Source organism: Salvelinus alpinus, chromosome 13 (assembly GCF_045679555.1).
Source record: "Salvelinus alpinus chromosome 13, SLU_Salpinus.1, whole genome shotgun sequence".
Lineage (NCBI taxonomy): Eukaryota > Metazoa > Chordata > Actinopteri > Salmoniformes > Salmonidae > Salvelinus > Salvelinus alpinus.
Window position 1 is genome coordinate 19768502 of NC_092098.1, and position 72089 is coordinate 19840590.

Here is a 72089-nt window from a genome sequence, read left to right on the forward strand (position 1 = left end):
TATTACATTCTGTTACTTTTAAATTACTTTCCCCCTGAGAGGCATTAGAAGAAGACAAAAAGGTATGTTACATATTGAACGACATCTATTGCAGGAAAAATCTATGTTAAACTTTACATAGCTGGTCATATATGGATGTTAAAATGTACTTTATGGGTTGGTTGTGTGGCTTCTTCTAAACCATCTCTTTCTACTACATATAATAATACGATTCAATTATATCTTTACATTAAAAACCGAAGTCTATCAGAATTCCAGTCATTCCAATAAATGTTATACCCCTTGATCTTCAAGAATAGGACTTGGAAATATGGATTAGCCCAATTGTTTTACCTGAGCATGACCCCAAAACTAAGGATTTATTAGCCAGCCCTACTCTTGTTAATGATTTTGTTGTCATGTAGGACTGATTGGACTCATTGATTCGAGTTGAAAAATAAATGCTGCGCTCATGTAATGGCATGCTTTGAGCACTACTGTAAAGTGATCTTTACATGTGAAAAATGAATGCCATATGCTACATTTGCTATAGGCCTATTGTTACCCTTTGAGTTGGTGACACTTTGATATCTTGATAATATGCAGCTGTTTAAAGGGAAAATCCACAGATGAAACAATAACAAAACGACCGCCCCGCCTCTGTTTTGGTAAAAAGCTGAAGGATGGGCCTGGAGAAATGTAACCACTCTCAGATTAATAGACAGAGCTATGGATGCAAGGACTGACAATCCATGATACAAACAATATTGTTTTAAGCATGTTATGAGGCTATACAGTGTTTGTTTACATTTACAATGATTACAAACATTGGAGTAAAACAACCTTATATTTTGGGTTCTCATGGAGTGTGAGAGTTGAACTAAGCATTTACAAGTTATATTCTTCACGAATCAATGGATATATATAAATATATAATGTATAAATCCAAAAAAGGATGTAGCAACTACAGATTGCCCCTTTAAGTCTATCAAACGTGTGCAAGTTTGAGCATGTGTCCATTAGGCCTATGGATTTATTTATTTTTTATCATCATGAATTAGATTGAGCAATAAAACCCCACTTTTATTCCATAGTCTTGGATCCGCACTATGCAGCTGTTGCAAGGGCGCATTTTTCACTGGCTGTCCACTGGTTTAAAAAACAATGATTGATAGGCAGTTTAAACGTCTTGAATTCAACCATTATTGGGTTCAAATACACATTTAGATTTGTGAAAAGCCATCCACAACAACCAGAATCCGTAAGGCGCAAATAGCTAAATGAGAGACCAGCAGTGTGATTCACATCAATGCGCTATGTAGATATCAATAATAAGTGCTATCCGTATCGCCGTAGACTACACCACTGCTGTCATCCTTACCTCCAAACCTTTATTCAAATTGGATAATCTTTGGATGCTGACAGCAGTCGCACCATTGGAAGACATAGCTTGGACTGTAGCCGACAAAACCCTATTCCTACTCTTTTCCCGCGATCCATCAAACACATTTGATGTGTCATTTTTTTCGCACACATGCTTTCTGAATGTAAAAGTTATCCTCGAAGAAATCATCTAGTTTTTCAAAAGTATCTGTAATCTCATTATAATATTTTAGCTGGTAATGTCACGGATTACAGTTACCGTTTTTGTAATCCCTTACATGTAACAGATTACATGTAATCCGTTACTCCCTAACCCTGCTCCTAATTCAGTGTGCACTTGTACAGATTCCTCCTGCTCCTGATGGGCGTTGATTCTAACCATTATTTCTGTGTTCAGAGAGTGCCACCCTGTGGTCATTTAGTGGTTGTTACATGTTATACATTCTCTGCATGAAAACCTATTACAAGTAAGAGTGAGAATTCCGCAGGATAAAAGAAGATTTTAAACAATGACTGCATGCAAAGGTTCAATATTGATATGCATCGTGGTAGTGGTATGTCACTATTGTTTTTTTTGTTGCCAACCTTACTTTGCTACCTGACAACTTTACGGTTTTTACTTTTTAATTACCGTTTATATTTTTAGTTTTTCCCTCACAACTTTTTTTTTCATTCAACTTTTTCACTACGGACGCTTTATCTGGACATGGTTCGTCAGCACCTTCAACAGCCGAAGCTAAGTAGTAACATTAACATGATGCCTTCTAATTGCAGTCGCTGTACTCATAATATACAGGAGAACGATCGCCTTACGGCGAGGATGGCTGTGCTGCAAGCCCAGCTTCAGACGCAATCGTTAGGCAAGGGTCATTTCAGTGTAGGAAAGGATGAAACAGCGTCTATGCCACCAGTAGGTACAGATAGTAGTATAAATCCCCTCGCACAGTCCCCGCAGCCGGACAACTTTCTCATGGCTTCTGGAGGGAAATGCTGTAGGAATGCTCAACCGGTGTCGCTCATTAAGCCGACAGAAACTTTCAACCGGTTTTCCCCATTAAGCAGCGAGTCGGAGTCTGAGGCCGAGCCTTCTCTTGTCTCTACTCCTCCAGTTACGGGTCTGAGACGCATTGGCGACTCCATTACACGCAGTATTAGACTTAAAACGAATCATCCAGCGATCATACACTGTTTACCAGGCGGCAGGGCTACCGACGTTAAGGCTAATCTGAAGATGGTGCTGGCTAAAGCTAAAACTGGCGAGTATAGAGATATTGTTATCCACGTCGGCACCACGTGTTAGGATGAAACAGTCAGAGGTCACCAAGCACAACATAGCTTCAGCGTGTAAATCAGCCAGAAAGATGTCGGCATCGAGTAATTGTCTCTGGCCCCCTCCCAGTTAGGGGGAGTGATGAGCTCTACAGCAGAGTCTCACAACTCAATCGCTGGTTGAAAACTGTTTTCTGCCCCTCCCAAAAGATAGAATTTGTAGATAATTGGTCCTCTTTCTGGGACTCACCCACAAACAGGACCAAGCCTGGCCTGCTGAGGAGTGACGGACTCCATCCTAGCTGGAGGGGTGCTCTCATCTTATCTACAAACATAGACAGGGCTCTAACTCCTCTAGCTCCACAATGAAATAGGGTGCAGGCCAGGCAGCAGGCTGTTAGCCAGCCTGCCAGCTTAGTGGAGTCTGCCACTAGCATAGTCAGTGTAGTCAGCTCAGCTATCTCCATTGAGACTGTGTCTGTGCCTCGACCTAGGTTGGGCAAAACTAAACATGGGGGTGTTCGCCTTAGCAATCTCACTAGGATAAAGACCTCCATTCCTGCCATTTATTGAAAGAGATCGTGATACCTCACATCTCAAAATAGGGCTACTTAATGTTAGATCCCTCACTTCAAAGGCAGTTATAGTCAATGAACTAATCACTGATCATAATCTTGATGTGATTGGCCTGACTGAAACATGGCTTAAGCCTGATGAATTTACTGTGTTAAATGAGGCCTCACCTCCTTGTTACACTAGTGACCATATCCCCCGTGCATCCCGCAAAGGCGGAGGTGTTGCTAACATTTACGATAGCAAATGTCAATTTACAACAAAAAAAGACGTTTTCGTCTTTTGAGCTTCTAGTCATGAAATCTATGCAGCCTACTCAATCCATTTTTATAGCTACTGTTTACAGGCCTCCTGGACCATATACAGCGTTCCTCACTGAGTTCCCTGAATTCCTATCGGACCTTGTAGTCATAGCAGATAATATTCACATTTTTGGTGATTTTAATATTCACATGGAAAAGTCCACAGACCCACTCCAAAAGGCTTTCGGAGCCATCATCGACTCAGTGGGTTTTGTCCAACATGTCTCTGGACCTACTCACTGCCACAGTCATACTCTGGACCTAGTTTTGTCCCATGGAATAAATGTTGTAGATCTTAATGTTTTTCCTCATAATCCTGGACTATCGGACCACCATTTTATTACGTTTGCAATCGCAACAAATAATCTGCTCAGACCCCAACCAAGGAGCATCAAAAGTCGTGCTATAAATTCTCAGACAACACAAAGATTCCTTGATGCCCTTCCAGACTCCTTCTGCCTACCCAAGGACGTCAGAGGACAAAAATCAGTTAACCACCTAACTGAGGAACTCAATTTAACCTTGCGCAATACCCTAGATGCAGTTGCACCCCTAAAAACTAAAAACATTTGTCATAAAAACTAGCTCCCTGGTATACAGAAAATACCCGAGCTCTGAAGCAAGCTTCCAGAAAATTGGAACGGAAATGGCGCCACACCAAACTGGAAGTCTTCCGATTAGCTTGGAAAGACAGTACCGTGCAGTATCGAAGAGCCCTCACTGCTGCTCGATCATCCTATTTTTCCAACTTAATTGAGGAAAATAAGAACAATCCAACATTTATTTTTGATACTGTGGCAAAGCTAACTAAAAAGCAGCATTCCCCAAGTGAGGATGGCTTTCACTTCAGCAGTAATAAATTCATTAACTTCTTTGAGGAAAAGATCATGATCATTAGAAAGCAAATTACAGACTCCTCTTTAAATCTGCGTATTCCTCCAAAGCTCAGCTGTTCTGAGTCTGCACAACTCTGCCAGGACCTAGGATCAAGAGAGACACTTAAGTGTGTTAGTACTATATCTCTTGACACAATGATGAAAATAATCATGGCCTCTAAACCTTCAAGCTGCATACTATTCCAACTAAACTACTTAAAGAGCTGCTTCATGTGCTTGGCCCTCCTATGTTGAACATAATAAACGGCTCTCTATCCACCGGATGTGTACCAAACTCACTAAAAGTGGCAGTAATAAAGCCTCTCTTGAAAAAGCCAAACCTTGACCCAGAAAATATAAAAAACTATCGGCCTATATCGAATCTTCCATTCCTCTCAAACATTTTAGAAAAAGCTGTTGCGCAGCAACTCACTGCCTTCCTGAAGACAAACAATGTATACGAAATGCTTCAGTCTGGTTTTAGACCCCATCATAGCACTGAGACTTCACTTGTGAAGGTGGTAAATTACCTTTTAATGGCGTCAGACCGAGGCTCTGCATCTGTCCTCGTGCTACTAGACCTTAGTGCTGCCTTTGATACCATCGATCACCACGTTCTTTTGGAGAGATTGGAAACCCAAATTGGTCAACACGGACAAGTTCTGGCCTGGTTTAGATCTTATCTGTCGGAAAGATATCAGTTTGTCTCTGTGAATGGTTTGTCCTCGGACAAATCAACTGTACATTTCTGTGTTCCTCAAGGTTCCGTTTTAGGACCACTATTGTTTTCCCTATATATTTTACCTCTTGGGGATGTCATTCGAAAACATAATGTTAACTTTCACTGCTATGCGGATAACACACAGCTGTACATTTCAATGAAACATGGTGAAGCCCCAAAATTGCCCTCGCTAGAAGCCTGTGTTTCAGACATAAGGAAGTGGATGGCTGCAAACGTTCTACTTTTAAACTTTTAAACTTAAACTTTTAAACTTGTTCTAGGTCCCAAGAAACAAAGAGATCTTCTGTTGAATCTGACAATTAATCTTGATGGTTGTAAAGTCGTCTCAAATAAAACTGAAGGACCTCGGCGTTACTCTGGACCCTGATCTCTCTTTTGACGAACATATCAAGACTGTTTCAAGGACAGCTTTTTTCCATCTACGTAACATTGCAAAAATCAGAAATGTTCTGTCCAAAAATGATGCAGAAAAATTAATCCATGCTTTTGTTACTTCTAGGTTAGACTACTGCAATGCTCTACTTTCCGGCTACCCGGATAAAGCACTAAATAAACTTCAGTTAGTGCTAAATACGGCTGCTAGAATCCTGACTAGAACCCCAAAATTTGATCATATTACTCCAGTGCTAGCCTCCCTACACTGGCTTCCTGTTAAGGCAAGGGCTGATTTCAAGGTTTTACTGTTAACCTACAAAGCATTACATGGGCTTGCTCCTACCTATCTTTCCGAGTTGGTCCTGCCGTACATACCTACACGTACGCTACGGTCACAAGACGCAGGCCTCCTAATTGTCCCTAGAATTTCTAAGCAAACAGCTGGAGGCAGGGCTTTCTCCTATAGATCAACATTTTTGTGGAATGGTCTGCCTATCCACGTGAGAGACGCAGACTCGGTACTGTACTTTACTGAAGACTCGTCTCTTCAGGAGGTCCTACGATTGAGTGTAGTCTGGCCCAGGGGTGCGAAGGTGAACGGCAAGGCACTGGAATGACAAACCGCCCTTGCTGTCTCTGCCTGGCCGGCTCCCCTCTCTCCACTGGGATTCTTTGCCTCTGACCCAATTACGGGGGCTGGCTTACTAGTGCTCTTCAATCAATCAATCAATCAATCAAGTTTATTTTATATAGCCCTTCGTACATCAGCTAATATCTCGAAGTGCTGTACAGAAACCCAGCCTAAAACCCCAAACAGCAAGCAATGCAGGTGTAGAAGCACGGTGGCTAGGAAAAACTCCCTAGAAAGGCCAAAACCTAGGAAGAAACCTAGAGAGGAACCAGGCTATGAGGGGTGGCCAGTCCTCTTCTGGCTGTGCCGGGTGGAGATTATAACAGAACTATGCCAAGATGTTCAAAATATTCATAAGTGACAAGCATGGTCAAATAATAATCATGAATAATTTTCAGTTGGCTTTTCATAGCCGATCATTAAGAGTTGAAAATGGCAGGTCTGGGACAGGTGGCGGTTCCATAACCGCAGGCAGAACAGTTGAAACTGGAATAGCAGCAAGGCCAGGTGGACTGGGGACAGCAAGGAGTCATCATGCCCGGTAGTCCTGACGTATGGTCCTCCGAGAGAGAGAAAGAAAGAGAGAATTAGAGAGAGCCAAGATTTTCAAAATGTTCATAAATGACAAGCATGGTCAAATAATAATCAGGAATAAATATCAGTTGGCTTTTCATAGCCGATCATTAAGAGTTGAAAACAGCAGGTCTGGGACAGGTAGGGGTTCCATAACCGCAGGCAGAACAGCTGAAACTGGAATAGCAGCAAGGCCAGGCGGACTGGGGACAGCAAGGAGTCATCATGCCCGGTTTGCCGTGACGTATGGTCCTAGGGCTCAGGTTCTCCGAGAGAGAGAAAGAAAGAGAGAACGAGAGAATTAGAGAGAGCATACTTAAATTCATACAGGACACTGGATAAGATAGGAGAAGTACTCCAGGTATAACCAACTGACCCTAGCCCCCCGACACATAAACTACTGCAGCATAAATACTGGAGGCTGAGACAGGAGGGGTCAGGAGACACTGTGGCCCCATCAGAAGAAACCCCCGGACAGGGCCAAACAGGAAGGATATAACCCCACCCACTTTGCCAAAGCACAGCCCCCACACCACTAGAGGGATATCTTCAACCACCAACTTACAATCCTGAGACAAGGCCGAGTATAGCCCACAAAGATCTCCACCACAGCACAAACCAAGGGGGGGGCGCCAACCCAGACAGGAAGATCACGTCAGTAACTCAACCCACTCAAGTGACGCACCCCTCCCAGGGACGGCATGAAAGAGCACCAGTAAGCCAGTGACTCAGCCCCTGTAATAGGGTTAGAGGCAGAGAATCCCAGTGGAGAGAGGGGAACCGGCCAGGCAGAGACAGCAAGGGCGGTTCGTTGCTCCAGAGCCTTTCCGCTCTTCCATGCCGTCCCTATGAGGGTTGCGTCGGGTTGTGCCAGGGTTTTTGGTGCTATACTCGACTTTAGTGGGTTGAGTCACTGATGTGATCTTCCTGTCCGGTCTTGCGCCCCCTCGGGCTCGTGCAGTGGAGGAGATGTTTGTGGGCTATACTCAGCCTTGTCTCAGGGTAGTAAGTTGGTGGTCTGTTGATATCCCTCTAGTGGTGTGGGGGCTGTGCTTTTGCAAAGTGGGTGTGGTTATATCCTGCCTAGTTGTCTGGGGGTATTATTGGACTGGGTCACAGTGCCCCCCCCCCCCTGCCTCAGCTTCCAGTATGCTGCAACAGTCTGTGTGTCGGGGGGGGGTAGGGTCAGTCTGTCCTATCTGGTGAAATTCTCCTGTCTTTTCTGGTGTCCTATGTGAACCTAAGTATCCTCTCTCCCTCTCTCCTGGAGGACCTGAGGCCTAGGACCATGTTCCAGGTATACCTGGCCTGATGACTACTGGCTGTCCCCAGTCCACCTGGTTGTGCTGCTACTCCAGTTTCAACTGTTCTATCTATAGCTATGGAACCCTGACCTGTTCACCGGATGTGCTATCTTGTCTCGGACCTGCTGTATCTGGTCTCTCTCTCTCATCACCTGCTGTCTCGACCTCTGAATGCTCGGCTATGTAAAGCCAACTGACATTTACTTCTAAGGTGCTGACCTGTTGCATCCTCTACAACCACTGTGATCATTATTTGACCCTGCTGGTTATCTATGAACGTTTGAACATCTTGAAGAACGATCTGGACTCAATAGCCATATACCCTGATAATCTCCACCCGGCACAGCCAGAAGAGAACTGGCAACCCCTCAGAGCCTGGTTCCTCTCTAGGTTTCTTACTAGGTTCCTGCCTTTCTTAGGGAGTTTTACCTAGCCACAGTGCTTCTACATCTGCATTGCTTGCTGTTTGGGGTTTTAGGCTGGGTTTCTGTATGAGCACTTTGTGACATCCGCTGATGTAAAAGAGCTTTATAAATAAATTTGACATACAGCATTGACACACACACACACTTACCCCACCAGCTATGTGTGACGTTTTAAATGTATGCAGTTCTGTCCTTGAGCTGTTCTTGTCTATTAATGTTCTGTATTATGTCATGTTTTATGTTTTGTGTGGACCCCAGGATGAGTAGCTGCTGCAATCGCCACAGCTAATGGCGATCCTAATAAAATACAACAAATAAAAATACAAAAATTCTAATTGGCTGAAATCACTAAAGTTTACAGCCCTAGACAATAATTGTGTACTCACTTGATAACAATACTACTTTCCTCATTGCAATGTGTTGTTGTAGCCTAGGTAGAATGTTATTGACTAAAAACGTAGGCCTAATCAATAGTGGAGCTTTGACAGGTAAATATTTATAACCCTAATATTTAGCTACTTCGGCTACACAACTCTTTTCTCTCTCTTCCATCTATTCCCGTGTGCAATAGGCTATATGACGCAAGGCTCTTTGCTATTCCTCTTCTCGTGAAATCCCAGGAAAAGCTAAAGGCTACAAAATCTAAAGGAGATTTATTTTTTATACCAGGCCTAATAGGCTTTTCCTGGAGAGAAGCCGGTTTGCTCTTGTTAATGTCTGAATGTAAAATAGGCCTAGTGAGATGTACATGGCGGAGGCTCAATCAAGCTAGTCGTCTTGACTTATTTCTTATGTAATTCCTGTTGGCACCAAAAGTTAAAAAGTGTTGATGGTATAGAATGCGGTCGGACCATCAGATAATTGGCATATACATTACTCTTACTGAATTTTCACGTGGGCAGGATATTGGAAATGTAATCAAAGCCTATTGGATGATAACTTGTTTTAACTAGGACCAAGAAATTTATAACTGAATTTTTCCGACATAACATAGTTACAGCAAATCCCTTTATTGTATGGGACACTTTTAAATGTGCCTTTAGAGGTCAAGCAATTCAATACTCATCTCTAAAACAAAAGCCATTTAGGTCAAAAGAGTCCATACTAACAAAGGAAATAAAAGGTCTAACAGAACAGATGGAAAGCAATAAAAACGGTACCATAGAGAATGGGCCAAAATTCACCCAATTTATTGTGGGAAGCTTGTGGAAGGCTACCCAAAACATTTGACCCAAGTTAAACAATTTAAAGGCAATGCTACCAAATACGAATTGAGTGTATGTAAACTTCTGACCCACTGGGAATGTGATGAAAGAAATATAAGCTGAAATAAATCATTCACTCTACTATTATTCTGACATTTCACATTCTTAAAATAAATTGGTGATCCTAACTGACCTAAGACAGGGAATTTTTACTAGGATTAAATGTCAGGAATTGTGAAAAACTGAGTTTAAATGTATTTGGCTCAGGTATATGTAAACTTCCAACTTCAACTGTATAAATGCCTGTGTAACGGATGTGAAATGGCTAGCTAGTTAGCGGGTACGCGCTAATAGCGTTTCAATCAGTTACGTCACTTGCTCTGAAACCTAGAAGTAGTGGTTCCCCTTGCTCTGCAAGGGCCGCGGCTTTTGTCTAGCGATGGGTAACGACGCTTCGTGGGTAACTGTTGTTGATGTGTGCAGAGGGTCCCTGGTTCGCGCCCGAGGTCGGGGCGAGGGGACGGTCTAAAGTTATACTGTTACACCTGGAACATTTCAATTTTGGAGAATATCTTATAAAATGGGTTAAAATCATGTATAGTACTGTAAACCTTGGTGTAAAATAGTAAGTAATGTCTACTTCTCAAAAAGTTTTAAACTGTCGAGAGGAGTAAAACAAGCATGCCCACTATCGGCATGTCTATTTATTATGGCCATCAAAATGTTAGCTATTAAAATCAGATCCAATTAAGGGATTAGAAATCCAGGGCTTAAAAACAAAGTTGTCATTGTACGCTGATGATGGATCCCTCCACAGCCTAATTAAGGATCTAGATAATTTCTCTAACCTCTCTGGATTACAACCAAATTATGATGTGTACTTACTATATTATGTATTGGATCACAAAAAAATACAACTTTTACATTATTGTGTAGTTTACCAATAAAGTGGTCTGAAGGTGATGTGGATATACTCAGTATACATATCCTGAAATAACTAAATTATCTCACTCCAATACATTTTTATATAAAGTTAGCAAAAGTAGATAAGATCTTGCTACCGTGGAAAGGTAAATACCTCTATATTTGTGGTAAAATCACCCTGATTAACTCTTTAGTCATATCTGTTTACCTATTTGCTTATGGTCTTGCTTACACCTAGAAACGTTTTTTTAATTACATGAGAAAAAAAGATTCCATTTTATTTGGAACGGCAAGCCAGACAAAATTAAACAGGCCTATTTATATAATGAATATGAATTCAGCAGAAATGATTAAATATTAAAGGCTTAAATCCGAACTGGTTTTCTAGCAAATTAGTGAAAATGTCTCACCATGTGTTCAAGAAAGGACTTTTTCCCTTTATTCAGATTACAACCTCACCCTTTATTCAGATTACAACCTCACATTTTCAGTTATTTGAAGAGGAAATCATCTCCCAAATATCGCTATTTTTAAAACAAGCCATAAAGTTGGTTGCAATTTCAATTTAATCCACCAGAAAAGAGAGAACAAATAATACAACAAATATTTTATATTAAAAAAAGGTATAATCTTGGTAAATTATATCATAAATAGGATTGGTGGAGTTATGTCACACATGCAGCTAACAAAAACATATAGAAATGTCTGCTCTACCCAAAATTACAACCAACTAAGTGTAGCATTACCGCAAGGAATGTGTGTCGGCCCTGCATTAAAGATCACAATTGGTTAAAGAAAATTGTGATAAGTAAAAATGTATATCAGTTCTATTTAAGGACCAACAAATTGACAGCTGTGCCATATAGATTGTAAAATAGTTAAGAAGACATACCGATTCCATGGCACATGGTTTATGAACTGATACGCAAAACGACGCTGGATTCAAAACTTTGAATTTTTCAATTTAAATTATTATACAAAATTCTTGCAACCAATGGAATGTTATTTATGTGGGGGATACAACCTTCCCAGCTCTGCAGATTTTGCTGCAAAGAGACAGAATCATTAGATAATTTGTTTCGGTACTGTCCATATGTAGCTTGTTTTTGTTCACAGGTCCAGGAATGGCTGAAGAATTGCAATTTTTACCTGGAGCTAACCCTGCAGATAGCACTACTGGGTAATCTGAAAAGTCATAGTCAAACAATCAATAATATAATACTTTTAGCCCAAAAATATTTTCAATTTACAATCTGTACAAACAATGAGAATAGAAAGGTTCAGAACTTTTGTGAAACATCTCAGCACAGTTGAAAAAATATATGGCAAATAGAAATACAATATGGATGGTGTTAAGAGAGAGATGGGAGGGGTTGAATGGAGCTGAAGGTTGGGACTAATAACAAGATAACTACTGTAAAACATATATAGGTTAACAACTTTTGTGAAAGAGCAGTTTGAAAGATATGGCCAATAGAAATCAAACCCGGTTGGACATCAGAAATAGATGGGAGAGGTTGAGGGTAGAGGAAGAACAGTAGTAAAAACAAACAAAATGGAACTATTGTCAAATAGACTGTGTCCATGAAATGTATATAGTATGTATAAGCTGGAAGTAGAGGCCTAAGCTTTGTTGTTCACTAGTTTACTCAAATTAGGGGAGGGGTGGTAGGATTAGAAATAAATAAAGTTAAAGACATTTAAAAAATATATATGATTTGGGATGAGTTGGACCGCAGAGTAAAGGAAAAGCAGCCAACAAGTGCTCAACATATGTGGGAACTCCTTCAAGACTGTTGGAAAAGCATTCCAGGTGAAGCTGGTTGAGAGAATGGCAAGAATGTGCAAAGCTGTCAAGATAAAGGGTGGCTACTTTGAAGAATCTCAAATATATTTTGATTTAACACTTTTTTGGTTACTACTTGATTCCATGTGTTATTTCATAGTTTTGATGTCTTCACTATTATTCTACAACATAGTAAAACAGTAAAAAGAAATAAAAACCCTGGAATGAGTAGGTGTGTCAACTTTTGACTGGTAGTGTATAGAACCTTCCAGCCCCACCTGGGATATGGATGCCTAACGTTGTTATAATAAAATCACCTGGGAGCATGAGCAGCAGTGTTTTTATTTCTCATGAATTAACCTACAACTCCAGCACCATTACCCAGTAGTGCTAAAAGCACCTGGATGTGCGTATGCTCTTCAGCTTTTGTACAATGTCCTACATTCACCCACAATTCATTCACAATATGTACACATCATGATTACAAAAAACAACACTATTGTGAGGAAAAAAAGACGCATAGGCATCCACTGCTTCAAATGTGACAAAGTAGAGGTCAGAAAAAGTATGATGACAGTTGAGGTAAAAGGGTGGGGTGGACAGTGTTTTTCCTCTCACTAGGTAATCTGTGCCATCAGTCCCTCTAGCTCTGGACGCGCCTTGAAACGGGCTTGGTAATCTGCCTCTGTGTGCTGGGGAAACAGACAAGCAAGTGTTATGTCACTGAACAATTACTAACAAATGACAAAAAAAGTGTACATACTGTAGATATGATATGATCCTTGTGCAGAGGTCAAGAACATAGATGTCATATGCTCACCGGCTTTACAGAGAGTTGAATCCCCTCTGGCTGATTCTTTAACAGGACCTCCATAAAGGTGGGGCATAATGTGGCGTTTAGTTGGCTGAGCTGTAAACAAAACACTTATCAATGCTCTCTCTAGAGTGAAAAGCTGTTTGTCAGTGCAACTGTCAAAAGTTCAGAGAACAAATTATTATCACTAAAAACGCTCCATTACCTGAACAATTCGCTCATGGGTCTTGAGGATGGCATCTACATACATCTTGGTCCCTTGCTCTGGCATGACCATGACTTCCGTGCTCTTAGTGGGCAATGCATAGCTGAGAGGAGAATAGTGTTAGTTCACCCCTTTAAGGTTAGTTAGTTAACCAATGATTCAGAGATATTGGATGATGTAATCCCATGCTACGCAAGAGGGCCAAATGTGTGCCTCCTATTGAAGCATTATGAACTTTGCGACAGAGACATGCATATTTGGGCCATCAAATCTTTGAGTGAGGCCAGTAACACGGTGTCTTAAAGTCTACCTCTCACCTCTCAGCCACTTTGACACCTAGGCGGTTGCAGAGATTGTGGATGTACTGGGAGTAGTGCTCCACTAGGATCATGTCATACCCAGACACTTTCACGTTCAGAGTCCCGTACTCTGCATCTGTCGCAGTTTTGATCTGCTTCATCTGCTGTCTGTCTTTCTTTTTCTTTGGCTGAAGGCACAATAAATGTTCTATAAGCAAGTAGATATGCTAACAGTGTAAGCTGGTGGCTTCAGTATTAGAAAGTATAATTAAGTGATCTACTAAGGAGTCTTACCGCTTCTTTGGGTAACAGGTGCTTATATTTGCCAATCCCATGAGTAGGCATGGTCCTGTATTGTCGCTCATTGGACAAAGCCAGACTCCCTGTCGAAAACAGTTATCCAGCCAAACAGATGGCTTACATACACTTAGGTAATTATATAAGTGGCAATATAACTTTCAGGATATAGTCACTTCCTAAGACTTAACTAGAAAGTCTAAATTGATACACAACAGTAACTAACTATTGTTATTGGTGGGAGGACTTACCCTGAATCGGATGTTGCACTGATACTGATGCCCTTAAAATAAACATCAGAAACATTAGAGACTTTGAAATGTCGCTAGCTAACACCCCATCGAATGAAACTGATGTGGTCATTATTGTGTCCTGTAACAACCAGCAATTGCCTGCCTATATGCTTTTAACTAATTTACCGGAATAACAATCCTGCTTGGTCCAACACACGTGAATGAAGTGCGAAGGAAGCCTGTAATGGGATAGAAGACAAACAATCTATCATATACAAGTGTTTTGATATGCTGACATGTTTGACCTTCCTTCTTGCTAGCCAGCTAGCTACATCAACAAAAAAATGTGACAAACGCCATTTATGAGTAGAAGACACACTACCTTGCGAATGACAGTATTCATTGCTTCAAATTTAAGATGAAGTAATCACTTCACAACAAATCACGAAATTATATTAGATTCACAATTTTGCAGAAGCTAGTTGTTGCACATGTACACAAGAGGTTCTGAAACAAATGCTTCCGGTTGGTCCATCTGACTAAAATGTGGTATGGAACAAGGACAATATCTTATTTCCGCTTTCAAATGTGTTTGCTTTAAATTGTATTTAATATATGCATCAAAGAGAAACCTAGCCGAGTATGAGGGTATTGGATACAGCCAAACAAGTGTATAATATGTAATTATTGCTCACAGCACAATGTCATTGTATTACAAAGAAAGACGGCATTGCGTTCAAAGTCCGATGCTGGCACTGGAAACGTGGCGTCCTCGTCAAGCAACCTGCATCAACTCCCCTTTCATCTGACATATTATGCTCGGATGTGTAGTTACATTGCATTACCATGCAAAAAACTTCGTTCCCATAACAATTTACATTGAATTTCATGAAATATGCAAATTCCACCAATCGTTCACCTCAGGACGTGAGAACAAAAGCAAAACATTGATCCCCATTATGAAATAGCTACTATATTATTGACGGATATATATTGGAAAGTTTATGTGGCCGGGTCACGAAATGGGTGCGTTCGTAAATTCACTCTGGCTATCTACTCCAATTTCAGAGCACTGTCGTCTGAGCGCAGAATAACTGAGGAATTTACATTTAATTTAAGTCATTTAGCAGACGCTCTTATCCAGAGCGACTTACAAATGGGTGCATTCACCTTATGATATCCAGTGGAACAACCACTTTACAATAGTGCATCTAACTCTTTTAAGGGGGGGGGGGGGTTAGAAGGATTACTTTATCCTATCCTAGGTATTCCTTAAAGAGGTGGGGTTTCAGGTGTCTCCGGAAGGTGGTGATTGACTCCGCTGACCTGGCGTCGTGAGGGAGTTTGTTCCACCATTGGGGTGCCAGAGCAGCGAACAGTTTTGACTGGGCTGAGCGGGAACTGTACTTCCTCAGAGGTAGGGAGGCGAGCAGGCCAGAGGTGGATGAACGCAGTGCCCTTGTTTGGGTGTAGGGCCTGATCAGAGCCTGAAGGTACGGAGGTGCCGTTCCCCTCACAGCTCCGTAGGCAAGCACCATGGTCTTGTAGCGGATGCGAGCTTCAACTGGAAGCCAGTGGAGAGAGCGGAGGAGCGGGGTGACGTGAGAGAACTTGGGAAAGTTGAACACCAGACGGGCTGCGGCGTTCTGGATGAGTTGTAGGGGTTTAATGGCACAGGCAGGGAGCCCAGCCAACAGCGAGTTGCAGTAATCCAGACGGGAGATGACAAGTGCCTGGATTAGGACCTGCGCCGCTTCCTGCGTGAGGCAGGGTCGTACTCTGCGAATGTTGTAGAGCATGAACCTACAGGAACGGGTCACCGCCTTGATGTTAGTTGAGAACGACAGGGTGTTGTCCAGGATCACGCCAAGGTTCTTACCACTCTGGGAGGAGGACACAATGGAGTTGTCAACCGTGATGGCGAGATCATGGAACGGGCAGTCCTTCACCGGGAGGAAGAGCAGCTCCGTCTTGCCGAGGTTCAGCTTGAGGTGGTGATCTACGTGATCTAGGTGATTTACGAACGCATAACACCCGTTGAATATGACCGGTGTCTGTAAACGTAATTACATTGTCGGCAGCAGCACAGTTACAGTCAACAACGCTATAAAACACATGACAACAGCCTAACTAGCTCTGCTAGTAGGGCGAGTAAAATGGTCAGTGTGAGGTGTTCTCTCATTTGGGTCTGGAAGTAGCTAGCATGCTAGCCAACTTTAGCCAATAGTTTGGGTGCTTTCTTGTCATTGGTTGGTCAAAACACTCGAATTAACCCTACTCCTCGGCCAGAGCGTTTGATGGCCCCGAGAGCGAAACGCTCTGAATTTATGAACGGCACAATCTGACATTGAATTTACGAAAGCCAAGAGCGCACTCTGGCACTCCAGAGTGAATTTGCGAACACACCCGTAATTTACACCACTGCATCGGAATGCCACAATCGCTTTGGATTGGTGGAGCCTTGTGCCAGTCGTCGAACATATTAGGTCGTGTCGAACATATTAGGTCGTGACAAACATCCTCTGAAACAACTAGCTAGCAGCGATGGAGTGGGGGTGCTGAGGTAGTTAGTCAGTGAGTCACAAACAAGTCAGCGGAGTGTTCAAGAAGCCAGTATCTACTAGCTAACGTTAGTTATTTAGCTATAAACTCACCGACTGCCAGTCAAGCCAAGAAATTGCAGTTTAGACGCATTGCTGCTAATGTTAGCTAGTTAGTTCTTACCGCACAACCCCCCTCAACTTATCAACTTGGCTGGCTAGCTAGTAGGGATTTAGCTAGCTCACTAAAGTAAGGGGTAGTGTGTTGTTTTTTTATCCACACACTGTGAGCCACAGTCTACAACTTGCCTTTGCCTGCCTAACAATATTGCAGTCATGTCCGCGGCAGGAGACTTCGGAAACCCTCTAAGGAAATTTAAATTGGTCTTTCTTGGCGAACAGAGCGGTAAGTGAACACTGAAATGTGTGGGGTAACGACTAACGCGTTTTATATGGTCATCAGTTTGCTAATTTAGCTATTAACTGGCTAGCTAGCTAATGCCATCCCTCATCAATCATCATGGGCGAGTCCCTTAATTTAATCGATATCCACTGATTGCCATGATATTGAGACCTTGGCGATTTAAATGATCTAAATAGCTACGATCAGTGATATCAAGTGTTTAACGTTAGCTACTTTGTTGCTAGCTACCGTTAGCTGGCAAACGTTAGTTAATGGTTAGCAGCTTTACCTGGCTAACTATCATATCATTTTTTTTAGACCTATAAACTTACTAGCCTAGCTAGTTAGCAAGCTGTTGGGAGACACGTTGTTTCTAGTTCACCCAACCAGTCAGGTCAGTAGTCGGGTTGTAACAACGTTAACTAAAATCATTAACGTTAACTAGTTAGCCAGCTGCTACATACTACTGTATATGTTTTTATTTCACCTTTATTTAACCAGGTAGGCTAGTTGAGAACAAGTTCTCATTTTAAACTGCGACCTGACCAAGATAAAGCAAAGCAGTTCCACACATACAACACAGTTACACATGTAATAAACAAACATACAGTCAATAGTACAGTAGAAAAAGTCTATGTACAGTGTGTGACAATGAGGTAAGATATAGGAGGTAAGGCGATAAATAGGCCATGGTGGCGAAGTAATTACAATATACCAATTAAACACTGGTGTGATAGATGTGCAGAAGATGAATGTGCAAGTAGAGATACTGGGGTGCAAATGAGCAAGATAAATAAATACAGTATGGGGATGAGGTAGTTGGATGGGCTATTTACAGATGGGCTAGGTGCAGTGAGCTGCTCTGACAGCTGGTGCTTAAAGCTAGTGAGGGAGATATGAGTCTCCAGCTTCAGTGATTTTTGCAGTTCGTTCCAGTCATTGGCAGCAGAGAACTGGGAGGAAAGGCAGCCAAAGGAGGAATTGGCTTTGGGGGTGACCAGTGCGATATACCTGCTGGAGCGCGCGCTACGGGTGGGTGCTGCAATGGTGACCAGTGAGCTGAGATAAGGTGGGGCTTTACCTAGCAAAGACTTGTAGATGACCTGGAGCCAGTGGGTTTGTCGATGAATATGAAGTGAGGGCCAACCAACGAGAGCGTACAGGTCGCAGTGGTGGGTAGTATATGGGGCTTTGGTGACAAAACGGATGGCACTGTGATAGACTGCATCCAATTTGTTGAGTAGAGTGTTGGAGGCTTATTTGTAGATAACATCGTCGAGGATCGGTAGGATGGTCAGTTTTACGAAGGTATGTTTGGCAGCATGAGTGAAATAGGAAGCCGATTCCACATTTAATTTTGGATTGGAGATGCTTAATGTGAGTCTGGAAGGAGAGTTTACAGTCTAGCCAGACACCTAGGTATTTGTAGTTGTCCACATATTCTAAGTCAGAACCGTCCAGAGTAGTGATGCTGGACGGACGGGCAGGCAGGTGCGGGCAGCGATCGGTTGAAGAGCATGCATTTAATTTTACTTGTATTTAAGAGCAGTTGGAGGCCACGGAAGGAGAGTTGTATGGTATTGAAGCTCGTCTGGAGGTTAGTTAACACAGTGTCCAAAGAAGGGTAAGAAGTAGACAGAATGGTGTCGTCTGCGTAGAGGTGGATCAGAGAATCACCAGCAGCAAAAGCAACATCATTGATGTATACAGAGAAGAGTCGGCCCGAGAATTGAACCCTGTGGCACCCCCATAGACTTCCAGAGGTCCGAACAACAGGCCCACCGATCTGAGACACACTGAACTCTATCAGAGAAGTAGTTGGTGAACCAGGCGAGGCAGTCATTTGAGAAACCAAGGCTGTTGATTCTGCCGATAAGAATGTGGTGATTGACAGAGTCGAAAGCCTTGGCCAGGTCGATGAATACGGCTGCACAGTAATGTCTCTTATCGATGGCGGTTATGATATCGTTTAGGACCTTGAGCGTGGCTGAGGTGCACCCATGACCAGCTCTGAAACCAGATTACATAGCAGAGACGGTACGGTGGGATTCGAAATAGTCGGTAATCTGTTTGTTAACTTGGATTTCGAAGACCTTAGAAAGGCAGGGTAGGATAGATATAGGTCTGTAGCAGTTTGGGTCTAGAGTGTCTCCCCCTTTGAAGAGGGGGATGATCGCGGCAGCTTTCCAATCTTTGGGAATCTCAGACGATACGAAAGAGGTTGAACAGGCAAGTAATAGGGGTTGCAACAATTTCGGGAGATAATTTTAGAAAGAGAGGGTCCAGATTGTCTAGCCCGGCTGATTTGTAGGGGTCCAGATTTTGCAGCTCTTTCAGAACATCAGTTATCTGAATTTGGGTGAAGGAGAAATGGGGGAGGCTTGGGTGAGTTGCTGTGGGGGGTGCAGGGTAGTTGACTGGGGTTGGGGTAGCCAGGTGGAAAGCATGGCGAGTCGTAGTGAAATGCTTATTGAAATGATCAATTATAGTGGATTTATCGGTGGTGACAGTGTTTCGTAGCCACAATGCAGTGGGCAGCTGGGAGGAGGTGCTCTTATTCTCCATGGACTTTACAGTGTCCCAGAACTTTTAGGAGTTTGTGCTACAGGATGCAAATTTATGTTTGAAAAGCTAGTTTTAGCTTTCCTAACTGCCTGTTCTTTCCTAACTTCCCTGAAAGTTGCATATCACGGGGGCTATTTGATGCTAATGCAGTACGCCACAGGATGTTTTTGTGTTGGTCAAGGGCAGTCAGGTCTGGAGTGAACCAAGGGCTATATCTGTTCCTGGTTCTAAATATTTTTTGAATGGGGCATGCTTATTTAAGATGGTGAGGAAGGCACTTTTAAAGCATAACCAGGCATCCTCTACTGACGGGATGAGGTCAATATCCTTCCAGGATACCCGGGCCAGGTCGATTAGAAAGGCCTGCTCGCTGAAGTGTTTTAGGGAGCGTTTGACAGTAATGAGGGGTGGTTGTTTGACCGCAGACCCATTACGGACGCAGGCAATGAGGCAGTGATCGCTGAGATCTTGGTTGAAAACAGCAGAGCTGTATTTGGAGGGCAAGTTGGTTAGGATGATATCTGAGGGTGCCCGTGTTTACAGATTTGGGGTTGTACCTGGTAGGTTCATTGATCATTTGTGTGAGATTGAGGTCATCAAGCTTAGATTGCCGGGGTGTTAAGCATGTCCCAGTTTAGGTCACCTAGCAGCATGAGCTCTGAAGATAGATGGGGGGCAATCAATTCACATATGGTGTCCAGGGCACAGCTGGGGGCAGAGTGTGGTCTATAGCAAGCGGCAATGGTGAGAGACTTGTTTCTGGAAAAGTGGATTTTTAAAAGTGGAAGCTCGAGTTGTTTGGGTACAGACTAGAGGTCGACCGAGTATGATTTTTCAACGCCGATACCGATTAATCGGCCGATTTAAAAAAAAAAAAAAAAAAAAAATCAAAAAAATAAATAAATAAATATATATATATATATATATATATTTATTTGTAATAATGACAATTACAACAATACTGAATGAACACTTATTTTAACTTAATATAATACATCAATCAAATCAATTTAGCCTCAAAATTATGAAACATGTTCAAATTGGTTTAAATAATGCAAAAACAAAGTGTTGGAGAAGAAAGTAAAAGTGCAATATGTGCCATGTAAGAATGCTAACGTTTAAGTTCCTTGCTCAGAACATGAGAACATATGAAAGCTGGTGGTTCCTTTTAACATGAGTCTTCAATATTCCCAGGTAAGAAGTTTTAGGTTGTAGTTATTATAGGAATTATAGGACTATTTCTCTATACCTTTTGTATTTCATATAACTTTGACTATTGGATGTTCTTATAGGCACTTTAGTATTGCCAGTGTAACAGTATAGCTTCCGTCCCTCTCCTCGCCCCAACTGGGCTCGAACCAGGAACACATCGACAACAGCCACCCTCGAAGCATCATTACCCATCGCTCCACAAAAGCCGCGGCCCTTGCAGAGCAAGGGGAACAACCACTCCAAGGCTCAGAGCGAGTGACGTTTGAAACGCTATTAGCGTGCACCCCGCTAACTAGCTAGCCATTTCACATCGGTTACACCAGCCTAATCTCAGGAGTTGATGGGCTTGAAGTCATAAACAGCGCAATGCTTGAAGGATTGCGAAGAGCTGCTGGCAAACGCACGAAAGTGGTGTTTGAATGAATGCTTACGAGGCTGCTGCTGCCTACCACCGCTCAGTCAGACTGCTCTATCAAATATCAAATCATAGACTTAATTATAACATAATAACACACAGAAATACGAGCCTTAGGTCATTAATATGGTCAAATCCGGAAACTATAATTTCAAAAATAAAATGTTTATTCTTTTTTATTTTTTTTTTATTATTTTTTTATCCTATTTTCTCCCCAATTTTCGTGGTATCCAATCGCTAGTAATTACTATCTTGTCTCATCGCTACAACTCCCGTACGGGCTCGGGAGAGACGAAGGTCGAAAGCCATGCGTCCTCCGAAGCACAACCCAACCAAGCCGCACTGCTTCTTTAACACAGCGCGCCTCCAACCCGGAAGCCAGCCGCACCAATGTGTCGGAGGAAACACCGTGTACCTGGCCCCCTTGGTTAGCGCACACTGCGCTCGGCCCGCCACAGGAGTCGCTGGAGCGCGATGAGACAAGGATATCCCTACCGGCCAAACCCTCCCTAACCCGGACGACGCTATGCCAATTGTGCGTCGCCCCACGGACCTCCCGGTCGCGGCCGGCTGCGACAGAGCCTGGGCGCGAACCCAGAGACTCTGGTGGCGCAGCTAGCACTGCGATGCAGTGCCCTAGACCACTGCGCCACCCGGGAGGCCCTAAAAATGTTTATTCTTTAAGTGAAATACGGAACCGTTCCGTATTTTATCTCACGGGTGGCATCGATAAGTCTAGATATTGCTGTTACATTGCACAACCTTCAATGTTATGTCATAATTACGTAAAATTCTGGCAAATTAGTTCGCAACAAGCCAGGCGGCCCAAACTGTTGCTTATACCCTGAGTCTGCGTGCAATGAACGCAAGAGAAGTGACACAATTTCCCTAGTTTAATATTGCCTGCTAACGTTTTTTATTTTTTTATTTACCAAATATGCAGGTTTAAAAATTTTTTTTATAATACTTCTGTGTATTGATTTTAAGAAAGGCATTGATTATTATGGTTAGGTACATTCGTGCAACGATTATGCTTTTTTCGCAAGTGCGCTTTTGTTAAATCATCCTTCGTTCGGCGAAGTTGGCTGTCTTTGTTAGGAAGAAATAGTCTTCACAGTTCGCAATGAGCCAGGCGGCCCAAACTGCTGCATATACCCTGACTCTGTTGCACAGAACTCAGGAGAAGTGACACAATTTCCCTAGTTAAAAGAAATTCATGTTAGCAGGCAATATTAACAAAATATGCAGGTTTAAAAATATATACTTGTGTATTGATTTTAAGAAAGGCGTTGATGTTCATGGTTAGGTACACATTGGTGCAACGACAGTGCTTTTTTTGCGAATGCACTTGTTAAATCACCCGTTTGGCGAAGTAGGCTATGATTCAATGATAAATTAACAGGCAGCGCATCGATTATATGCAACGCAGGACAAGCTAGATAAACTAGTAATATCATCAACCATGTGTAGTTAACTAGTGATTATGTTAAGATTGATTATTTTTTATAAGATACGTTTAATTCTAACTAGCACCTTACCGTAGCTCCTTGCTGTACTCGCATAACAGGTAGTCAGCCTGCCATGCAGTCTCCTCGTGGAGTGCAATGTAATCGGCCATGATCGGTGTCCAAAAATGCCGATTACCGATTGTTATGAAAACTTGAAATCGGCCCTAATTAATCGGCAATTCCGATTAATCGGTCAACCTCTAGTACAGACCTGGATAGTAAGACAGAACTCTGCAGGCTATCTCTGCAGTATATTGTAGTTCTATCTTGTAGGAAAATGTTATAGTTAGGAATGGCAATTTCAGGGGTTTTGGTGGCCTTTCTAAGCCAGGATTCAGACACGGATGGGACATCCGGGTTGGCAGAGTGTGCTAAAGCATTGAATAAAACAAACTTAGGGAGGAGGCTTGTAATGTTAACATGCATGAAAACAAGGCTTTTACGGTTACAGAAGTCAACAAATGAGAGCACCTGGAAGTAAGAGTGGAGCTAGGCACTGCAGGGCCTGGATTAACCTCTACATCACCAGAGGAGGAGTAGGATAAGGGTACGGCTAAAGGCTATAAGAACTGGTCATCTAGTACGTTCGGAACAGAGAGTAAAAGGAGCAGGTTTCTGGGCGCGATAGAATAGATTCAAGGCATAATGTAGAGACAAAGGTATGGTAGGATGTGAATACATTGGAGGTAAACCTAGGCATTGAGTGCTGATGAGAGAGATATTGTCTCTAGAAACATTTAAACAAGCTGATGTCACCGCATGTGTGGCAGGTGGAACTAAAGGGTTGGCTAAGGCATATTGAACAGGGCTAGAGGCTCTACAGTGCAATAACACAATCACTAACCAGAACAGCAATGGACAAGGCATATGGACATTAGGGAGGGGCATGCGTAGCCGAGTGATCATAGGGGTCCAGTGAGTAGTTAGGCTGGCTGGACATACGGCGATTCAGACAGCTAGCAGGCCGGGGCTAGCAAGCTAGCAGAAGGGTCTTTTAGGGATGTCGCGACGGAGGAAGTCTGTTATAGCCGCCTCGTGTGGAGCCTCCTCGTGCGGTTACGCGGTAAACCAGTCGTGATGGATTAGTAGGGTTCCGTGTATCAAAGAGGTCCAGTCCAATTGGCAAAATGGGTATAGTGGCCCAAAAAATTGGCAGATGGATCTCTTCAGCTAACAGTCCAATATGCTCGAGACAGCTAGCAGATGGCCATTCAGGGGACGTCGCGAGGTAGGAGCCAGTTGAATAACCCCCTCGGGCAGATTACGTCGGTAGTCCAGTCGTGAAGGAGCTCCCTACCGGCAGTAAAAGGAATCCGGGGAAAATAGGTATTGTAGCCCCGGAGCGGCTGATGGACCTCTTCAGCTAGCCGGGAGAGGGCCTAGCATGGGCTAGATGTTAGCCAGGAGTAGCCACTCGGATTGCAGCTAGCTCGCTGCGATGATCCAGGTGAAAAGGTTCAGAGCTTGCGATAGGAATCCGGGGATGAGGAGAGAAAATAGGTCCGGTATGCTCTGGTTTGAATCGCGTTGTGCAAACTGGCTAGTTTTCCGAGCTACAGTTTAGCTGATGACTGCTGGCAGTGGTTAGCTGACTAGTAGCTAGTTAGCTGGCTAGCTTCTGTTGGGGGATTCCGGTTCAGAAGTAAAGAAAAATACTTTAGAAAAAAAGCAGATCCACACCACATTGGGTGAGGCGGGTTGCAGGAGAGTATTTTGAAGTTAACGTTTAGGAAAAAATATAAAAAAGATATGCAAAGAAAAAGATGTATACTGGGAATATTACCCGTAATGGTAGGTTGGTATAACTATGGCATACTATGGTTTGATGTATCTGATTCACGATCAACTAGGGTCGGTGTTGATTGAACAGTCAGAGATTTCAGATTTGTCTTTGGTGTAGTTCAGAGCAGTTGTCAAGGTTTCGGTGCTAAAGTTACTCTGGCCAAAGATAGCCTCTGTGTCAAGAAATATGTTGCATTGTACGTCAAACCATAGCATCAGTATCAATGCGTGGAAGCTTTGCCAATCTTTATTGATGTCTTTTTGCTAACGTTATAAGGTTGATTTATAAACTCATGCGTGCCAGCCAGCACTGTCTTCTCTCGTGGGGACTTCATATTGTACATTTCAACAGATTTATGTTCTTGCAATTCTGTTTCTCTTAAAAAAACAAGCAGTTCTTATAAAACCATCTGTCTCTCTGATTCTGACAACCAGTTGAGCTATTGTGCTGGATGGATCAGCGATACCTGTAACCCAACTGTCCTACAACATAGATTGCAGACAGAACCACCCTGATTTGAGGCCTGTGGTTTTTCCTTCTCTGTCCAACTTTAGTTGATTTCTCTGACCTCTAGTTATTGGATGGGATCACTGTTTCAATCACAGTTCTTCGTTGAGACACAAGGAGAAAGATCCAATTGAACTGGAAAGAGTGGGGTTTAGGATGCAAATACAGTGGCATGATGGATATATCATATAACATTACTGCATTGAGAAACAGCCAAGGACTGGAATGATGCCTGGGTGACCGGCCTGATCTCAGCACTGCTGAGGGGGTGGGATGGTATGGAGGTGGGCTGGAAGTCAATCAGTTCCTTTCAATGTAGTCAAGGCTATAAAATAGTATATCCTATATACCACTGTCAGCAACAAACATCCCCCTCTAACCAGAACCCATGCTACATTTCAATGAGGTTTATGTGTTTGTTTGTGCTGCTGACAAACGTGTGATGTGTTTCTGTTGAGACTGGGGGAAGGGCGGAGTAATGTGGATAATATACTGCTGTGATTTATTTTGCATTCTGCCCCAGAGGAATGAAGCCTGACCTCTGACCCCTCGCAGCTATTTATGTAAGCAGGGATTTCTGCACTGGTGTGAGAGGTGAACACTGGATCAGAGTGTGCACACATTAGGTCTAGTCAGTAAAGTCCCTCACTGCTGGGAAAAACACAAACGACAGACTTCACACTCATATGTTTTTGACTGACATGTACTACTGTGTCCACAGACTCGTATGAAAATGGGTCTAGATTTAAGTGACTACTTCTCAGGTGTTTTCGCCATTAGATCTCATCAGTGTAATTACTTCTTGCATGTTTGAAAGGATGGCCTGGTCCTAAACCCAGATCCTCCCAAGTTAGGCCTAACCTTCCCTATAATTATGAGATTATTGACTGGTTCCCAATTTCCAACCTGGCCATTGTATTACCCTGGCCACCTAATCATCCCCAGCATCCAATTGGCTTGTTGAACTACTCATCTCCCTGGAAACTCTTTCCTAGGTTGTTGATAGTGTTCTCACCTCTTAGACAACTTACCTGGTAAGTAAAAAGAATGCTAAAAACAAACAGCTCTCTTGCTAGCAGACATGCAAGCATGTCTCTATTTATTAAAGGAAAGACCAAATACAATTTTTCTTAGGAAGTGATGGGCCTCTAAATTGAACATTCTTTTTAACTTTCCCAACTGCATAACGCCTTAGTCTATTCTCATTGAAGAGACCTGAAGTGGAGATATCAGGCCAAAATTTCAATTGACATAAATATGTACATTACTGACTTGCGTGACTACAATACACATTGGCCAAAGCACGCTTTGTCTGACCACACTTTGAGCTTGAGTAGAACAAGTCCCCAGGGCAGTCAGGGCACACGCATGCGTACAGTGGATGCCGTCACTTGTCATTGTCTGCAGCAGTATCTTCTAACATGTAGATCGTATTCATATTGACTCCTAAAGTAGACATGTTTTCCTGCTTCTGTCAGCTGTCTAGTCCTCTCAGTCTTTGGGTGGGCTCTCTCTCAATACCAGCTGATCTGCCCTGCGTAGTGCATACCCTCCTCCCAAGCAGCACTGACCCCTCCGCCCAGAAAAATGGGGAAGGGGGCAGTCCTGAACTCAAACTAGGTTATGGTTTTCCTCTTAGGAATGGTAGATGTGGGGCATGGAATGGGTCAAATCCTACCTTCTAATTTTAGGGAGTACCACAGATGGTGAGGAAGGCACAAGGAGGCTGAAGAAATTCGGCTTGGTCGCTAAAACCCTCATGGACTTCTACAAATACACCATTGAGAGCATCCTGTTGAGCTGTATCATCGCCTGGTACAGCAACTCCAGGCCATCAGACTGTTAGTCACTGCTAGCCGGCCTCTGGCCAGTTCCCTGCCCTGAACTTTAGTCAACCGCCTTAGCTGAATGCCCATACGTGCATCGTACACTATGTACCAAACATTAAGAACACCTTCCCATTATTGAGTTGCTTTTGCCCTCAGAACAGCCTCAATTCGTCGGGGCATGGACTCTACAAGGTGTCGATAGCGTTCCACAGGGATGCTGGCTAACGTGGACTCTAATACTTCCCGCAGTTGGCTGGATGTCCTTTGGGTGGTGGACCATTCTTGATACAAACAGGAAACTGTTGAGTGTGAAACTCAGCAGTTCTTGACAGAAACTGGTGCGCCTGGCACATACTACCATACCCCGATCAAAGGCACTTAAATATTGTCTTGCCCATTCACCCTCTGAATGGCACACATACAATCATGTCTCAAGGCTTAAAAATCCTTCTACCCTGATTTGAAGTGAATTTAACAGGTGACACCAATAAGGGATCATAGCTTTCACCTCAGTCGGTCATGAAAAGAGCAGGTCTTCTTAATGTTTTCTACTCTGTGTATCTACTGTATTCTAGTCAAGGCCTATTCTATAGAACTACTGCTGTACACACCTTTACTATTCATATACTGCCCATAATGTTTATACACACCTACATATATATTTATATCCCGGACTCTGACATTGCTCGTTCTAATATTTATTAATTCCTTCCTTTGAGGGGGAGATTTGCGTGTTTTTATTGACATGTATTACTGCACTGTTAGTGCAGCTAGGAACAAACATTTCGCTACACCTGTGAAAACATCTAAATATGTGTATGCGACCAATTTGTTTTAATATGTGCTATGGGGAAAGCTGTAAAAAAAAATTAAAAAAAATAATAATAATTCTGAAAGCTAGATTAGGAATCCAGCCATTTTGTTTTCTCTGCCTCTCTCCCTCCATTTCTCCCTTTGGCAGCTACAAGGTATTCTGTCAAATCATGGCATTTTCATACACTGGTCAGCGTTAGTGGCTCCACAGAATGATTTACTGTAATTGGGAACCTTTGCCATCTGGCATTCCTGTCACAAGAATGTCACTCTTATCTTCCCTTCCATACTTAACCAATGCTGGGGATTGGTGTCACATGTCCTGCTTTTCATCTATGTACACTCAATGGCGTGAGAGCCGCTCCATTCTCTTGCATTCAAGGAGTAGTTTTCAGTTTCATTGCTCTGCCCACAGAAAAAAGCAGCCATGGGACCACTCATTGTCATATTTTAAGAGGTCACCTCTTCAAGTCTGTCTGTATTTAACTTCCATTGATGCCCATTTTGATTGGCTGTTTGCTATCAGGAAGAGAATCAGGCAGAACGAGATTAGGCATATTGACTGAGGAATGGATTATTGAAAAGAGTTTGGTATTTGGCTCGTCACAAAGAAGTAATGTAAGACAATGTCATGCCAATTACATTGAGATGAAGAGAATGGAGTGAGAGAAGATGGCATAAGGCCTCTAGATCGCTCCCTTTGACCCCAAATCTGGCACACATTCGTGTGTGTGTGTGTAGATACCTCTATTGATCGATGGTACAGATTGCTTAGAGACCTGTGTGCACTGTCTTTCTGAACACTGCTGTGTTATGGAGAGCTCTGCTCAGGATCCATGAGTTGAGGCCTGACCAGCCATGAGCAACAGTGGTAGTATGATAGAGGGGTTGGGTGAGACGTACAGGGAGGGGAAGGTTGTATTGGAAATGAATACTTGTGCATGTGGTAGACTGGAGCAATGAAACAAAATGACTATATATTTATTTTCTTTTTTTTTCTCCCTGTTTTAATCCCGCCCTAATTTCCCTTGAGGTGTTGTCACATGCCAGTGCAGGGCGAGGGAGAAACAGTGAGAGGGAGTGTTGGTGGCAGAGATCCAGGTTAATTGACATCAATAGACTGACCAGGTGAAAACTGTCATGGAAAGGGCAGGTGTTCCTAATTATTTTTTTTTGTACACACTGTACTTGGCTGTTTTTGAGTATGCAAAAATATTTTTTTATACTTTTAAATGCCCGGATGTCATACTCATTTCGGCTTTGACAACAGCTGATCAGTTAGATATGGGGATGCGCTACCAAAATCAACAAATGGCGGGAAACAATGCATTCCCACACAATGCATTCTCAGTATGCAAAAATAGAATGTTTAATAGTATGCAACATTTTGAAAATCAAGTATGGTTTAAATGCCAGGATGTTGTCTGGGTCGGCACTGAGAATCTCCCAGCATTCCTTGGAGTTCTTTTTCTTAAGTCAATTCAAAAACCCTTCAGGATTTTGTATGGCATTTTTTTACTGATCTCTCCCTTAAAGTGCAGACTCGGCAGACGGCTCCTCATGGACTCTTACTCCAGGCCTCTTGGTTGGTGGAGTCAAGTCATAAGGTAGTGGTGAGCTGTGAGCTTTGGCCAGAAAACAGATGGTGTACCTCAGCAAGTTGTCTGAGGAGTTGCTGAGTTTGGAGAATTGCAGGACCAAATCAGGCTAGAACATGTCTTATGTTAGCTATGTGAAATGACTCACTAAACGCTGATCTGGTGAGGTGTGTAGTACTGTGTCTGTTCTGCCAGCCCTACTGGTGTTACTTACTCTTCAAGACTAATCAGGGCCATAGCCAGGGACTGAGTTTTAGTTTTGTCCTGAGTGGGTCATTTACTGCATTTCTATACAATTTTAAAAACTCTCAAATGCTATTCAGAGAACAGCAGAAACAAGTAAAAATGGCCCCAGCCCTTATCTTGGCTGTTGTCGCTTAATTCAGACCCGTAGCCTACTAGCGAAACAATTAGCTGCTACACGTTAACTCGCATTAACTCAGCACTATCATTTCATACTTAGAGGGATCTGTTAGCAGAAAAAGTATTTTATAAACAAATTTGCTTTACAGAGCTTTTTTTTTGGTGCAGTGGTGCAGCTAATTTCCTGCAATTCTCCACATTTTCCCATTTACATATGCCATGTTAATATGATATCTGTGAAAAGTGATTAACAAAATAAATGAGGCCCACTGGAGGTCAGGGCCCCTTCATGTGCCTGGTCGGTTATTCGCCATGAATACTAAAAGTTACTATGGCTGGCTAGACTAATTGAGTGACTGTCAGTGACCACATTTACATGCACACCAATATCCTTTTATTATTCGGGATACTTAAGTACTCTGTTTTTGAGTTGATGCACATAAACATCATATCCCGTTTACAATAACCCTGAAGAAGCTTGTATCCCACTTATGAGAAACCTGGATAAGATGCCTGGGATAGGCTGATCTAAGACGGGATACTGTGGCATGTTAACATCTTATCCCCTTTACTGTTGCGGTACGCGCAGGCTCAGTGAAGCATTTCATGGGTGTTGTGATGTTTTCATCTGCTTGTCAAACAAATCACTTCATAAAGTAGGCTACCTGCCCATTTCGCTCCACCATAATAATTCCATAATTTAGACTACTGTAATTTACTACTTGCTGCTTTCACCCTAATTTACACAAGTTTCTGCTTATAATTTCTGACATTTGGTAGGCCATTTTATAATTTCTGACATTTGGTAGGCCATTTTATAATTTCTGACATTTGGTAGGCCATTTGTTTGTCAACTATAGTTTGATGCATGTAGTTTCTCTTCTGTCATAACTTGTTGCCCAGAAGACTAAATACAGTAGTGATCAGCAGAATGTTTTACATAAATAGAATGAATGCATTATTAATCTTGTTAACACCGGTAAAGTTGTCTGTTTCATTTAGGGCCCTGGGAAAAAACGCAATAACTCTAAAACATTGGAAAGATTGGTCCTGTGCAAAATGTCCAAATGCCATCAGTTTGACTGGTTTTAAGGAAATGAAAAGTTGAGAAAATGACGAAACCTATTTCTGTTAAGACTTCAGTTAGTCCTGGGTGCATATTTTGTGGTTAAAATACAGTCTGCTTGCATAAGTGTCAAAGATCACGCGAATGTGTGTGTAATGTGTTTTCTCAAGAGATGCTGAAAGAAATTATATTTCTCCACTCCTGTTTGTTCTCTGCTAATATTCGTTGTATAATTTCACTGCAAGAAATGCATAATTCTGTGAGTTTATAATGTATTACTCTACATGTGAGTGGTTATAGGCCTACCATCAGTGTTTATATGTCAGTTACTATTCCTTTAACCAATATACTTAAAGGAGGAATATTCTGTTAATTCATGGTCAGGGATACTCATGAGGCGGGATATCAAAGGTGCATGTAAACGGCTTATCCCGAATAAGACCTGAAGTGAGAGATGAGCTACTATCCCAAATACTGTGCACATGTTATTTTAGTCATTAAGTGACTTATATCAAGAGGAAAACTGCAGATGCACAACCAATTTTCAAAATTGTACCTTGTGTATTCTAACTCAACAGTAAGTTGAGAAACCGACTGAGTTCTAAAAATACATCAAATTGGAGAAAATGACAGCGATCCGGACTTCTGTGTCCTTATGTAGCCATGTTGGTCCTAACACGTGTCTTGTGTTTTTCAGTGGGGAAGACTTCATTGATTACCAGGTTCATGTACGACAGCTTCGACAACACCTACCAGGTGAGGCTAGACCACACAGACACAATTGAGTCTGGATTATGGTAGTCAGGGCTAGGTTTACTACGCTGTTGATCTCAATGCCTAACCCTAGTCCTGGTCCTACAACAGGGTGGGCAGACTTTTGCTCCAGACCAACACTAACACACTTGATTCAGCTAGTCTGTCTTTATGATTAGCCAATTGAATTAGGTCTGTTAGTGCTGGTCTCGACTAGACAATCTGTTTGTTCCTTCATTTCAGTTTAGTCTAACTACATTACTGAAGCCTTATCAATCTACCATCATTGTCAGAAATGTTCTCATTCTTTTCATTCTTTCTCGTTTCCAGGCCACAATAGGAATAGATTTCCTGTCAAAAACCATGTACCTCGAAGACCGAACAGTAAGTTTTACTTTCTCCTTTTTAAATCAATCTCTGTTGAAATTGTCATAGTCCATAAAGTGGTAATGTGCTGATTGGGATGTTATGCTGATTGAGAGAATATTTAAGTGAGTGTGTTAGTCATGACTCTGGTGTTACTTTTGCTGAGTAATGTTATAGTGATTTAGAAAATGTCTCTTTTTGAAATGTAAAGATTTACCCATTCACTGGTATGTACGCACCCCCACTCAATCACACAGGTCTGAGTCTTTACTGCATTTTTGCCAATAGTGGTTTCTGGGACTTTGGGGATGCTGGGTATCCTGTGACCTGACTGCCTGCTCTAACTGTGTTTTGTCCTGGCCCAGGTTCACACACACACACACACACACACACACACACACACACACACACACACACAGCACACACACTAGCGCCTTAAAGAAGCCGGAGAGCCGCCCTGTCCTGGGCTGGGATTGGATCCTGCCTCTTTCTTCCTGCTAGCTTTCTCTCCTCCAGACAAACTCTGTCATTATTTTCTTCCCTTTTTCCCATCTGTTCATATTCGGTTCATTCTCGTGCTGAAATTCAATATCTAGCGTGAACGAGAGAAGAACCTTTCAGAAATGAGGCCTACTACCCATGATTCCCTTGGCCCTCACCACTCCTCCTATGGTCACACACTCCATGCATGCAGCCCTCTTTCTCTCTCTCTCGTTCTCTCTTACTCTCTCTCCTTTTCTCTCCTTCAGAAGTTTATTTGTTTTATTTATTTATTTTTGGTTTCTTTTACCTCATGTTTTCCTTTTCTCATCTACTTTTCATCCTTTCCTTTTCCATTTTATTTTATTTCTCCTCCCATCCGCCACAGATCAGGTTGCAGCTGTGGGATACGGCTGGGCAGGAGCGTTTCCGTAGCCTCATCCCCAGTTATATCCGAGACTCTGCCGCCGCTGTCGTAGTATACGACATCACAAGTAGGTACTCCCCTCCGCGCCCCGCCCACTCGACGTGCGTGCGTGCCCCTCCCCGCCCCCCCCTCAACCCTCATCCAGTTCTCCCCTCTCTTACCACCACCTCTTCCTCTTGCCCCTCTCTCCTTCTCCTTCTCTCCCTGTGTGCTGGTGCTAACGTGCTGCTCAGGTGAGGCTGCAGCTTTGGGACACAGCCGGCCAGGAGCGCTTCCGGAGTCTGATCCCTAGCTACATACGAGACTCCACCGTGGCCGTGGTAGTCTATGACATCACAAGTGAGTGCGGTCCCTACTGATGGAAAAGTGATGGAAGGATACCAATCAAAACCAAAAAAGATGACCTCATTTTTTGCTGCTGACTCAAGTCCCTTTTCTGTTTTTTCCATTCTCCTTTTTTCCCTGTACCTGATGCCTTTTGTCCCCTTCATGTTTGTGATGTTTTCCTCCCCCTCTTTTTTTGTATGTGTCCACTTCTTCTTTATTTGGTCTGCTTTTTGCGTGATTGTAGTCTGTGAATGTTTCAGTATTAAATCGACAAGTATTAGTTTGTTCATTGATACCAGAATGACAAAGCATTCGGTAGCATACATACAACCCAATTAAAATATAAGGCTACAGACAAAATAGCTTCCAGTAGTAAAAATTAGTTGGTGAAATCTGTTTATAGTAAAAAGCAGTTAAATTTGTCAATAGTTTAGTAGTTTCCTTGATTTCTTGTTTTTTTCCAACAGAGCAATCACATTTCTTTTCAATCCTCCCCTATCTTTATTTTTCTGGACTCTTCTTTTTTGGCCATGGCAACCATGACTTATGTTTGTCACCCATATACAAAACAATGAAGTGTCTTATTCGTTTTGTTAGAAATAATTGGTATCGGCAGCGTTGATGTTGCTTCAGTGGCCCATTTTGCCCGAAATGAAATAACAATTTTCAGTTTTCACTCAATTTTAACGTCTCTCTCCTACAATGTGTCTGTTAGATGATTGGCCATTAGGGGGAGATAAAAGCAGACATGGAGCTGCAGCAGGGCTAGAGGAAAATCAATAGACATCTATTTAACTGGTTCTCCGGGGAGGAAGTCTGACTGTCACTACAGAAAAACAGACACCACTTCCAGCTGGATAGAGGATAGACAGTTAAATACATATATACAGTCTATGGCCCTCAAACTCAACTCTGGACTTTGAAGCCAGCTCCACTGCTTGTTTTAATTGTTCCCCTCTAATCAGGGACTGATTTAGCCCTGGGACACCAGGTGGGTGCAATTAATTATCAGGTAGAACAGAAAAACAGCAGGCTCCGGACCTCCGTAGGGAATGAGTTGAGTACCCCTGGTCTATGGGATAAACACAGGCAGAATACAAGGATATGGATAAATAACATAGTAGCCTAGATGGATGGAGGGTGTAGTGGCTAAATTATCCAATTTAATTGTCCCAAAACAATTATCATCCTAATCCTTTCGCCACAATTGAGTGGTGAAATGTTAGTCTTGACTCATGCAAATCCAATGTCCAGAGTTTGATTTCAAGTTGAAAAATAATACATTTTTCTTCTGGTTACAAAATATAAAGAGAACTAACAACACAAATTCTAAAAATTCAAACTAAAAAAAACAAATGGCACATTAAGGATTGTCTGGTATTGTCAAAACACTGAGCTGCCATTCCAGTCTCTACCAGTAGGCCTTGGAGTCTGTAGCTTTTAACTGTATTCTCCATCAGCCTGTAGAGGGGGCTACACACACTTGACGGGATTAATAGCAAACACACAACAGATTCATTATGAATTTGAAACAAAGATGTACAATTTAACCTATTTGGCTCTTACATCTGGATAGGAAATGGGAGCTGGATTTACTTCGTGTAATGAGCTTGTCACATTCTCTGTATATTTATTACTGTCTGTCGTTCTGCTCATCACCACAAGTCCGTACTTGTCACAACCTGAATGGAGATTAACATTTATTCTCTACTCCCTCTCTCCCTCCTGTATTAGATGTCAACTCTTTCCAGCAAACCACAAAATGGATTGATGATGTCAGAACGGAGAGAGGAAGTGATGTCATCATCATGCTGGTGGGAAACAAGACGGACCTTGCAGACAAAAGGTGTGAGTGACATAATAACTGAAGGCTAAAGTCAGTGTAGTGTCAGAGCCTGTAGAGCTCTTCAGACCAGGGGCCTCATAACAGTTGAGTCAATTTTACACTAAATATCTTTGCGCATGAAAATTTCGAGATTTCTAAACTAGACGCGTGCTGTACATGCATGCGCATGTTTCCCATTATAAATCAGACAAAAAATGCACTTCATTCACCTTCTATTGTGACAATAACGCCCTTATTTGCTGTACACTGTGGAAGTATTGGAATTAGGCCAAGATGGCCTCTAAAGGAAATAGCAATGGCGAACTTGTTCAAGTGTCTTTGGAGGTGTTGATAGAATGTTTTATTTTGTCGTGACATTTGCTATAGTCTGACCGTTTCTGAAAGATGAAAGCAATTGCAAGTTGCGGACCTGTAATTATTTTAGAATGCAAAGCTAAAATAAATGGATTTAGGCTCTTCTTATTACAGTATATTCAGCCACCTGTTTTGTTATTAATGTGTCATCATATATTATATATCATATATTCCTGCTCCTTCTTGCAATGCATTACTTCAACCAGTAGAAACTGTGTACTCATGGTGTAAAGTTTGTAGGAGGATAAGCACATTCTCACGTTCAGTTTTTATAAATTCCATCTTTTGCGTGAGATCTGGCACATGTGTATTTTAGGGCATATTTTGTACATATGCAACATTTCCCTGGGGCCCTCCAGGCCCCAGGTCCTGGAGGGCTCTCTACATTAGAGCATACTACTGTATCCACTGACTAACTGTAGAGCGGTTTTTATTTTTAAGGCAGCCCTTTAGGCCCTGCTGTGTTGAGTGGGAAACACTGTCCTCTAGGTACAGCTGACCAGGGACTTGTTGGCCACAACAAGGGGTCAAACCTCTTCCCTTGATACAGGCCATCTACAGACGGATCTGTCTGGAGTTGAATAGACCACACAGAGACTCTTTCCAGTTTAGCATGACCTAGATGTATGAGAATTATTCAGAGTCAACCGATCATAGCAAGTCTTATCCATTTGTGTGTTCAAACAATTGTGATAGCCAAACCGCTCCTTTTTATTTTAACACATGGTTTGCCACTATAACCCCCAATGCTTTTGCCTTAAAACAACTGCTTTGAATTTCTATTCCCATGTTTACTGTATTGACTGCTGTCCTGCTGTTTTGTATTATTGGTTTTAGATTCTAAATGAGCTGACTGTATGCTGTTCATGTTTAACCCTCTTATCTACCTACCACAGGCAAGTTGCTATTGAAGAGGGTGAGAGGAAGGCCAAAGAGCTAAATGTAATGTTTATTGAGACTAGTGCTAAAGCAGGTTACAACGTCAAGCAGGTGAGTTTGTGACTGAGTCGTGCTCTCCGTCCATGCTTCTACTGCTGCTGCCTCGGCTCATCCTCGAAAGGTCACACATCATGTTCAGGTGTTAAGGGTCAAATGCTACAGTAATGCTGCATGGGTAGGTTTAGTTTTGCCCAATCCTTATATGTAAGGTCATTTAGAATTTCTGAAGTGACTTGCACAGGCACACCATTCTATAATACCCACTGATTGACCATTTTAGATTTAAGTGCTTTTCATTTGAATCCTATATGGTGTATTGAACCAGGAGCTGAGGTGGTACTCTGAGGTGTTGAGATGAAGTAGGAGCTGTGTGGGCACTCGACAGAGCAGAGGTTGCAGGAGGAGGAGCAGGAGGAGACACGGCATGTTCATCCTTCACTTCATGATGTTCATCTCTTTCTCGTTTTCTCGTTCATGTGTTTGTGTACGTGTGGTGCGTGTTTGTCCATTGTCGTGTGTCATCAGACAGATAACCACAGAGGAAGGGGAACAGAGAGCCAAAGAGCTGAATGTTCTTTTTATTGAAACAAGTGCAAAGACTGGCTACAATGTCAAACAGGTAGAGCGCAGCATGTGTGTGACGTGCTCACGCTTTCTTCTGACAGCTTCTCTCACACGTGTGTGTGTGCATATCACTTGTGTTGAACGCTGGCTTGAATTTACACTAAATGGGGTCATTGGATTTGTCTCAGAACTCTTGCCCACCAATCTCATGTCAGTCATAATAACCAAAGACCAGAGGGTTCTTTGCACCCTGGGACAGACATCCACTGCCCTGTAGAGGTGTGGGCTCAGAGTTGGTCTGGTGGGTGGGACAGAGTTTAGACTTGTGATCCACACCCCAGGTTTTATTTGAGGTGGTTTCTCTGACCACTATCAAATTATTCTATTTAATGCATTATCTGCATGATCTATCCAGCAGGGTCATTTATTGGATGGTATTTGACCTCCTTTTAGGAGGAACTGTATATGATTACCGCTGTCTGACCTTAAACCAATGAATGAACAAAGCTTCAATCAGTCTGGATTGTATCGTGAGCATTGAGCTTTGTGAGCTCTACAGTAGGTTTGTGTGGAAGGCACAGATAATTTATGAAAGAGGCCTTTATTCAAACCCTCAGGCAAGTAAACATGAATAAAGCGAGCCGTTTCCCCTGTTCAAACCAACTGTAAGTTAAAAGAATGAGCTCTGATTTGCTGATTAGAATCAGATGATTGACCTATCAAACGCACTCAAATTCAAGGTGTACAAATTATATGGGGTCTCATTTCTTATGGCGTCAGCCTCTGGACAGGTGAACCTTACAGTTTGCCTGTTTTAATGCTTCCAATGACGATGTTTTAAGAAGACCGGAAGCCCAAAGAGCTGCCCTGGCGCCTCTGTGGATGTCAGGGCAGGATGGCTGGACTGGTCTGACTCTGACAGATGACGTCTGTTCTCTCTTTCCTGCAGCTGTTCCGACGCGTGGCTGCTGCCCTCCCTGGCATGGAGAGCACACAGGACAAGAGCAGAGAAGACAGTATCCTTACTCTACGCAGACACACTTGTGTGTGTGACTACAAATATTTTTCAGTGGCAATAGTAGATATAAATGCTTACAGATTGTACTCAAACATTTAGACACCTATTGGCTAGCTTGTAAACCTATTGAGAAGATGGGAAGTGTTTGAAAGGACTTCATGTGTTCCTGTCTGACCTCCGAGTTGGTCCTTAACCCCTCCTTCCCCAGTGATTGACATAAAACTGGAGAAGACCCCAGAACAGCCCGTCAGCGAAGGAGGCTGCTCCTGCTAACTCCAGCCTCCGTTTATCACTCTCCATCACTGTTTCTCTCTCCTGCGCTTTGTTCTTGTTCTTTCTCACCCTGGCTTATGGGCCTCTATACTGTACCTATCCTCTCTGCTTCACTGCTCTCCCTCTGAACCCCTTGATTCCTGACTCCTTCCCCACAGCCTGAAAGAGAACACTACCTGTCTGTCATCCTTGTCGTCGTGGAAACCCACTGTCTCACTGAGATTACCTTAAGCTTAACAAGCAAAATGTGGATGTGAATGCTGTTTTATTTCCGTTGAACTTTAACTCTACTTTGGCAATGAAAAAGGAAATAATTTATTGTTAAATTTTTCAAGCACTGCATCCTGTTTTTCTGTAATACGCCATGCAAGTGACTCGTTCTTACGTCCTACTTCCGTGTTCATGTCCCTGGTCTTTTACATGGGCCAACAGATATCATCAAATTAATTGAAACCCAGTTATATATTACGCTTTGTGGATGGAACTACTTCTGCCAGATGCCTTTTATGACATTTTTGACGATTGAAGACTTTAAAAAGCCTAGAAAAGTGCAAAAACGACAAGCCTACTTCCTGCGTCACTTGCATGGGTATACTCTGTGGAAATGGTTGGTTGCACAGTAGTCAAAAATGATTGCAGCATGTGAGAAACTGAGACTTCAGAGTAATGGATACCGAGTGGAATTTTTCTGCCGTAAGTGGGCTTAGCAGCCCCCAAGAATATCACTCACTCGGTGAACGTTGAGCACACCAACCTTACCTTTGTTATGCCGTTTCCACCACATAGCAGCTACACAGTGTCACTCCACAGAAGCATGGTATGACAACACAATGTAGGGGAACCACAAGAACTCACACAAACCGCATGATGACACAATTCCCACCACAACGTGACGCAAAGTAACAATAAAACACAAGGGCAGTTTCACTACCACAACACGACCGTCCTTAATGTCACGTTGTCCTCACAAATTAAAAGGTATCTTCACCTTGGCTGCCATTTTCTATTATATCTCTTGGTTAGATCTATACTTTTTTCTAAAAGTAAAATTATTATCATAGATGAAACAATATTGCTTTGGAGAACGGTAGTGTTTGCGAAATGATTTTTGTATATTGAGAAGTATCATATTCAACGCAAACCCAACTTCGTTAGATATGCAGACATGCCTTTTTAAGTGTTAATTGTAGAGGGCTTCCATGGTTTTGGGATTTCCTAGCTTTGTTTGGGTTAATGTTATATTGACACTTTAGTTATTTTTTTGATCTTTTGTTAATGAGAATTATCTTACATGTTCATTCAATCCACAAGGACTTGTGATATTTATTTCTACTGGATCATGTTTCTTTGTTTATTACTGTTAATACGATCATTGTTGGGATTATCCCTAAATGACGAGAGTATTTTGTCAACCACCTGATTTTTTTTTTTTTTTTGATTGATTGATTTTTTTCAAACATGTCCTCCAGCTCTTCTGGTGATGTCACTACCCCTCCACTCCACCCCAAAATGCTGATTTGATCAAACTGAAGAAGAAAAAACCATTGCGCTATGTTTCTGGAGGAAAGACCAGGAGCGTCTTGGTCCGTAACCTTTTATCTTTGGAATGGTTTTAAAGGTTGGAGGCTGTCTGTGCTGCCACAAGCTCATCATTTGCACTGCTAGAATTCATCAGTGTCTTATCATCATCCCCAAGAAAGGTCTGCGTTTAGTAACTGAAATGTCCTTTTTTCATGGTTGAATAAATAGATAAAAGCTAGATAAGGTAAGCTGAAAAGCGTGACTAGTCTTATTTCCTGTCAACTTCATGTCAGTGTTGAAAATATTTCAAGTCTAAATAATTTCCCCAAAACATTGGGTTGGGTCATAGTGGGCAACGTTTTGGCTGTATATGACACATGGCCAAAACCTGCTATCGTCCTCAGACAAAATGTTTTCTGGTATTGTACTGAAAGTGAAGACAAGGTGAAGGACAACGTATTGGCCTGATGTCAGGGCAGGCTCCATCCTGTTTCAAGGGGAAGGTCTTGGGAAAGGTCAAAGAATGTGTACTCTGTAATCATGCCTGTCTGCACTCACCAGCAACACTTCATCTACTTTCTGACAACCTCTCTGAAACAGCTTACCAGTAAGCTACAAGACCAATTGTCAGCGAACATATCAGTTAGTGATTACAGCCTCCCAGCATTTTTTCAGTGGGTTTGTTTTGGGTCACCTAATTGGAACCGGTAACAGTTGGTACTGATCTGATGCATAAATCAACTATGCCGCTGACTGGAGCCCATCCCTTTACTGGCCTGCTGAGAGCTGGTACGGCCACTGGGTGGCAGCCTCTCCAACGACTGGCCCGGGGACCATGAGCAGAGAGAATTCCACATGAGATCCTCTGAACAGTTACTATGTTGGCTCCCTGATGAACATTACCAACACACACACCTGAGCTCTACACACACATACACCAATCGCTGCTTCCCCCCTCCCTTCATAGACATGTTGACCTACGTAGATATGCATCATCTAACGTACTATCACCCACTACCTTATCTACATAGTGTATGGTATGATAGATGACACAATAACTATCATTCATCTTTTGGTTAAGTGACCCCTATACAATTCTATTCGTGACAGATTCTAAACAGCTTACTATGAGGTAGTGAACAGTGTTCTCTAGTCTACTACAGCGCTAGCTGGATCATTTCCCCTGACTTTACACTATTTGGATTACAATATGTCAGATGTCTGTTCACCCCATTTGATTCATACTGAAGCTTCAAGCATGAAGCCCTAAATATGGAGTATCAATACAGGATTATGACAAGGGAATAGCAACATCTGTTATTAATGATCAGCATCTTTGTGACAAGAAAATTGTCAAATTTATCTTTTTGGACTATCCATTAATCTAAGATTAATATTTCCTGTTAATTCATTAATGCAATTTGGTGTTTCCCTCCATCCAAGGTCATTGATGTAAGAGTAATATTTTTTGTGTGCGTGCACGTGTGTGTTTTTATTTCATTGTGGTGTTAAAAAAAAGCATGTGTGTTTGCTTGTGTGTGTCTGAGCTAGCTGTTCTAGGTCACTGATGACACACCTGTGTCTCACTCTCTTGTTCCATAGAGGTCTGAATTCATTCAGCCCCAGCCAGCTGACGACAGCTCTCCACAGCATCTCTATGTCACTAACCCAGGCCCAAACACATTCCACTGCCTCAGGACTGATACACCATGTGTCCTTGATGAGGATGAGACCCTAAGCCCCCTCGCCCAAGATGCTGAACACACACAATGTTCCCTCTCCGTCCCTATCTGCTCTCTCTATCTCTCTCTCACACACACACAGAGCTAGATACATTGATTCACTGCAGTGGTTGCTGTGTAAGGACTGTGGTTGTGAACTTGCTCCCTCTAGCCTGATCGCCTGCTGAATCCGTGGCTGGTTTTGTATGAGGGTATGCAATATCACTGCATGCACTGTTACCATGGCATCACAGGGGCACGTTTCCTACTCACCTCTCTCAAGCCTGCATGCAACCTGAAGCCCAACCCCCCCACTCTCCCTGCCTCTTACCTCCCTCTATTTCTCCTAATGCTCTAAAACTCTATCTCTCGGTCTGTCCTTTCTTCAAATAACATTTTATTGATCACATGCTTCGTAAACTATTTAACTAACTATTTAGCAGTCTTATGGCTTGGGGGTAGAAGCTGTTCGGGGTCCTGTTGGTTCCAGACTTGATGCATTGGTACCGTTTGCCATGCGGTAGAAGAGAGAACAGTATGACTTGGGTGGCTGGAGTCTTTGACAATTTTTTGCGCCTTCCTCTGACACCGCATGGTATAGAGGTCCTGAATGGCAGGGAGCTCGGCCCCAGTGATGTACTGGGCCATACGCACTAACTTCTGTAGTGCCTTGAGATCAGATGCCAAGCAGTTACCATACCAAGTGGTGATGCAGCCAGTCAAGATGCTTTCAATGGTGCAGCTATATAACTTTTTGAGGATCTGAGGGCCCATACCAAATCTTATCAACCTCCTGAGGGGGAAGAGACATTGTCCTGCCCTCTTCTCGACTGTGTTGGTGTGTGTGGACCATGGTAGTTCCTTAGTGATGTGGACACCGAGGAACTTGAAGCTCTCAACCCGCTCATCTACAGCCCCATCGATGTTAATGGATGCATGTTCGTTCCTCCGTTTCCTGTAGTACACTATCAGCTCCTTTGTCTTGCTGACGTTGAGGGACAGGTTGTTGTCCTGGCACCACACTGCCAGGTCTTGGACCTCCTCCCTATATGCTGTCTCATCGTCTTGGTGATCATGCCTATTCCCATCGTGTCGTCGGCAAACTTAATGACGGTGTTGGAGTTGTGCGCTGCCATGCAGTTGTGGGTGAACCGGGAGTACAGGATGGGGCTGAGCACGCACCCCTGAGGGGCCCCTGTGTTGAGAGTCAGAGTGGCGGATGTGTTGTTTCCTACACTAACCATTCTGGGGGTGTGATCCAGTTGCAGAGGGAGGTGTTCAGTCCCTGGGTCCTTAGCTTAGTGATGAGCATGGAGGGCGCAGGTGTTGAACGCTGAGCTGTAGACATTGAACAGTATTCTGACTTAGGTGTTTCTTTTGATCTCTGTATGAGTAAAGGACATCTAGTTGTACAGGTAAAATGCTGGTAGAAATTAGGTAAGAGGGATTTCAGTTGTCCTGCATTAAAATCACCGGCCAGTAGGAGCGCAGCCTCTGGATGAGCATTTTCTTGTTTACTTATGGCCCTATACAGCTTGTTGAGTGCAGTAAATAGACAGCTACAAAAAATACAGAATATAACACTCTTGGTGAATAGTATGGTCTGCAGCTTATCATGAGGTATTCTAACTCAGGCGAGCAGAACCTCGAGACTTCCTTAATATTAGAGATTGCACACCAGCTGTTATTAATAAAGTGACACAAACAACCCCCTTGAGCTTACCTTACACTGTCGTTCTGTCCTGCCGATGCATAGAAAAAACAGCTAGATGTGTATTATCCGTGTCCTTGTTCAGACAAGAAACATTGGATATTCTTCCCCTTGATGCTGTTACTGTTGGCGTGTGACTCACAGTGGCTACTGTACCAATGTGGCAGAGCAAGTGTGTGTGTGGGGGCAGGTGGGGGTAGCCTATGTACAGTATCACACCGCCATTATATTAATCTAATGAATTCAGCTTTCTATGTCACAGCAGAATACTGTACTGTGCTCATCTTTCCAGAGAAAGAATGGGGGTGGAATGGAGAAGGGGAAATGGATAGAATGTGGGAAGGGGAATGAGGAGGAGTGGGGAGGAAAATTCAGTAAGGGGGAGAGGAGGGAGTGAGAAGGTGGGGGCAGAGACAAATAAGTGTGCGGTCATGCTGAATACAGTAACAGGAAGGGGCAGAGGGGGAATGGGGAGGAGGAGCAGAACCATGATTCTCTCCTGTAATCCCCTCGACAGAGGCATGAGGCGGGTGATGTGTAACAGAGAGAACGAGAGAGTGAGAGAAGAGAGCGAGACCATGTGTACGAGAGGGTGATGGGAGACAGAGTGACAGTGAGAGAGAAAGACACTCCACATTGAGACAGAGGATTGCAGGGAAGGAAGGGAGGGGTGGCGGTAGAATCCCTCATTCCAATAGAACAGGAGGAGAGAACCGAGACGGCACAAGGGAGGCATTCTTGCAAGCACAAGTGAACCAGCGATCAGGCTAGCAATCAAAGCACATTTACCAGATAAGGAAATAGGGAGGGAGGAGAGCGAAAGAGAGAGGTCTGAAGGGGGGAATGTGGCATGCTTACGTAGTTTGACAGAGATCGAGTGAGAGAGTGAACCAGAGAGAGTGAGGGAGTGCTGAAAGGAGAGGGAGGAACAAGGAGCGAGACCTAGAGAGAAATAGGTAATCAGAGAGACTGAGCTCAGAACACAAACATAAGGAGAGGGGAAAGGAGGGAGCAAGGAGAGAGAAAGAGCAAAGAGAGGGAGAGAAGAGAGAGATGATGGTTTTCCAGGAGGATAGCCACTCATCCCTGCTCTCTGCGGCAGACATGACTCCAGGCGGAGGACTCTGCTGGAATTAGCCAGAGGGACGATAGAGGACAGCAGGTCTGCAGCACCACTGCCTAAGTGTATGCAGCAAGGCAGCTGATTGAGTGTGTGTGCCGGCGTTTATTTTGCCTTTTTTTACTGTTTCTTGTAGTGATTGGGGGTGGAGGAGCCAACGCTTCTCATGACAATGAATTTCAGTAAGCAATACAGTGCATGGCAGGAGCTTTATGTGCAAATGTGTCTTTACATCATAGTGTAGTAAATATAGGGAGGATTCAGGCAGTGACAGTCGGTCCTCGAGTTTGAGCGTGTGTGTGTGTGTGTGTGTGGAGGTGAGCAGAGGAGGGGTCAGCTGGGTGCAGTGTGTAGTGTGCTGGGTTAGAGGAGGCAGGGTACAGAGAAGGTACTGAACACAATGCAAGGACAAGAGCTTCACACCGATGGGAGGGAGTGCATCTGAGGTACCAGGACAGCCCTGGGGGTAGGGTGGAGGACAGAGCGAGAGTGGGCAGGGAAGAGCGGGAGTGAGGGGGAGGAGGGAGAGAGAGAGCAAGATCATGGCTGTCACATACAGTAAGCTATAGCATAGATCTGAGTGGTGCAGCAGGGGGAAGACAAGCTTCACTACACAGGGAGGGGGAGGGAGGGAGGGAGAGAAGAGGAGAGGCAGAAGGCATCACTCCTCTGCCAGGAAGAGCAGAGCACAACGGGACCGGACCGAGGGAGGGCACACACGTTCACCCCCACACTGTCACTCCCATAGAGAACCATCGGCCAGGTCAACGAGTAGAGGTCAGAAGAAGCTGGTGTGGGACGGGGGCGGATGCGCCCCCTCTGGCTGGGGACCGTCAGGAGCGCTGAGCCCAGGAGGAGGGGGAGGAGGAGCGGGAGGAAGAGGGGGAGAGCCCCGGAGACCCGGTTCCTCCTTAGGCTGAACCTGTCTTTCAATGACCATGGGGGAGTGGACCATTCTGGAGCGGCTGCTCGAGGCTGCTGTCCAGCAACATTCTACCATGATTGGGAGGTAAGACTGTCCTCCTGCCACTCATCACCAGTGTCTGTGTGTAAAAATTGTTTTGTGTGTGTTTTTGAGATGGGAAATGCTTGTGTGTTTTTTTTTTATTGAAAGTGTGTGTGAGTGTGTTGGTGTTTTGGCAGGTAGCCTAGCAGTTTAGAGCATTGGACCAGTAACCGAAAGGTCACTGGTTCGAATCCCCGAGCCGACTAGATGACAAATCTGTCGATGTGCCCTTGAGCAAGGTTCTTAACCTTAATTACTCCTGTAAGTCGCTCTGGATAAGAGCATCTGCTAAATGACAAAAACGTACATGTAAATGTATGTGTGTGTTTGAGTGTTAACTGGGTTGGTGGTATCCCTGAGGACTGTCCCAGCAGTAGCCCCCTCCCTGGCCATTCCCCCCCTTCTGTGCCCATCATTAGTTAAGGGATAAGCTAATTGCACATAATCAATAGCTGGTATTACTGGGCATTAGGGCTAATTCAGCCAAGCTCCTGTGTTGATTTCACCTATTGGTCCTGGTATTGATGGAGGGGCAATGGGAGTCTCTAGTAGCAAGGTAGAGGAGGAGGGAGGAGAGACATACCGAGAAAAGAGAGACAGAGGACAGAAATGAAGGTGTGGATGAGAGAGGAGTAGGATGAGATGGAGGAAATTATTCTGAACTTGGCAGAGAGATTGCTTCTTGTGGTTTTGTGTGTTCTGTAGTTACTGGGGTGTAGTGACAGAAGGTTATGCATGAGCAGATTGGAGTCTTATTAGCAGTGGAGACATGTACTGAGAACAAACATACTGTAATGGCAGATTTTTTTCTCTGGCATGTGAAAAATATGCTTCATCGTCTCTCGCCTGCGTGATTAGTCAAATTCAAAGTGTGATTTTCCACCCATTAACCACAATGTGAGTTACTCACATTGGTAAACTGCACTAGTCCCCTGTATGGAAAAATCACACACAATATTTCCATATGCTTGCTTACCCAGTGAAGCATACAGCTATAGGATTTCAGGATTGCAGTACAGTGCAGTAGAGAGGAAGTGTACAGCGCTTGGCTACCTGTGTTAACATGGAAGCCAGCTGCACTGCTGTGCTCATTAACCTCAACCCCAGGTAGTCCCAAGCAAGGGCAAAGCCTGACCTTCTCTCTCACACAAGCACAGTACAATCACTGCATGTCTGTGTTTGTGTCTGTTTTTGTGCTTTTGTCTTTTTGTGTGCGTGTTTGTGTGTCTGTGTATGTCTGTGTTTGTCTGTGAATGTGTGTGCACGTACATGTTTATCAGAGTATGTGGCTAGAAGGCTATATACAGCAGGCTAAATAGAGACTAAGGGCGACATTTTCCTAGTGCAAAAGCGCTGTGCAAAGTACAAACATGACCATAAACCTCATTATAATCTAGCAGCGCTATTTCATTTTAAACTTTTCTTCAACAATGTGCGTTATGAAGAGGCAACTATTTATGTTTTGCTTAGTTTACTAAACTCAAGTTAAATAGTTGACTAAATAATCAAATCAGAGGGCATTATTTAACTTGAGTTTAGTAAACTGAGCAATACATGAAGTCACCTCTTCATAGCACGTTGTTTAAGAAAGGTTTCAAATGAAATAGCGTTGCTAGATTATAATGAGGTTTATGGTAATGTTTGCACTTTGCACAGTGCTTTTGAACTATGAAATGTCACAGTGTTCATGGTGTTAAATGTAGGTTGTAGTGTAGTATTACTATGGTATTATTATTTCATATTATTCAACATGGTGGATATGAAAAGCAAAAGGAATAATTATAACCACAAATAGGAGCTAAGTGGGATAACAAATCCAAGTTCAGGCACTCGTGTAGGTCTGCAAGTTGAAAAGCCTTTAATGTGTGGGCGAAGTCCTAATTAAAATCCACCAAGGCGTATCGGCTAACGCCTTCATCAGGGTGTCCCAATGGTGGATATGATTTGGGGTCATGCTAAAGTAGATCAAAGTTCTGAAAAATACTGATAAAGTAGACCACACAAACAACCAAACCAAATATGTGAGTGTGTATACATACTGTATCTCCCCATGTCTCTAAATGCCATACGATTATGAACAGGATAAGGGATCTGCATTTTCCTCACATCTCCTTTGAGTTTAGATCAAGCCCCTGTCTGGCAACTAGAATCAATGATAGTCTGTCGGGTGCAAAAGAGGAATACATTAATCAGAGAATGAATCAATGAATGAAAAAACGCCTACAATCATTCAGAAGCAGAGACAACTCTCTCAATGTGTCTGCGGTGTCTGACAGAGAGCATTATTAATGCCGACATGGACTTCTGTTCATGTCTTTTATTCTTAATCTGAGCGCTGCTGTTGATCATGCGCTTTACAGGCCCGAGAGAAAGGCTCCCCCCATATCAAACATATTTGATGACTAATTCTCCTCAAGCCAAATGTGGGTCCATCCTTTTCATCATTGTCTCCTTCTGTAGTATTTATATATGTGGAGTTAAAGGCATTGAGGTGTTTCCACATTCTATACCAGACATGGTCAGATGACTAAAGTGGTCATGTGAATGGTGACCCTATAGTGCACCACAGATAAGTCTCTTATTATTTGTACATTTTGACGCTCAGTAGCCTACATTCCTCTGGTTTCTCCTGCCGCTAGTGAGGACATGAGGGTGTGTTGTAACTGATACCTTAGTGTTTGGGCCATGTTCAATCTGTTTGTCCTGTCTGTGTGGCCTCTAGATGTTAGCAGTAACCCGATATCTCTGTGGTGGCCCTCTATCAGTCCATTATGCCTGTCTGTCTGTGTGAATTTAGATACTTAATAGCAACTGCAGATGTGGGACTGAGTGTTTCGATACGTACATGGTGCACGTATACAGGGGGATTCTTTAAGCTACTCTATGTGTTGGTGAAGGCCTGGCTGTGAAATTGTTTCATGTGGTCAGACTGCTGTTTCAGAGATGTGGCTCTGCTAGTCATTATACATCAGGGTCAGGTCAGCCATTTTGCACATTCAGTGGTGTATGTAAATGTAGCAGCGGTCTGATTAGAATGCATGTTCATGTATATGTGACAGTTCTGTTATAATCCTGCTGACTAGATTCTCTTCTGACTCCAAATCAAGTCTCTGTCCCCCTCCTGCAGTCACTGTGCCTTATACTGTCTGTTTGTCCTAACTGTCCTCTATAGGGTATCTCTCACACACTCTCCCCCTTTTCTCTGCTTCATTCTGACGCACACACACACACACACACACACACACACACACACACACACACACACACACACACACACACACACACACACACACACACACACACACACACACACACACACACACACACACACACACACACACACACACACACACGCCTGTGATCTCTCTTACAAAGCGTTAATGTGCTCTTCCAGGAGAGAAATAAGCCGGGGGGTTCCTGTATTAAATCAGGTTAAACACCTTGCAGGTAAAAGGGAAAGGAAGTGTGTTGATGCATCATTTTCTCCACTGCAATGCTGTAGTGGGGTCAGTGCCAGAGACGAATGGAGCGAGAAAAGAGAGAGAGAATGGAGGACTAGGGGATCAGGGAGAGATTAAACAATGGAAATGAGGGATGGAGGGATGGGGAGGAAGGGATAGAGCTGCAGAGGCTGAGGAAAGAGAGGAGTTTGGAACATGAATACATAGAGGAGGGAAGAGGAAAAAGAGAGTAAGTTTCCATCTGCAGAGTATCTGAGTTGGCAGCACAGGTTGTTATCACAATCAGTGGCATGGAGAATCTGTGTCATTACTCAATACACTGGAGATGCTAACTGACCCTACTGCAGAGGAGACAGCCATACTGGATTGGATACACCCACAGCATCAGGCTACATTTTTATATTTTAGCAGACACTCTTATCCAGAGCGACTTACAGTAGTGAGTGTATACATTTTCATACTGGTGCCCTGTGGGAATCAAACCCACAACCCTGGCGTTGCAAACACCATGCTCTACCAACTGAGATACATGTGTTTTTCAGACATATTTTATTTAAAACATTCTCAATATTTGATACAAAATAAGACAGCTGTTACATATAGTTAGTATTTGCTTCTTTCACATAGTCCCATATTCACAGAGGAGAATAGTGATGCCATACAATATTCACCAACTAGCTCAAACACTAAGGGAGAGAGAGGGAGAGACGGAGAGAGGGGGAGAGACTGAGAGGGGGAGAGACTGAGACGGAGAGAGGGAGGGAGAGATATGCTCCTTCAGTGTGATAGCCAGTGTGTTGTAATGTAATGTAGCTCTCTAATCTCTGTGCTTGGTCAGGTCTTCATTATGTGCTGCCACAAGCAATTAGCTGTGTCTTATTACGGAGACATGCTCCGTATGAGAGGAAATGACATTTTCACTCTGGGTGTCCAGTATGTGTGGCTGAATATTATGTGACTGCTTTCTGTTTTTGTGCCCTTGGTGTTTGTCCACTGTCCATAATGTATTTGCATTTCTGCTAGTTCTGGCTGTATGCAGGCCTATGTGTGAGTACTCGTGGGGGGAGCTAGTATGTGTTTGAGAGGTACAGTGTATGTATGCATAGCATGTGAGATCATGACCTAGTGTATACATGAGTCTGTGAGCATCATCAGCGTGTGTTCGTATATGTGTATGCATATGTGTCAGTGTGTGTTTGTGTGTGTGTGTACGTTTGTGTGTATGAGCTAGTGTGTGGGTGTTTTCCCTGTGCATCTGGGGTCAGTGCTCAGGGCCGGTGCAGCCTCTGGAGGCTGGCAGCAGCAGCTGCTGTGTGGATGAATGTGTGAGAGCCTTTAGAAGAGCCAGGGCCTAGATGTCCAGCCAACACACCAACTACTACAGGAGCTACCATAGTCTACCATGCCAGACGTTGTCACGGCCTGGTTCGCGATGAGGCTGCCATAGACCTAACACTGGAGCTGCTAAAACAGATTACACAGCCTACACATCAGCTAATCTAAAGTACACTGTAGAAGGAATGCAGCAGAGCTGCAGAGAGTTTAGAGGCTACACATAAAATTAATTGCCTATACTGTAAAGACTTCCTGGCCATTCAGCATTACTAACACACCATTGCTTGTATAAACCACCATTCAATAGACACTGGCTCTACACTTAGTGTACTTGCTGTTTCTATACCTTTCAGCATTACTGTAGGAGTTCTAAGAGCCTGCTCTGATTCATGACTGTGACATCATCCTAGACCAAAGATAGCTAGAGATTCAATTATCCACTTGGGCTGCAATCAGACATGCTCTTTAGCTGGATGATTGGGTCTCCAATCAGAGACCTGGCTGTGGTGGTTTACATCACATTCCATACCAGCCAAGAACGCCTTCCTCACTGGTACATTCATCTGGACAGGCTGTTTCTATAGTAACTCACAACTGTGTATATGTGCACATTTGATGCAATATCCTCATTCAGGGATGATTCATCGCCATGATTATTGGTGAATTTTGACACATACGGTATGAGAAAATGTATATCATTTTATTGACCTTGAAAGTATGGTTTGGTCACAGTGGGGCAAATTGTCTGGTTTTCTAGGACTCAGTGTGAGATTGACTGATGTAAGACATGATGTAAGACATGTTCCAGCCAGTCTTGCTGTAAGTGATCTGAGGCTGGAGCGTTGATGGTGTTGTACAGAGCTGTGTAGATGTGGTGCCTGGATCCCATCCTGGATCTTCTGAACCAGTTCAACCAGTTCAAGCAATGGCCTCGAGTAAATTACGCCGTTGGCTTGATTGAAGAGCTTCCAAAACAAGCAGGAGAACTTCTAATGATCGTCGAACATCTTTTTGATCATCTGTAGTGGGATATTCAGATGGTGAGGGCCTAAGGGCCTTCCTGCCTTGCTGCTCTAATGTATGGGCCCTCTCTCTGCAGGGTTTAACTGATGTTTCTAGATGACCTTTTTCCACTGCTTTCTGCTAATGCAGCAATCTACTTCATGCTGATTATCCTGTTCTACAGCAGAATAACACACACACACACACACACACACACACACACACACACACACACACACACACACACACACACACACACACACACACACACACACACACACACACACACACACACGGCAATCCCAAACCATGTAACACCTACACCCAAACAGTCCAACACCTGAATAAACCAACAGCTCAGGACCGCAGTAAAACTCACACTGTGCAACACCATCACGTACCCCCTGTCAAACATTGCAGGCAAAGCAACCCTGTGAATTCTGCAGAGCCTAATACATGAGAGGGAAACGTAATGACCTGTGCCTTTCCCGGGAAATACAGAACATGAAAATATTTGCAACTATTCAGTACAAGAATACATGAAACATGAGGCATAATGAACACATCTGTAATGTTGATTATGGGTTAGTTAGAAACCATACGGTCCAATGCCGTGGACGTGTGAACAGACAGCTTGTGTAGTGTAGCAAAGGTGCAGCGCAGGGCCCGCCCCTCTGATGCAGCACACAGCAGGTGTTTGAATGATGATGACAGTTACTCGTTGTGACAGCAGGACCTGGACCAGGCTGCACCAAGGGAACTGCTGCAACACAAACTCACTCAGAGCATCTCTGTGACGACTTGACAGAGGCTCTGTCACACGCAGACTCCTTCATTGTTGAGATACATACAGAAGCTTGTCTTGTTCTATTATCCGTTCAATACATTGACAGGGCAATCAGCTGCTGCAGCTGTGTAGATTCTCACATTTCAAAACCCAGAGATACAGTAAGGTTCTTTGCCATTAGCTTTATGGAACAGGACACAATATGCTTTCATCTAGCAGTGTCTGTCAAATGCCTTGCTGAGAAACATCAATACTCTCACTTTCAGTCAAACCATCAAGGAGACTAACACTTACAGTGCATTCGGAACGTTTTCAGACCCCTTCACTTTTTCCATATTTTGTTACATTGCAACCTTATTCTAAAATGGATTTAATTCTTATTTTTCCTCCTCAATCTACACACAATACCCCATAATGACAAAGTGAAAACAGGTTCTTAGAAATGTTTGTTTTATGAATACATAAGTATTCAGACCCTTTGCTATGAGACTCGAAATTGAGCTCAGTTGCATCCTGTTTCCATTGATCATCCTTGATATGTTTCTATAACTTGATCGGAGTCCACCTGTGGTAAATTCAATTGATTGGACATGATTTGGAAAGTCACACACTTGTCTATATAAGGTCCCACAGTTGACAGTGCATGTCAGAGCAAAAACCAAGCCATGAGGTTGAAGGAATTGTCCGTAGAGCTTCGAGACAGGATTGTGTTGAGGCACAGATTTGGGGAAGGGTACCATTTTTTTCCTGCCGCATTGAAGGTCACCAAGAACACAGTGGCCTCCATCATTCTTAAATGAAAGAAGTTTGGAAGCACCAAAACTCATCCTAGAGCTGGCCGCTCGGGCCAAACTGAGCAATCGGGGGAGAAGGGCCTTGGTCAGGGAGGTGACCAAGAACCCGATGGTCACTCTGACAAAACTCCAGAGATCCTCTGTGGAGATGGGAGAACCTTCCAGAAGGACAACCATCTCTGCAGCACTCCACCAATCAGGCCTTTATGGGAGAGTGGCCAGACGGAAGCTATTCCTCAGTACATGACAGCCCGCTTGGAGTTTGCCAAAAGGCACCTAAAGGACTCTCAGACCATGAGAAACAAGATTCTCTGGTCTGATGAAACCAAGATTGAACTCTTTGGCCTGAATGCCAAGCGTCACGTCTGGACGAAACCTGTCACCATCCCTACGGTGAATTATGTTGGTGGCAGCATCATGCTGTGGGGATGTTTTTCAGTGGCAGGGACTGGGAGACTAGTCAGGATTGAGGGGAAGATGAATGGAACAGAGAGATCCTTGATGAAAACCTGCTCCAGAGTGCTCAGGACCTCGGACTGCAAGGACCTGATGCCGGAGATGAGAAGCAGGTACGGGGAGTCAAACATTTATTCAGGGACAGACATGGAACACGACAGGAACAGCGTCAGCACACGGGTAAACAAGAACATATGACGAACAATCCCGACGCAGGGAACAGAGCTAGGAAACAGACAGATATAGGGAAGGAAATTACACAGGTAATTGAGTCCACGTGAGTCCAATGAGCGCTGATGCGCGTGATGGGGAAAGGCAGGTGTGCGTACTGAAAGTGTTGGGGAGTGTGGCGCTCTCGAGCGACAGAGGGAGGAAGAGCGGGAGCAGGCGTGACACAGACTGGGGCGACGGTTCACCTTCCAACAGGACAACCACCCAAAGTACACAGCCAAGACAATGCAGGAGTGGCTTCGGGACAAGTCTCTGAATGTCCTTGTGTGGCCCAGCCAGAGCCCAGACTTGAACCCAATCGAACATGTCTAGAAAGACATGAAAATAGCTGTGCAGCGATGCTCCCCATCCAACCTGACAGAGATTGAGAGGATCTGCAGAGAAGAATGGGAGAAACTCCCCAAATACAGGTGTGCCAAGCTTATAGCGTCATACCCAAAAAGACTCGCGGCTGTAATCGCTGCCAAAGGTGCTGAGTACAAAGTACTGAGTAAAGGGTCTGAATACTTACATAAATGTGTTATTTCAGTTTGGGATTTTTTATACATTTGCAAATATTTCTAAAAACCAGTTTTTGCTTTGTCATTATGGGGTATTGTGTGTACATTGACGAGGAAAAAAACGATTTAATCAATTTAAGAATAAGGCTGTAACGTAACAAAATGTGGAAAAGTGAAGGGGTCTGAATACTTTCTGAATGCACCTGTACATGTGTAGTGCATGTGTGGCTGTGTGTCTGTGTGTGTGTAGTGCATGTATGGCTGTGTGTCTGTATGGCTATGAGTCTGCGCGTGTAATTGTATATCTGCTTGTGTAATTCCCTGCATACATGTGTGTTCTATAAGAGTGGAAGTGTGTGCAAATGTTCATGTACACGGCATTGAACCTCTGAAACACTAAAGGTGTAGAAATCTCTTCTGTTTTATTTTCAAACACACTGAGAGGCAGTGTGGCGTACACACAGCTGCTCCAAACACAGACGACCAGACACACATGCCACCTCACACAAGCAAGGGATACACAGGGAATACACACACACACTCACACACTCACACACACACACACACACACACACACACACACACACACACACACACACACACACACACACACACACACACACACACACACACACACACACAGTACATGCACACACATACACACACACACACACAGTACATGCACACTCACATACACACATAAAAATAAACACGCATGCTCATATGCAAACACATACACATGCCCATGTGAGGCCCAGGTGGTGTGAGAACAGTCCTGCAGCAGCATGCAACTCTATTTAAAGTCTGTACCATAGTACCACATGTTCTGCCTGCTCTGCTGCCCGGCTAGGAATCTGTTCCATCACATCTGCCTGTCTTTCCCCCTGATTTAGCATGTTTGTCTCACTTTACATCTGCCTGTCTGTCTACATTCATAAGGTTTCTGTATCTTCTCACGCCTCACACACAGTTCTTATTTCTCTCACTCCTTCATCCCTCCATCCCTTGCTCTCTTCTCCTCTCTCTCCCTGAGCCTCCGCTCTGACTGGATCAGTAGGGGGTTGCTGTGGTAACCGGCCACTGAGAGTGGGTGTGGGGGGAGGTGGGGCTAATTTTAAAGACACACCAGGGTATCCTTTGACACTGCACTATGAAAAAACTAGGAGAGGGAGAGAACAAAAGAGATGGAGTGTGAGGGACATAGAGAAAGGGACATAGAGAGAGATGTAAAGAGAGAGGGAGTGAGAGAGAGATTAAAAATGGCAGCATATGTATTCTGCAGTGCTAAAGATGTTAATTGAACAGCCACTGGTAGCTGCCTCTTCCACGTAAATGGAGGCTATCTAAGCTGCTTAGCAACAGTAAAATGAGGGTCTGCATCTTCTGAGGAACTCTACAACCTGCTGCTCCAAATGAAGTGCACACACTCAATCAATGTCCCATTGAACACTTCACCATCAGTCAAACCAATAATATGGGCTAAATAATCAATACACAGGAAGGGAGGGAGAGGACATGAGGGGCGGGGCATTGCTTTAGGATAGCACTAGCAGTGAATTTTAAACATCGCTGATGTCATTTGGTTGACATTTTCACTGATGCCAGTGGTGCATATTGAGGTACATAAACCATGTTTAGGTGAGGAAGCATTGATGAAGTATAGTAGCCTATTTAATGGGGTTTAGATCGTCTGTGTGTGTGTGGATGTAGTAGTACTGGGTAGATTGAGGAGGAGAGGGAGAGAGCTCATCTCTTATCTGTCTGCTGTTGAAAAATGAATGGAGATGCTGGCTGGATAGGAGACAGGAGGGTTACGCTCAGCCAGCAACATGATGGATATTCATGCAGGGTTCCACATGTTCATTATCCACAGAAATGACTGAGACTATCTCTCCTCTCCTACCTTTCTTCGTTTCACACTGCAGCAGCTGAGGGATTCGTGCACACACATGCACTCACGGGCACACACGCAAGCACACACACATTCACACACACACGCACACACACACACACACAGAGAGAGCGACCACTACACACATCTGATCAAACTTGTCCTTGGTGTGAGAGCTACTTTTGTCTCCATTTATATGCTGTGGTTGAGCAGAGGTACATATAAAACACAGCCTTTATTGGCTTAAGACAAATTATGTCACTCTAACTCACACATGACTAAAGCCAAAGCCAACCTGCAAACATATTAGCTTTGGCTTTCAATTAATGATAACAGACGAGTAACATGTCTAATTAATCATGTCAATATCCCAGTACTTACAATGATTATTTGTTCTACTCTGTGTCACATTTGACTAGGGTTGCAAAACTTTCAATAAATTCCCTGGTTGGAGGATTCCCAGAATCAGGAGGAAATAGGTACGAAATCCGAAATCCTCCAATCAGGATGACTGTGAAACCAGGACATTTATTAAAGATCCCAGAATTGTGCAACCCTAGCTACATTTAACACTCCTCTTAACGCCTAACTGACATTGTGTCTTCCCCACCCCTCTCTCTTTCCCTCTCTCCAGGATCCTGCTGACTGTAGTAGTGATCTTCCGTATTTTGATAGTAGGTATAGTGGGTGAAAAGGTCTATGAGGACGAGCAGATAATGTTCATCTGCAACACTATGCAGCCGGGCTGCAACCAGGCCTGCTATGACAAGGCCTTCCCCATATCCCACATCCGCTTCTGGGTCTTCCAGATCATCTTGGTGTGTACGCCCAGCCTGTGCTTCATCACCTACTCTGTGCACCAGTCCGCCAAGCAGCGTGACCGCAGTTACTCCATGCTGCACCCCTACATAGACCATGGTCATGCAAGTCACCACAGTCGCGGAGGCGACCACCACGCCCGCAAGCTGCGCAACATCAACGGTATCCTGGTGCAGAACCCCGACAGCGGCAAGGAGGAGCAGGACCTGGAGGTCAAGGAGATCCCAAATGTACCCCGGGGGCTCACGCAGGCCAAGAGCGCCAAGGTGCGGCGGCAGGAGGGCATCTCCCGCTTCTACGTCATCCAGGTGGTGTTTCGTAACGTGCTGGAGATCGGCTTCCTGGCAGGCCAGTACTTCCTGTATGGCTTCAACGTGCCAGGGATGTTTGAGTGTGACCGCTACCCCTGTGTGAAGGAGGTGGAGTGTTACGTGTCACGCCCCACAGAGAAGACGGTGTTCCTGATCTTCATGTTTGCGGTGAGCGGCATTTGTGTGCTGCTCAACCTGGCCGAGCTCAACCACCTGGGCTGGAGGAAGATCAAGACGGCCGTCAGGGGTGTTCAGGCCCGCAGGAAGTCCATCTGTGAGGTGCGTAAGAAGGACGTATCGCATGTGTCCCAGGCCCCCAACCTGGGCAGGACCCAGTCCAGTGAGTCAGCCTATGTCTGACAGAGGCTCCTCCACATGGGGGGACCTGGACCTCTGGACCGAGCACAGATTTCTCTGGGGAGGACGAACACTCAACCCAGCTCCCCCCACCCTGAGGGGCACTAACTTAACACTGCAACATTATTCAGGGGTGCAGAGGGACTTCACATGGCCATACTGGAGGATTATTGGAGAGAAGAGCTTTTTGGACTCTACAGGAGAGAGAAAGTACCTACATGGCAGTTGAGGTACTAACTAAAGTTAGATTTAAACTGTTGGGAGAGTTGTGCCTTCCAAGAGAACACACTGGATAAAGAGGAGATGGAACTAATTACTGTAAGAATATGAATTAATGATAGTTCAAATTAAGAAATAAGTCTCACATAAAATATATTATCTTTGCCTTTGTGAGAGGTCAAACGTTGTCCCTTCATTTATTTAAGTATGTGTGCATATGCAAGAACGTATGTGTGAGCATGCATGCGCATGTGTGTGTGTGTGTGTGTGCGCAAGAGATAAGGCAGTGTGTATGTCCTTTGTTCTGCAGAGTCAGAGCAGAGACGATGGGTGAAGTTGAGTTGCTGAGGGAATGGAAACATTCCTTCTTTCCGTTATTTTCCTTCCCTGCGGCAGCTCCACTACAAGGAGGAGCCAAGCAGAGGAGATGCACCTTTTATCATCCCCTTAGAAACCCAGAAAATAATGCTTTAAAATGTTTTAAAAAATCAACACCAAAACTATACCTCAGCACAAACTGGAACCCCTGTCCCCCCGTCCCCCCTCCCTGCACTAGCATTCCTCCCATAGCCCCCCCGTCCCCCGTCCCCGTCCCCGTCCCCCCATCGCTGTATTATGCATTATTTTATAAGACTGACTACAGTATGAAGCACTAAAGGAATGAATGGGATTCCAACCAGCCGTTATTTCTCCATTACACAGGAAACAGAAGTATTTACTCACAGAACATTTTAACGTTTAACCCACAACTTTTTGCTTTACTATCGAATTTGGTGCCATATTTCCAAGTTACTGTAAATAATTGAATGTAATAATAATTGCATAAAGCCAGCTTATTCCCCTATGAGGCATGGGTGGGTGGGGGAATGGCGGTGTTGGGTTGGGTGCTGGGATTTGGGTGGTGCTGGAGATTAATCATAGATTGCCAGCTTTAAGCATATATCATATTAATGTGCTCTTTGTTAAGCTTTTGTTCTATAATGGAAATTGTAAGTTCCAAAAAAGTATTTTCCCTCCTATGGACTTTGAAAAAGGCATGTTACTGAAGCATTAATAGAATGGATAGATTGTGTTATGACATGTAATAAAAAAAGAGACTGTTTCATTTATTTGCATCCTGCTCCTGTGACATGTAATAATCAGCATGTGTTAAGATTAAAAATGATATATGAGATGTGAACATGGCACCCTGTAATGGGGATATGGGGAGCGAATATTGGAAAGGCTCCAGAATTGCAGCAATAATATTAATAATATATTGCAGAAAAAAATAAATGAATAAATATATAAATATCAAAAAGCCTCATATTTTCTGCTGAAGTGTGTGTGCAGGCTATGAGAATAAGACTAGGGCACAAGGTTAAAATCACATCAAGAGAACAGTTTCAGACATTGAGTAGCAAAAACTGAAAATGTTTACAGAGTGGAAATCAACATAAAACAGCACATTTATGGACACTGATGACAAGACATACAGTACGATGGATACTTTGAATTTCCATGCAAATACTTTATGACAATGTGAGTATTGTTCTAATAACAGGGGGGATGTATGATTAAAGTTGTGTACCTAGAACAGACATGAACAAACCACAGGCAAATTAATTTGACTTTGTAATGAAAAGGAAACAACATTATTAAGTTAGATAAACAAAGTCAGCTAGGCAGAGTTAGTTGCCACGGCCCCAAAATCCATTCAGTAAGACAGAAAATAAACAGAGTTACTCCAGCAGAGACCTCCATACTAACAGAATCTAGCTTTGATCAAATCCAAACAGAGTTACTCCAGCAGAGACCTCCATACTAACAGAATCTTGCTTTGATCAAATCCAAACAGAGTTACTCCAGCAGAGACCTCCATACTAACAGAATCTAGCTTTGATCAAATCCAAAAATTGACCCAAGTGCTAATCACAAATCACAACCCAGGTGCTTTGATTTTGGCTTTCATCTAGGGCTCTTTGATGGAGGCTTATGGCCCTTGTCCCCACTGGAGGATTCCCGAGAACTGAGGTGTGTGTGTGTGTGGGAGGGAGGGAGGGAGACTATGATTGCTGCAGTCCAAGGAAGACTGACCGACAGCAGCACATTCCCAGGTGAGCTCATCCAACTGATCTCACTCAGTCCTCTGAGTAAGAGATGAACAACTTTACACATTTTGGGAGTGGCTGGCTATCTCTGGTCAATTTTCCTGTTGTTTATGTTTGAGGTCATGGTCAAATCAAATTTTATTCGTCAAAGTTTACAGCAGCTATAAAAAGTGCAGCGAAATGCTTGTGTGCTAGCTCCCTCAACAATGCAGTACGTTATTCAATATCAATAATAACAATAAAAAGAGTTGAGTCAAAAATAATAAGTACAGATGTAGGATCTCAATTTGATCACTCTTTTGTTGCTGAGAATTTTCTTGCACCGCAGGAAATGCAGGAAAGCTTTGTGATTTACATAAATTAATTGAAAACCCACACTAACACGTTTATATGAACAGTATTGCACTTTTCATGTAGCCTACTTTTGGCCAGCTAGTAGCTTAACTACCAATCAAGCAACATTATGGCCAAACGTCCAAATCCTGTTGCTGCAGGATTATTTTGCTGTGACAATAAAGTCAATTTATGATCCTATACCTGTAACAGAAGAGGTAGTATGCATAGTCAGTATTTACAAATATAAAGTGTGCAGTGTCTTGGTCACGCAGTGGAATGAATAATATATAACAGAGCAGCGTTGATTGCGTGTGTCTGAGTCTGTATGGTGTTTGTGTGTACATTTTTGTATAAGAGTTGGATGTGTGGATAGTCAGTGCAAATAATCTCAAAGGTGCTGATAGTATCTAAGGTGTTGATAGTCTCTAAGGTGCTGATAGTCTCTAAGGTGCTGATAGTCTCTAAAGTGTTGATAGTCTCTAAGGTGCTGATAGTCTCTAAGGTGTTGATAGTCTCTAAGGTGCTGATAGTATCTAAGGTGCTGATAGTCTCTAAAGTGCTGATAGTCTCTAAGGTGCTGATAGTCTCTAAGGTGCTGATAGTCTCTAAGGTGTTGATAGTCTCTAAGGTGTTGATAGTCTCTAAGGTGCTGATAGTCTCTAAGGTGTTGATATTCTCTAAGGTGCTGATAGTCTCTAAGGTGCTGATAGTCTCTAAGGTGTTGATAGTCTCTAAGGTGCTGATAGTCTCTAAGGTGTTGATAGTCTCTAAGGTGTTGATAGTCTCTAAGGTGCTGATAGTCTCTAAGGTGTTGATAGTCTCTAAGGTGTTGATAGTCTCTAAGGTGCTGATAGTCTCTAAGGTGTTGATCGTCTCTAAGGTGTTGATAGTCTCTAAGGTGCTGATAGTCTCTAAGGTGCTGATAGTCTCTAAGGTGTTGATAGTCTCTAAGGTGCTGATAGTCTCTAAGGTGTTGATAGTCTCTAAGGTGTTGATAGTCTCTAAGGTGCTGATAGTCTCTAAGGTGCTGATAGTCTCTAAGGTGCTGATAGTCTCTAAGGTGTTGATAGTCTCTAAGGTGTTGATAGTCTCTAAGGTGTTGATAGTCTCTAAGGTGCTGATAGTCTCTAAGGTGCTGATAGTCTCTAAGGTGCTGATAGTCTCTAAAGTGTTGATAGTCTCTAAGGTGTTGATAGTCTCTAAGGTGTTGATAGTCTCTAAGGTGCTGATAGTCTCTAAGGTGCTGATAGTCTCTAAGGTGTTGATAGTCTCTAAGGTGCTGATAGTCTCTAAGGTGTTGATAGTCTCTAAGGTGTTGATAGTCTCTAAGGTGCTGATAGTCTCTAAGGTGTTGATCGTCTCTAAGGTGTTGATAGTCTCTAAGGTGCTGATAGTCTCTAAGGTGCTGATAGTCTCTAAGGTGCTGATAGTCTCTAAGGTGCTGATAGTCTCTAAGGTGTTGATAGTCTCTAAGGTGTTGATAGTCTCTAAGGTGTTGATAGTTTCTAAGGTGCTGATAGTATCTAAGGTGTTGATCATCTCTTAGGTGTTGATTATCTCTAAGGTGTTGATAGTCTCTAAAGTGCAGATAATCTCTAAGGTGCAGATAATTGCAAAGTGTTGATAATCTCTAAAGTGTTGATAATCTCTAAGGTGCAGATAGTCTCTAAGGTGCAGATAGTCTCTAAGGTGCAGATAGTCTCTAAGGTGTTGATAGTCTCTAAGGGGCAGGTCTTTGCAGGGAGACAGCTTGGGTTATCTGTTCAGCAGTCTGATGACCTTGTGAAAATTGGTAATCACTGGTTCAGCATGTGTGAACTGACTTTAATTGTACACTCTACCCTCGCACTGACTGGCAACAGTATCTCTCTGTAGCAGTATCTTAGTCAAGATACCGTCATGACAGTATCTTACAGTGAAATGCTTACTTACAGGCTCTAACCAATAGTGCAAAAAAGGTATTAGGTGAACAATAGGTAAGTAAAGAAATAAACAACAGTAAAAAGACAGGCTATATACAGTAGCCAGGCTATAAAAGTAATGAGGCTACATACAGACACCGGTTAGTCAGGCTGATTGAGGTAGTATGTACATGTAGATATGGTTAAAGTGACTATGCATATATGATGAACAGAGTAGCAGTAGCGTAAAAGAGGGGGCGGTGGGTGGAGGGACACAATGCAGATAGCCAGGTTGTTTTGACATCTTCACGACTGACTTAGTGTGTTTGGACCATTCTAGTTTGTTGTTAATATGGACATCAAGGAACTTGAAGCTCTCAACCTGCTCCACTACAGCCACGTCGATGAGAATAGGGGCGTGCTCGGTCCTCCTTTTCCTGTAGTCCACAATCATCTCCTTAGTCTTGGTTACGTTGAGGGATAGGCTGTTATTCTGGCACCACCTGGCCAGGTCTCTGACAAATTGTAGTATATAAATACAAATAAAAAAGATAATTTAATTATTACACTATTACCCTATTCCTAACAAAAAACACACAAATAAAACTACATTTTTTTGTTTTGTTGATGCAGCCCCTGGCAAGATGTTGGCCCGGCAAGATGCCGCCCTGGGCGGCTGCCCATGTCGCCTATGCCTAAATCCACCACTGATCACTGCATATGCTTGGCCTGCCAATATTATTTTCAGACCATATTATATTTCAAAACTCGAGCTTTGAGCCTTTGATAACAAAGTAGATCAGTTGTTGTATTACTTGCGAGGCATAGCTGAGCATAAATTTTAATAATTAGCTTTTTATTTTACTGGACTGATGGTAGGCCTACCTGCAGCAGATGGTCCACCTCTCATCGTCCCTACTCTCTCCTTTCCTCTGGTGAAACATTTCATATTATTCTGTAAGTAAATTCGAGACACTCCATCTAGAATGATATGCCACGTTTCGTATGGTATGTTTTAATTTGTGGATGTCCATGATCCATTTCGTACAATATGTTACGAATTACAATTCATATGATATGTTATGGATTTCCAAAACATACAATATGTTATGAGTTTGCAAAATGTACAATATGTTACGAATTTGAAAAATGTATGATATGTTACGAATTCCAATTTGTTGTGGCTAACGTTAGCTAGGTGGCTTATGCTAACGTTAGCTAGGCTAGGGGTTAGAGGTTAGGGTTAGGGGAAGGGTTAGCGTACATGCTAAGTAGTTGCAAAGCAGCTAAAAAGTAGTAAGAAGTTGAAAAGTTGCTAAAATGCTAAAGTGAAGATGAGGTTTGAGCACGCAACCTTTGGGATGCTAGACATTCGCATTATATGCCCACCCATTCACCCTGACCAACCACCCTCCTTTCATGTTTGCCTTAAGTAACCTTCCGTCTTATGTAAGCATACCAAACGTAACATATCATACTAATTTGAGTGTCCCGGATATACATTTACTATGTTATGTCTAGTCTATGAAACCAGGCTGGTGAGACTGACCAGAGAGAGGGGACACCGTCTTCCACCTGATGGTGAAACTCGAGTCACACCACATTGCACAAATTCATGTTATTCCTATGACCAGATAAAGTGAAATATTCCTTGATATTAAAATAGACACGAGGAGCTGCTAATAATCAAAACGCATGCCTATCGATACACGGCTACCCCATACCTCTACTTCTAACTGATTGGTTTATGTAAGCGGAGTAGAAGTAGAAGCAAGTGGAAGTAGGGAGAAGCGCATTCATGTTTTGTAAAAGTGTTGACAAAAACAGTGTTGACAGTGCTGAATAAAAATGTAAACATGAACTCACTCATAAAAACAGCAGCTCTTTGCTGTATTCTTTGACAGTCTCTCTTTGGTCATGATTTTAAAAGTGATGAATCTCACCTAGGCTAGTGTTAAACTTTGCTGTGGGGTTGTGGAAGCTGTAGGCACAGTGAGCTGAGCTATCCAATTGGCCAGCGCAGTAGGAGCATTTGATTTAGCTCTCCTGGTCCGCCAGGTAGGCAGAGTTTGTCCCTTCAGACAAATGAAAGGGTTCAAAATGGGAACACTTTGCCTACAAGGCCTGCAGGGCTTCTGCATTAAATGCACCTACCACCAACAGTGCAAGACAAATAGAAAAAAAAGACATCGGAGTGCAAGGCTTTATCGTTGGCTTTTCTACAGAAATGTTTGGTGATCGACTAGGAATGCCTTGAAGATTGACCAGTGGATCTCAGTTGACCGGTTGGTGACCGCTGCTCTATAGAGTGGAAAATGTCTACACTGCACTCCCTCTGCTCTGCAGTCTATCTCATGTAATACACAGTGACAGCTTAACAATCCAGCTGTTTTTAGCTGCACAAAGATTCAAAACCTGCTTTACATCAATTATTAAAGAAACAAAAATGATACATCTCTCTCAGAGGCTATGTTACACTATTGTGTATAGTCTGAGTTTCTACTCATGAATCATTGATATTTCACCAGTTCAGTCTGGATATGAAAGTTGAGCTCCTGACCTGAATGGTCTGAGCATTTCACTGTTAGTCTACACCTGTTGATTACGAAGCATGTGACAATTAAAATGTTATATGATTTGATTCAGGATAAGAGACTCAAACATTATGCAGTCAGTTACTCTATTGGGTGTATTGTACTGTAACACAACAGAGTGGGTTTAACCCAGACATGACTCCACAGTCCCACACCCACTCCAGCTGACACATACGCGCCTACATGCACGCACACACAAACGCACATCCACATGCACGCACACACACACATACTGAGTCCTAGTACACTTGCCTGGACTCGACTCCTCCTCAACATCGTGATTATCATTCATTTGGGTAGGAGAGAGGAAGCAGACAGAAACTAATACAACTAATGAGAATTTCACCCAAAACACAAAGCCTTTTACTGTCAAAACAATATCAATATCTATGTATAATCTATGGAAATCTTAACCCTACCTCTGATATGACATAACGATGGGAAATCAGAGCAGCAGTGATCATAGATCTAATGGCTTTGGTGTTAAGAGTGGTCCAGAGAGAGGGGGTGGGGTGTGGAACCTTTTAGTGAGATTAAACCTTCAAGGCTTATTTATTCACATCAAGGCTGTGTTATGAACCCATTGACATGTGGCCAGGAGGAAATTAGGAGTGTGTGCACGTGTTGAAAACCAACATATCAGTATCATGTCAACGACACCCGCTGACAAGCAAGCACAACCTCAGCACACACAAGTCACAAGTCATCCAACTCCTAATCAAAAGAGTTGGTTGTCACAGAAGAGTTGAGATTGATTTTGTTAGCAGGCTGGTTGCCAGGCCGGTTGCTGTGGTGATGGAGAGAGGACAGTAACGATGTTAAGCACCACAGAGATTACTGTATCAGTATCAGTACTCAGAATGCAGCACTGCCTCCTCATTCCCCTCTTCATAAAACTATAGTCGACCATCAAATAAATCATTATGTTGCCCTTTAAAGGGACTTTTATCCACACTACTAGAGTTGGGCGATATTGGGGAGACCTATTCCACAATAGGTAAAGTAACGCAGATATCCGATATTATCGTTTTGCGCTGTTAATTCTCCAGAGTCTAAGATGTTGGGAAACAAGGTTTGGAAGTGTCTGTCCTATATCTAGGATATATAAGAAAGCTAAGGAAATATATACAGTACCAGTCAAAAGTTTGGACACACCTACTCATTCAAAGTTTCTTTTTTATTTTTACTTTTTTCTACATTGTAAAATAATAGTGAAGACATCAAAACTATGAAATAACACATTTGGAATCCTGTAGTAACCAAAAGAGTGTTAAACAATTCAAAATATATGTTATATTTTATATTCTTCAAAGTAGCCACCCTTTGCCTTGATGACAGCTTTGCACACTCTTGGCATTCTCTCAACCAGCTTCATGAGGTAGTGAGCTTGAATGCATTTGAATAATTAACAGGTGTACCTTGTTATAAGTACATTTGTGGAATTTCTTTCCTTCTTAATGCCTTTGAGCCAATCAGTTGTGTTGTGACAAGGTAGGGGTGGTATACAGAAGATATCCCTATTTGGTAAAAGAAAGTCCATATTATGGCAAGAACAGCTCAAATAAGCAAAGTGAAACGACAGTCCATCCCTACTTTAAAACATGAAGGTCAATCAATATGGAAAATGTCAAGAACTTTGAATGTTTCTTCAAGTGCAGTCGCAAAAACCATCAAGCGCGATGATGAAACTGGCAGTCATGAGGACCGCCACAGGAAAGGAAGACCCAGAGTTCCCTCTGCTGCAGAGGATACGTTCATTAGAGCTAACTGCACCTCAGATTGCAGCGCAAATAAATGCTTCACAGAGTTCAAGTAACAGACACATCTCAACATCAACTGTTCAGAGGAGACTGTGTGAATCAAGCTTTCATGGTCGAATTGCTGCAAAGAAACCACTACTGAAGGACACCAATAAGAAGAAGAGACTTGCTTGAACCAAGAAACACTAGCAATGGACATTAGACAGGTGGAAATGTGTCCTTAGGTCTGATGAGTCCAAACTTTAGATTTGTTGGTTCCAACCCCTGTGTCTGTGAGACGCAGAGTACGTGAACGGATGATCTCACCATGTGTGGTTCCCACCGTGAAGCACAGAGGAGGAGGTGTGATGGTGAGGGGGTGCTTTGCTGGTGACACTGTCAGTGATTTATTTAGAATTCAAGGCACACATAACCAGCATGGCTACCACAGCATTCTGCAGCGATATGCCATCCCATCTGGTTTGTGCTTAGTGGGACAATCATTTGTTTTTCAACAGGACAATGACCGAAAACACACCTTCAGGCTGTGTAAGGGCTATTTGACCAAGAAGGAGAGTGATGGAGTGCTGCATCAGATGACCTGGCCTCCACAATCACCCGACCTCAACCCATTTGAAATGGTTTGGGATGAGTTGGACCGCAAAGTGAAGGAAAGGCAGCCAACAAGTGCTCAGCATATTTGGGAACTCCTTCAAGACTGTTGGAAAAGCATTGCTCATGAAGCTGTTGCCAAGAGTGCCAAGAGTGCGCAACGCTGTCATCAAGACATGGCTACTTTGAAAAATCTAAAATCTCGAATATATTTTGATTTGTTTGACACTTTTTTGGTTACTACATGGTTCCATATGTGTTATTTCATAGTTTTGATGTCTTCACTATTATTCTACAATGTAGAAAATAGTAAAAAATTAAGAAAACCCTTTGATTGAGTAGGTGTGTCCAAACTTTCGACTGTATATATATACAGTATATTCATTGCACATATTTAACCCCTTGATTTGGGAAGGCAAAACTACCTTCATACTTCCATTCCTTTTTTTAAACCGGTACCGGTTACCTTCAGATGAGTCCCAAGAGAGACTCTCACCTTTCCATAGAGCGGTCATAATAGTTTGTAGGTCAAACAGGATGCTACATAAGTTTTCCAGAGAAGACCGATTTTCGGTCTCATGGTCTGACTAACACCTCTCTAGCTCTGTCACCTTTCAGATGCGGAAGTGTGACACTGGTGATGTGGTAGATTGAGACGCATCCAATGCAAAAAAATACAGATCTCTATATTAAACTGACTTGATTTTTTTGTTATTTAACTTAGATTGATGCACCGGTAATTATTTATAAATAATTCCACACAGTGTGTCACGACTTCCGCCGTAGTCGGTCCCTCTCCTTGTTCGGGCGGTGTTCGGAGGTCGACGTCACCGACCTTCTAGCCATCACTGATCCATTTTTCATTTTCCATTGGTTTTGTCTTGTCTTCCATCACACCTGGTTCCAATCCCATCAATTACATGTTGTGTATTTAACCCTCTCTTTCCCTCATGTCCTTGTCAGTGATTGTTTGTTGTATGTATTGGTGCTAGTTATGTTTCTGGTGTGCGACGGGTTTTGTACCCACTTTCATTATTTTTGTATATGTTGGTTTTCGGAGTTTGTGAGCACTTATTAAACGACTCCGTTTATACCAAGTTCGTTCTCCTGCGCCTGACTTCCCTGCCACCAGCACGCATCCATTACACTGTGCTGTTTTTTTGCTTATTTATGACATTAAAGCAGACTCTTATGGCAAAAAAATAAGCCCCAGTTAATTCATTTCGACTTTATTTTGACATATTGATACAGCCGAACAGATAAAACTGCACAGTTTTGATTTGTAAAGTTAAAATCAACTATTGTCTTGCACATCACAATATCTTCCACATATTGCTGATTCTCGATATTATAATATATCGGCCCAACCCTAATTGCTACCACTCAAAACATGCCTCTAGCTTTCTCCCTATTTCTCCCTATTCTCCTCCAATCAAGTTGTAGAAACATCTCAAGGATGATCAATGGAAACAGGATGCACCTGAGCTCAATTTCAAGTCTCATAGCAAAGGGTCTGAATACTTATGTAGATAAGGTATTTCTGTCTGAATACGTTCCGAATGCACTGTACATACCAGGGTTAGACAGTGACTTCATAAATCTTCACCAAGTCTTCTGCACTAGTAACCAAATGGGCTGAATGAACAATTGGAACAGTTTGCTCCCATGTTGTTTACGTGTTCCCTTTTTGTTCTAATTTATGAATATCCATATTGAACCAAGGTCTATGACATCCTCTCTGCCTGTCGCTGGTTTATATCACTCTAGCTAATTCCCTGAACCAGTGGAATACAGCTGTATGGTTCAGCTGTGGCTGAATGACTGCCTATGGTAAGAGATGAGCCTTCCACAATGTACAGATGCTAATTGCATTCAAAACAGTACAGCGCCAAAAAGCACACAAACCTACACACACACACACACACACACACACACACACACACACACACACACACACACACACACACACACACACACACACACACACACACACACACACACACACACACACACACACACACACACACACACACACACACACACACACACACACACACAAATACATACATAACAAACACATAACAGTGTACCTTAGACGTCCATTCCATATTACTACTAGTTTATTCATGCATTAAAGTATGTAAGTCAATTATTTCTCCCAGTGTGCAGCCAGTCACAGGAGCGAGTGGTTTGGGCTCTGTGTGTTTATGCAACTGAAATGAAAGGAGGTAAATCAAATGAGGGAAATGACAGGGAAGCCGCCTCAGCCAGGGAGATGAAAACTTTGATTAGAAAATGTTCATGAGGTAGCTCTTGACTTTCATCAATCAGAAGATCAATAAAGGGAGAGCAGATGACAAATGTGTAATCTATTTTCTGTGTCTGTAATCTAGGAATGCTTCACAGCCTTTAGAATAACTAATTAAATCACTTTCACCCATTGTTATCCCTTCTTGGTAAGGGTGTTATCGTGTTACAAAGAGACGGGCTTTGGGGTCTCGATTTTCCAGTTTAAGTTACACTCATGAAATTACAGTACAAAATGAACATGAGTGTCTGGGGTATTGGCGGGAAATGGGATACCTAGTCAGTTGCACACCTGAATGCATTCAACCGAAATGTCTCTGAATCAGAGAGGTGCGGGGGGCTGCCTTAATCCATGTCCGTGTCATCGGCACCCGGGGAGCAGTTGTTGTGAGGGTAAACTGCCTTGCTCAAGGGCAGAACAGCTGATTTTTTCACCGTGACGGCTCCCGGATTCAAACAAGCAACCTTCGGTCCCAAGCCAACACTCTTGGCACTAGTGATGTTATGGGATCCCTTGAGGAGAGGAGCAGAAGTAAAGTGGGAGGAGGGGGCAAGAACAAACACATCAGAAGAGGAGAGAAACGGACAGAGTGCTGGAAGAGGGAGAAACAAAGCAGCAGAGCAGACGGTCTGTTTTACTTTGGCTGCTCATGTTGCCTCCACATGAGCAGCAGCAGCTCAGCCCAGAGAGAGTAGGCTACAGGTCAGTCTGTGTCTTACACTATATTACTAAAGGTCAGTCTGTGTCTTACACTACATTACTACAGGTCAGTCTGTGTCTTACACTACATTACTACAGGTCAGTCTGTGTCTTACACTATATTACTACAGGTCAGTCTGTGTCTTACACTACATTACTACAGGTCAGTCTGTGTCTTACACTATATTACTAAAGGTCAGTCTGTGTCTTACACTATATTACTACAGGTCAGTCTGTGTCTTACACTACATTACTAAAGGTCAGTCTGTGTCTTACACTATATTACTAAAGGTCAGTCTGTGTCTTACACTACATTACTAAAGGTCAGTCTGTGTCTTACACTATATTACTAAAGGTCAGTCTGTGTCTTACACTACATTACTACAGGTCAGTCTGTGTCTTACACTACATTACTACAGGTCAGTCTGTGTCTTACACTATATTACTAAAGGTCAGTCTGTGTCTTACACTACATTACTAAAGGTCAGTCTGTGTCTTACACTACATTACTACAGGTCAGTCTGTGTCTTACACTTTATTACTAAAGGTCAGTCTGTGTCTTACACTATATTACTAAAGGTCAGTCTGTGTCTTACACTATATTACTAAAGGTCAGTCTGTGTCTTACACTATATTACTACAGGTCAGTCTGTGTCTTACACTATATTACTAAAGGTCAGTCTGTGTCTTACACTATATTACTACAGGTCAGTCTGTGTCTTACACTACATTACTACAGGTCAGTCTGTGTCTTACACTATATTACTAAAGGTCAGTCTGTGTCTTACACTATATTACTACAGGTCAGTCTGTGTCTTACACTACATTACTAAAGGTCAGTCTGTGTCTTACACTATATTCCTAAAGGTCAGTCTGTGTCTTACACTACATTACTACAGGTCAGTCTGTGTCTTACACTATATTACTAAAGGTCAGTCTGTGTCTTACACTATATTACTAAAGGTCAGTCTGTGTCTTACACTACATTACTAAAGGTCAGTCTGTGTCTTACACTATATTACTAAAGGTCAGTCTGTGTCTTACACTTTATTACTAAAGGTCAGTCTGTGTCTTACACTATATTACTAAAGGTCAGTCTGTGTCTTACACTATATTACTAAAGGTCAGTCTGTGTCTTACACTATATTACTAAAGGTCAGTCTGTGTCTTACACTACATTACTAAAGGTCAGTCTGTGTCTTACACTATATTACTAAAGGTCAGTCTGTGTCTTACACTTTATTACTAAAGGTCAGTCTGTGTCTTACACTATATTACTACAGGTCAGTCTGTGTCTTACACTACATTACTACAGGTCAGTCTGTGTCTTACACTATATTACTAAAGGTCAGTCTGTGTCTTACACTATATTACTACAGGTCAGTCTGTGTCTTACACTACATTACTAAAGGTCAGTCTGTGTCTTACACTATATTCCTAAAGATCAGTCTGTGTCTTACACTACATTACTACAGGTCAGTCTGTGTCTTACACTATATTACTAAAGGTCAGTCTGTGTCTTACACTATATTACTAAAGGTCAGTCTGTGTCTTACACTACATTACTAAAGGTCAGTCTGTGTCTTACACTATATTACTAAAGGTCAGTCTGTGTCTTACACTTTATTACTAAAGGTCAGTCTGTGTCTTACACTATATTACTAAAGGTCAGTCTGTGTCTTACACTATATTACTAAAGGTCAGTCTGTGTCTTACACTATATTACTACAGGTCAGTCTGTGTCTTACACTATATTACTAAAGGTCAGTCTGTGTCTTACACTATATTACTAAAGGTCAGTCTGTGTCTTACACTACATTACTACAGGTCAGTCTGTGTCTTACACTACATTACTACAGGTCAGTCTGTGTCTTACACTATATTACTACAGGTCAGTCTGTGTCTTACACTACATTACTACAGGTCAGTCTGTGTCTTACACTACATTACTACAGGTCAGTCTGTGTCTTAAACTACATTATTACAGGTCAATCTGTGTCTTACACTACATTACTAAAGGTCAGTCTGTGTCTTACACTACATTACTACAGGTCAGTCTGTGTCTTACACTATATTACTAAAAGTCAGTCTGTGTCTTACACTACATTACTAAAGGTCAGTCTGTGTCTTACACTATATTACTAAAGGTCAGTCTGTGTCTTACACTATATTACTAAAGGTCAGTCTGTGTCTTACACTACATTACTACAGGTCAGTCTGTGTCTTACACTATATTACTAAAGGTCAGTCTGTGTCTTACACTATATTACTAAAGGTCAGTCTGTGTCTTACACTACATTACTACAGGTCAGTCTGTGTCTTACACTATATTACTAAAGGTCAGTCTGTGTCTTACACTTTATTACTAAAGGTCAGTCTGTGTCTTACACTATATTACTAAAGGTCAGTCTGTGTCTTACACTAT

General features: G+C 42.9%; 3 protein-coding genes across 6 annotated transcripts; 2 read left to right on the forward strand and 1 right to left on the reverse strand.

Moving 5' to 3' along the window:
• Positions 1-12669: 12669 nt before the first annotated feature.
• Positions 12670-14789, reverse strand: LOC139537294 (large ribosomal subunit protein mL48-like). The gene is made up of 8 exons (XM_071338437.1): positions 14577-14789; positions 14381-14433; positions 14213-14244; positions 13959-14047; positions 13683-13852; positions 13366-13468; positions 13167-13256; positions 12670-13038 (listed from the first exon to the last, which is right to left on the reverse strand). Exons 1-8 carry the CDS (start codon positions 14595-14597, stop codon positions 12964-12966), a joined length of 633 nt encoding a protein of 210 aa, XP_071194538.1. The 5' UTR covers positions 14598-14789; the 3' UTR covers positions 12670-12963.
• A 1913-nt stretch (positions 14790-16702) lies between these two features.
• On the forward strand, positions 16703-39912 carry LOC139537295 (ras-related protein Rab-6A-like). Of its 4 annotated transcripts, none has more exons than XM_071338439.1 (8): positions 16703-17140; positions 31494-31552; positions 31880-31933; positions 32784-32889; positions 34884-34995; positions 36246-36339; positions 37802-37868; positions 38079-39912. In XM_071338439.1, the coding sequence occupies exons 1-8, from the start codon at positions 17071-17073 to the stop codon at positions 38141-38143; spliced, it is 627 nt and encodes a 208-aa protein (XP_071194540.1). In that variant the 5' UTR covers positions 16703-17070; the 3' UTR covers positions 38144-39912. The 4 variants fall into 4 exon arrangements, with proteins under 4 accessions (XP_071194540.1, XP_071194542.1, XP_071194539.1 ...); XM_071338441.1 differs by lacking the exon at positions 36246-36339 and adding an exon at positions 36814-36907; XM_071338438.1 differs by lacking the exon at positions 32784-32889 and adding an exon at positions 33056-33161.
• Positions 39913-45015: 5103 nt separating this feature from the next.
• LOC139537361 (gap junction delta-2 protein-like) lies at positions 45016-57310 on the forward strand. The gene is made up of 2 exons (XM_071338586.1): positions 45016-45225; positions 56314-57310. Exons 1-2 carry the CDS (start codon positions 45149-45151, stop codon positions 57167-57169), a joined length of 933 nt encoding a protein of 310 aa, XP_071194687.1. The 5' UTR covers positions 45016-45148; the 3' UTR covers positions 57170-57310.
• The last annotated feature ends 14779 nt before the right edge of the window (positions 57311-72089 follow it).

Bases quoted from the DNA above. Each gene is read 5' to 3' on its own strand.
- LOC139537294 (XM_071338437.1), bottom strand. From the start codon at position 14,597: ATGAATACTGTCATTCGCAAG. The intron at 13,853-13,958 runs GTAAGACTCCTT...TTGTGCCTTCAG, and splicing joins ACCTGTTACCCAAAGAAGCG to CCAAAGAAAAAGAAAGACAG. The intron at 13,039-13,166 runs GTGAGCATATGA...CTGTTTCCCCAG, and splicing joins TTCAACTCTCTGTAAAGCCG to CACACAGAGGCAGATTACCA.
- LOC139537295 (XM_071338439.1), top strand. From the start codon at position 17,071: ATGTCCGCGGCAGGAGACTTCGGAAACCCTCTAAGGAAATTTAAATTG. The intron at 32,890-34,883 runs GTAGGTACTCCC...CTCCTGTATTAG, and splicing joins CGTAGTATACGACATCACAA to ATGTCAACTCTTTCCAGCAA. The intron at 34,996-36,245 runs GTGTGAGTGACA...TACCTACCACAG, and splicing joins ACGGACCTTGCAGACAAAAG to GCAAGTTGCTATTGAAGAGG.
- LOC139537361 (XM_071338586.1), top strand. From the start codon at position 45,149: ATGACCATGGGGGAGTGGACCATTCTGGAGCGGCTGCTCGAGGCTGCT. The intron at 45,226-56,313 runs GTAAGACTGTCC...CCCTCTCTCCAG, and splicing joins CATTCTACCATGATTGGGAG to GATCCTGCTGACTGTAGTAG.